General features: G+C 47.2%; 1 protein-coding gene and 1 long non-coding RNA gene across 2 annotated transcripts; both read left to right on the top strand.

The window, feature by feature from the left end:
* Positions 1–22,137: 22,137 nt before the first annotated feature.
* On the top strand, positions 22,138–23,713 carry LOC311194427. The gene is made up of 3 exons (XR_014617447.1): positions 22,138–22,284; positions 23,248–23,345; positions 23,701–23,713. It is a non-coding gene; the product is annotated as an uncharacterized lncRNA (long non-coding RNA).
* A 12,976-nt stretch (positions 23,714–36,689) lies between these two features.
* On the top strand, positions 36,690–38,573 carry SCG2 (secretogranin II; the record flags this gene model as incomplete). The annotated part of the gene is made up of 1 exon (XM_084267374.1): positions 36,690–38,573. The coding sequence occupies one exon, from the start codon at positions 36,690–36,692 to the stop codon at positions 38,571–38,573; it is 1,884 nt and encodes a 627-aa protein (XP_084123500.1).
* Between the last annotated feature and the right edge of the window lie 33,161 nt (positions 38,574–71,734).

Raw genomic sequence — 71,734 nt, 5'->3', positions numbered from 1 at the left:
CTTATTTAACCGCTCTTCTAACCAGATGTTTCAACGCAAAGAATGGTATAAAATGGTTCAAAGCTAATCTCTTGGCTGCCTAGAAAGAAGTAGCATCTTGTTTGCATTCCTCTTTCCCAGTCTGCTACACTGTTTGTCAAACTTCTGTGGAAAGGATACACCAAACCCAAACTTGTGGCTGGTTGTGAATGCCCCAATAACCTGGGGGGTAGTTAGCAGTTTAGTTTGCCTTCAGTTGTAGTTGTTCACTTTAAAGGCAGTCCAGGCATGTGAGGCAGGGAACATCTTGGTGCAACATCCACATTGGAAAATCTGGTTACTCCTGCATCAGTGGGGTGAGACTGCTGCTCTCTAATGCTGGAAGGAAACTTGGGGAGGGGGGGGGGAACGCAGAGGAGGTATCTTAAAGTTTGCTGTGCCCTTCCATCATCTCCTTCTAAAATTCCCCTTTTAGAATTCTTCTCTCACCTGGAGCTTCTTGCTCCAAACCCAGTACATATCATTACACGCCGGATGCTGCAGTGGGGAACAGAAACTTGCTGAGGTCTTCTGAATGCTGATAGTTTGCTCCTGCAAAGATGAATTCTGTGTGCCTTGTGAGAAACAATGCTGATTATAGAATCCCTAGTTGCACAGGGTAACAAATCCATTACAGCGTGCCGTGGATCTCAGCTGCTCTCTGCACCAGGATCTCACATGAATAAATTGCTGGGAGCCACGTAAGTCTCTCTGCTGTGTGGGGATCACGATTCCGGGTCCTTCTGGAGCCAAGCAGCAAGGAGTGAGCTGTGGCTGAGCGGAGCCAACACTGACAAACCACAGAGGAACTTCTTCACACAAGTTTCAGGTGAAAGACTGTGTTCATTTTCATTTCTCAAGAGGGTTTGGGATGTGGTCCTAGGTGTTATGCCAAGTCCTAGCCTTGGGATAACGGCTCTGAATGAGCAATCTGGCCATGTGGCAAGAAAGGAATATTCTGGGGGAAAAAACCCAGAGAACTGTCTGGGTTTGTAAGCTGATAGCTGCATTTGGGGTGAAGGAGGATTTTGTTCTGGTGTCTTGTCAGTGACAAGGGGCTCCTTGCTCTCAGAGGAAAGACTGGCTTGGGCAACCAGTTCTTGTTTGGCAAGGATGGATACAGTGTTATGTTGGCAATGAGGAGGATGTTCTGCTGGCAAAAAAGGTACTGCTGAGGCCAGTGAAATATTATATGTTATTTTTAAACACAATAATAAACCATCAATCGTTCTGGTTGGGTTAATATGGGGAAAACCACAACATTTCCATGACAGTTGTGTGTGAATGATGATGAAAATAAATGAGTGTGTCAGAAATGTTACCTAGTAATGTGTATTCCAAAGTTTAGAACATGGGTGTACAGATGTAGAAATAGAAAGGGGATGGGGGGGCTTCACTATTGCAACTCTGGAGTGGGGCTTTAAAAGCCAGTCAGTGAGGAATAAAGTTTGTGGAAGTTGTAGCAGGTGATGGCTGCAGGTGGGAGGTCCCTGCACACCCTTTCCAGCAGCGCAAGAGCTCACCACCCCCAGCTGAGGAGGAGGTCAAGCTGTGGAGCTGGGCATGTTTTGAAGCCAAGTAAAACAGGGAAGTGAGACATGGCAAAGGGGATGACTTCTCCCTGCGTGCTTTCCCAGCCGGGGTGCTGAGCGGGGCTGGGGCAGCGGTGATGTGCGTCAGTGGTGCTGAGGCGGGCACAGCTGGGCACAGCTGTCCCTGCGGGCAGGGGCTGGGACTCAGAGGTGCGGTTTGTTAAGGCATGGCCATGGTCCGTGTAGTACTCAGCTTTTACTCTAAATTGTCTGTGTTCTACTGCGTGTGAGGGTTGAGAGCAGACACAGACAGCTGATCTCAGAGCATGGTGGTCAGGTTAGTCCCGTTCCACGTATACACACCCCAAGTGTGCCCCAAGCCACGGCCTGGCTTGCAGAAGAAATGGGAGACCGAGTCCTTTGGGACACTGGGAGGAGTGGAGGAGCAGCCTGGGAGACACAAGGGTTGGCTGTTGGCTGACTAGTCCTGCCTCAGGCTAACAAGCAGAGCAGCCTCTGCATTTTGTGCCAAATATTATAGCCAAGTTGGAGCATCCTGTTCTCCCCTAAAGAATGGGAATAACCCAAGACCCCAAATTTCTGCAGATTAGTCAGGAAAAAGGAAAAACTAAAAGAAAAGCAGAGGGATGCTTAGAGAGGGAGGAAAGCCTTTTGTTTGTGGTTTTAAAATGAAGACTAGTCTAGAACAAGACAATCAGATTCAATAAATAGATGTCATCCTCTCTGAATTGCTGTAAATCCCAGGAAACAAGGAAAAGATGAGGATATCTTTGAATAAGGATTCGTGGGACGGTGTTTCCAGAAGACACTCTCTACCCTCAGCTTCGTGAGTGAACGCCATCACTTGGAGAAAGAAGCGTGTGTGTTTCCTAATGAAAATACAAGGACTGTGTGTGCGTAGAAGGTACTGATGACAAATACGTGGTTGTTGAGGGGTTTGGGTTTTTTTCATTCTTTTTAATGGCTTTGACAGCTGCCAAAGCTGAATACGTGAGGCCAAGCAGCAACAGTGCAGCACAAGTAAACAGGAGTGAAGGTGCTCGCTGCTGCCTTCCTGCTCCTGGTGATGGTGGAGAGGTGAGAGGGGGAGAGCTGCTCCATGGGCAGGAGAGATTTGTTGCAAGAGGGAGGAATGAGAAAGAGGTCCTGCCCGGTGCACTCTCCACACCACTCGGAGAGGAACAGCGTCAGCCTTGCCTACACCTTTCAGTTCCTGCTTTCCATTTCTGCATGGGCTTCCCCCCTCCCTGTACTCTCATTACCACTTCTTCACAACCCTTCCGTCTTTTCTGCCATCTCATTTTCTTCCCTTTCCTTTTCCTGCTGTCTGCTCCAGCATGAGCTTCCCTCCGTATCCCATCTCTTCCCACCTCTCCTCGCTTTTGACTGACTTTCCAGAGGGACAACACATGATTCTGTGTCTGAGCCGTGCCCCGCTCAGCCCCCTCCAGCATTTTCCCCTCTTCCCCTCTGTCTGTTTCTGCCAAGGAAAGTTTTGTCTGAGGGGACTGCCCGTGCTTCTGGCACCACATTCCCCACTTCTCCGGAGGCGATGGCAGCGCTCAGTCTAGCGCGGACGCGCCTGGCAGCGCGGCAAGGCTCTGTGCGGCGCGCACTGTCACCGGAGAAGATGGCGGCTGGGTGCTTCTCCAAACTGACGCCTTATTTAGGGCCTGAACTTCACGTTATGAGGCATGTGCGAAATCCCAGTCAGACAGCACTTCATTGCCAGCTGATGCTAGAAAGACACGCACCAAGCGTGCTTTCCCTCCCGTCTCAGAGCGCTCTGGTGCCTGGAGTTAACTCGGATGCCCAGAGGCTGGGTTTGCTCTGAACTTTCCATCTCCCCGCTACACATCTGGGTGAGAAAACTCATTGTGACTTGGACTGCAGATAAGCAGAGACCCCATGGAAGAGCAAGCAGTCAAACCCAGTCAAGGCTGAGAACACCAACTGACCCAAAGGGACAGAGAGTGAACCTGTCTCTGCACACTGACACGGGGAGAATGGTCATTCATTTATCCTCTTTCAATAGCAAAGCACATTGGGCAGAGGCTCGTGCTGTGCCCCCCCTCAGCCTGTGCGTAGCACTCTGTGTCCTGCACCTTCTGTGTGATTTGTGTTTGGCCAGGCATTGCAGCCACCCTTGGGCTGTGGGGGGGAGTAACGGGGGCAGGGGTGCCGGTGGGAGCACGGCTGCACTCACACAGCAGGCCCAGCCCTGGCCCCAGCCCCAGGTGCACGGACAGCCACACACGGCCATGCTGGCTTTCCAAACCTGGCTCTACCCCGAACTGAGTGAAGAGAGCGAGCTAACAGCTGTCCTTCTGCCTCCATGGAGGTGTGGAGGGTTGTGGGCCGCAAGCGATGCTGCCCTCCGGGCAGGCAGGGACAGAGCTGAGTATGTGGGTCCCTTCCAACTCAGCATATGCTGTGATTCTGTGGTGTCTGCTGTCCTCTGCCACGGCCACTGGCTGCCCCAGAGTGAGTGGCTGGTGCCTGGGACGTGCTGCTGCAGGGGCTGGGCTATCTTGGGACTGGGAATCTTGGCTGCATTCATGTTCCCATTTTTTCCTGTCTCTACATTTCAGCAAAGCCCTAGCAGGGGATGGAGGAAAGGGAGGTGGGCTTGAACTTGGCAGCGCTGGACTTGTTGGTGCTCCTCTGCAGGTGTTTGGGCACCCTTCCCAGGGTTACTGGGAAGCATTGGACTGCTTAACTCTGGGCTGTGTTAGCATCTCGTGGAGGTGCTCCCACCTCAGCCTGAAGGTGGGGAGAGCTAAGAAGCGATGCTCACCATCCTGCTGAGCTCCACTGCTGAGCGGGGAAGGGCTGCTGTGAGGTAGACAAGCAGGGCTTACCAAAAGTCCTAATGGTGAGGTTAATGAGCCAGAGGGACAGGATGCCATCCAGAGGGACCTGGACAGGCTGGAGAAGTGGGCCCAGGTGAACCTCATGAGGTTCAACAAAACCAAGTGCTGGGTCCTGCACCTGGGTTGGGACAATCCCTGTTATCCATACAGGTTAGGAGATGATGTGCTGGAAAGCAGCCCTGAGGAAAAGGACTTGGGGGTACTCATGGATGAGAAGCTGGACATGAGCCACCAATGCCCATCTGTAACGTGCCACAAAAATGACCAAAGGGCTGGAGCACCTCTCCTGTGAAGACAGGCTGAGAGAGTTGGGCTTGTTCAGCTTGGAGAAGAGAAGGCTCTGGGGGGACCCTATAGCGGCCTTCCAGTACCTGCAAGGTGCCTGTAAGAAAGCTGGAGAAGAACTGTTCACCAGGGCATGCAGTGATAGGACAAGGGGTAATGGTTTTCAACCAGAAAATGGAGATTTAGGTTGGGTATTAGGAAAATGTTCTTCAATATGAGGGTGGTGGATGACTGGGACAGGTTGCCCAGAGAGGTAGTAGAGGTCCCAATCCTGGAGATATTCAAGGTCAGGCTTGATGGGGCTCTGAGCGACCTGATCTAGTGAAGATGTCCCTGCTTACTGCAGGGGGGGTTGGACTAGGTGCCCTTTAAAGGTCCCTTCCAACCTTACACATTCTATGACTCTATGCTGGGGGCTGGGGTTGATTTTTTTGAGTCACTATCTAATAAATCAGCTTGCCTGAGGAAGTATGTTTGGTATTTTTCAGTATTCCCAGAAAAGTTTACCCTCTGAAGGAGCGTCGGCGCGTACGCACGGTGTAGCTCTGCAGGCGGCAGTGGCAGAGATGACCCCCGACCAAACCCCGTGTGTTCAGGAGGAAGTTCAGGCTGTTATGTTGATACCTTTTTTTATCTTTTTAATGAAACCTCCTTCCTGCCATTTCAGAGGAGAGGAGGGTTTGACGTCATGTGCTGATGAGTCACTGCTTTTAACAGGCCAGCAAGCAGGGATTGAGAGTGCTGTCTGGAGCAGCTGCTCTGTTAATCATTCACAAAAAGCCCAGAGAAAGCTCAAGGGGAATGCTTGTGAATAATTAAATTTCTGTTTTCATTATGAAGACTCAGTTGATGTACCTGGATCTGCTAGAATCCAGGTACTGGGAAGTGAGGGAGGAGGACAGTGATCTCACCGATTTATTGATACCACTGTAAATAGCTTTTGGATAGTCATCGGTATCAGTCAAGCACATACATCATTTAACAGTTTCATGCACAGCTTATGTAATACAGCTTGGACTGTCAGCTTCATCTCACTTGCTGCCACCACTGCAACCATACCCGTGTTTTCTGGAAGAGAGCTCAAATGCCCTTGGTAGGGCAAGGCACGTGTTTTACTGAAAGATCTGCCATAGCTCAGCCCCTGATGTCTTGTGTCCTCAAAGGACAAAGAGTTGTCCAGGTTTATTCACTGATGGCTCTCCTGCTCATAAACACCCTTCTTCTGAGACTCCATCACTTTGAGTAAATGCTGAATCAGATCTTGGCAAGGTCCTTGCTGTGATGAGCTTTAAACTTCAGCTGCCAACATGGGATGATCAAAGAGTTCATCAGATTCTGCTTTGGATGAGTAGACTCTGGTTTCAGCCAAGGTCCAAACTGGGAAACTTCCTACACGTGAATTATGCACTGCTTGACTCTTCCTCTTCTGGGTTGTTCACGTGTCTTAGACAAGAGCTGCTGCTCTTTACCCAGAGGTGGAATGAGATGGGTGGTTTTACTCCCAAAGCAAGCCCATCCCCTTTGCAGTCAGCTGAAGTTGTCTTGGAACAGAAACATGCCCCTTGGCTTTGACATCATGTTAGATTAACTTCACCTCCACAGTTGGAGTGCTGGGACAGTTTGGGGAGTGGGATTACTCAAAAATATTTTCTTTAGTCACCTGTAAAATGTGAGCAGAAAGTTGTTATTCTGACTTACAGAAAAAAACCCCAAACCCTACCTCGTGCTATGAACCCATTTGAGCCTAGCACCTTTGTGTCTTTGGGTGCTGTGTTCCTGTATTCATGACATCACAGCACATGTAGGCAGAGCCTAATTAGCTACAGCCATTGAAAGAGCCAACTTTTTAATAATTTGTTGAAAGCAGGTGAAAAAAACCCCACCCCTGTCGATAGCTGAAACTAGAGAGTGTCACTGTGGAAGAGAGAGAGTTGTCCTGGAAATGCAATACCTGATGATTTGCTGGTGCTGTAATGAGGGGATTTCCAGGTTCTGCTTCTCAGTCTGCAGATCCAGCAACCAGCCTGAACCCTTTCCCAAGTGGAAGCCTCACGCCCTGAGCAGGTACGTGACTCCTGGCAGGGAGGGGAAGAGAGCGGTTGGCTATTTAGATATTTGGGGGGGTTGTGGGGTGGGGGCGGTGAAGGACCAGCAGAGATGATACATGAAATCTTACAGTGGGGAGCTGAGGTTTTCACAGGAATGGGTTGAAATCAGGGATGCCAGCAACAGGGTGCCACTCCTGAGCTGGGAAACCGGAGCCAGAATCATAAGGAGAGTGTTGGGCTAAATAAGCAGCTGAGCTGTGGCTCTTCTGAAGAGCAGCAGGAGTAGGGATAACTGAAGGCCAGAGGAACACTGGAAAGGCTCCTCTGCAGACCTGTAGGAACTGGCATTGGTGGGGAAAGCAGGAGGTCCCTGCTGAGGAGTTCTGGGGATGGCCAGACTGGCTCTTCCCAAGAGGACCAGAGATGAGCCTGAGAAGTAGCTGGCGCTGGGACCAGGATAGCTGATGTGCCTGTCAGTGTGGTGAGTTTGGGGTGGTTCAGGTTTGTGTCCTGTCTCTACGTCGGAACAAACTGGGGCCAAAGTGGGAGAGCAGGATGGGAAGGCCAGTAGTGCTGTGCCCTTTGCACAGGTGTGATTTTGGTGACTGCCAGGGAACATGGGGAGGGAAAACTTTGGATTTGCCATGGTAGAATGGAAGCGCTGAAGGAGTTGGAAGTGAGCGGGTTGTATCCAGATTTTCAGACCACTGCTGTGCTGTCCTGGGAAGTGTGGCCCATGCAAACCATGGGAGCTGTGATCAGAAAGAAATGGGGTTCACATTGATTTTGGCAGTGGTAGAGCTCAATTTGCAGATGTTGACAGTGAGAGATTCTGTATATACCCTGTCCCAAGAGATCGGGGATGATGAACCGAGTGTCTGTCTTCCCTGTACAATCAGAGCCTGAGAAAAGGGATCCTGATTTCTAACTCCAGTCCTGGGGCACATCCTTCCTGGAGCAATTCTTGTGTGACTTCTACCTTCTGAGCCTTGGAGGTTCTCATGTATGAGTTCCTATTAATGCTGAGGACTGGAGAAACCTCAATAGTGAAAGCTGTGATCCTAATGATTTGATGGCAAGAAGACCAAGCTTTGCTAGGAACTCTGGATATTATGAGAGCTGAGTTCCTCCACATCCCGAGCCGCTGAGTCTGGGACATGGGACAGAGCACAGATTGATTATCACAGCTTAGGGTGGTTATTTATATTAGCAGCAGAAAACGTACCAGCACAGCAAATCACGTTGCTTGTGGATGGAGCACACTTTGTAAGGCATACAGGAGGTCATCTTTCAGAGCAAAGTTGCTATTGAAAAGTTGAGGAATATTGAAACCAGAGGAAATCAAACAGGAATTTATAAATACATGAGAATATAAAAATTCAAAAGGAGGAAAGCAGTTAAAATCTCAAAAGAACACTGTTTCTGAGGCCTTGTGTCGGATGTTGATTCTACAAAAGAGGCTTTTTTTTTCCCAGCTGCTCATTAAAAAGGGTCCTGCTGAAGTTGCTGTTCCCTGGGAAATCGGGTGCATTGTGTAGTCAAATATCATATTAAAAAAGAAGAGGATTTCCGGAAAGATGTGGATGCAAGGAAGCAATAAAGCCTGCAGAGGTTATTAAAAGCCACCCAGAGCAATTGGCCATGTGAGGTGTATTACAAACCAGAGAAGCAATCAGCAGCCAGAAATCTTCTGGGACATCAGAGCCTAAAACTGCACATAATCCCAGGGCCTGGGAGCCTCCCACCTCCCTCTCCTGGAGCGCTGGGTGGTGGGTGAGGTGGCTGACAGCCTTTGCTCTGGCATCTCTGCTCCTGCAGGCATTCTCTGTGGGAAGGGCTGGCAGGTTTAAACACAAGTTTGAGAATTTTCCCTATTCTCCAGCCACTTATTTTTTTCTTCTAATTGCAAAGCAAGGACAGGGGTGTTTTTAAAGAAAAAACTCACTGATTCAGCCAGCTGTTTAATCTCTTGCTGTCTGTACCCAGCCAAAAACACGTGAGTTGTCTAGAAAAATAGTAATTGGAGACAGGTTACTGCAAGGGACCAGAGCTATCTGCAGTGAAGCGATGGGCTCTGGACCTTCTCACCAGCCTAGATCAGCCGGAACCAGGAATTGTCTGGTGGGTTTTGATGTGAGCCAGTCTCAGGCTGGTGTCCTGGGACAGGGAGCAGACATGGTGGGGGTCACTCCTTCCCCCCCTCAGGACTCTTGCTGGAGCAGGAGCCTGTCTGCATGCCCACCTTGGCACCTGTTACTGATGCATGTGTTGGGGTCAAATAATGGGACTTTTTCCCTCCTCGTGCCCTCTTGTGCCTGGGAGAGCTCGTTGAGACCCCTCACACCCACCGGCTCCGGGGCTGCAGTCAGTGTCTCACCCTGTGAAGAGTTTTGGAGTTCTGGCAGAGCCACAGCCCGTTAGATTAGATGTGTCATTATTAATTACTGGCAGAGCACTCAAGCACTGGATTGTGACCCTCTGTTCCCTGTTCCTTTTATAAGAAAAGGAATAGTCTCTCAAGTTAAATTAACAAGTTTAAAACCTAAAAAGGATGCTTGTTCTCCCATGCCTGAGGGATAGGTTTGTTTTCTTCTAAAGCTGGGACTAAGTTTCTCTTCCAGCCCCTGTCCTTGGTCTGACAGTGAGTGAATTACAAAGGGCTCTGTGTCCATGTAAGCCACTGCATCAGGTGAGTCCAGCCCATCAGCAACGAGCTGTTTTCACAGGTCGGGTACCAAAGGCTGAAGAGCAGTTCTGCTGTTGGTGTGGTGATTAACAACATCCCCATTCTCAAAGGCGGCTGGCAGGCGTCCTCCCAATCCCTCAGGGCTCCAGCTGATGCCCACAAAGACGCAAATACCTGTTGCACCCCCTGCCCTGGCAGGCTGATGGAGCACCATCCGTCCCTCCGTGCACTGCGGCAGGGATGCTGAGTGTCCCTGGGAAGCTGCTCTGCATTTTGAGAGCGTGGCACTTCATCTCCTGGGAGAGACAAAGACGTGCCTTTCTTTTACATCCCAGCCTGATGGAAAACAAGGTCAGCCTGACTGTGTTGGAACAGATGGCTTCCTTCCATGTAGTGGCATTTCCCTGGCTAAATGGAGCCTGACTATACATAAATATCAAATGCAGCTATATGTGGATTTATAAGTATAGTAACAAAGCGCAGGGTTAGGAGAATTTAGAGCTGCTGAAAAAAAATGACCTTTTTCTTTTCTTTCCCCTCAAAAAAAAAAAAATCAGTCAGCATTTAAAGTTTCTAGTTTTCTTCATCTTCAATATTCATCCTGTAGACTAAGCTAAGCTGGCAGGTGACAGGTTATCCCAGTCCCTCCTGGGGAAGGCATTCAGTGGAAGATGACTGGAAGCAACTGCACAACAAGAGTTTGATGTATTCTGAGCCATGTCCCCTAGCAGAGAGAGGGTTTCTTGGGTTCTGGGGAAATGTGAGCTAAGCCAGATCTGATCTGGATGCTAAAACAAGAGATTGACTGTGAAGCACGGGTAATGAGGCTAGAAGGAGTGCAGGTGGTTTAATTGGACACTGGAAGACAAACTTACTGTAAACACATGCTGTTGTTAGGTTGGGTTTTTTCAGAATACAGGAAATTATTGTGCCCCAAATTCTTGTCTGTCTGTATTGCAACACGCTCAGCAGGGGCTGGGGGAGCGACCTAAATGCCTTACACACAGGAGCCCTCTTTGAGACCTCTGTTTGTTGGGATATCTGCATGCTTTTCTTGGCCCCGAAGAAATAACATAGCTTGTGCTGATTAGTTGTTTAAATAATACCCTGTGGGAGGAAGGAGGCTTGTATATATGACCTTCAGAGGCCCATCCCTGGCTGGTGGCACCGGCGGGGAATGTTGCTGATGCAGGCAATTTACCCCCCTGTGACAGGGCAGCCCTGGCAGTGTGCGGAGTGTCGGGGGAGGGGGCATCCAGAGCTCTCCCCTCCAGCATTATCTCATTAGCTCGTTTCAGAAAATACAGGAGAAATCTAATCCAATCACTGTGGCATTCAGCGGCCCTGGCTCAGCGTAGGACACTCCAGCTCAGTAACGGGAGATGCTGCTTCGTGACTCATTTCCTCTCCTCAGCCACTGAGTCACTGTCCGTTCTCACTGCTAAAAACTACCTGAAAAAGTCTGAATGGGTTCCTGGGTACTTGGTGTTTTATCTAACTTTAGATGGAGGAGGAGGTACTTAAAGACATAGAGGTTTGCCACCCCCTCCAAAACACCGCACGGTGCACAGTGTGTTGATGCAGAGATTTAGTGAGTGTGTTTGAAAGCCCAGCTTGGAAAGGTACAGGTTTTCTTTGGCTGGCATTGTTAGGGAAGGACTGAACTGCCAGCACAAGGACCTCAGAGGAGTTCAGATCTGCGTTAGAGCTGAAGCTCTGATTCCTAGCTTAGGCTTATTTCCAGAACAGGCCAGAACCCAGATGTGGATTTTAAATACCATCACTTTTGTAAGTTGAGCACTAAGTTCAAGTGTACAGCTGAGAAAGGAACTTGTCCTAGATACCCCGGCTGTCGTAGCCAACACACATTTGTGTTACATCTGTGCAGGAGGCGAATCCACTCAGAACATGGGTTTGGAGCCCATCAGCTTCCCTCTGCCCAGATTTCCTTCTGACTGTACTTTTGTCATCTTCTTAAGGGCTGGTTCTGCTTCCAGGAACGCTGCCTGCTCCCTGGAGGTTTGCCTCTTGCCACTGACTGCATCTCACAGGCCTCCCTGCTCCAGCTGCAAGCCCAGAGGCTGATGTTGGCCACGGGACTGGGCCTTGCTCTGCCTGTCCTGGCCCATGTAAACCCAGCCACTCCTGGCAAGAAATCCACAGCCTTTTAAAAGCAAAACAGTTTATTAAAAAATAGAGAATTTTCTGAAACCCTTCTGTTTATTTTAAGGAATTTTTTTTTATTTCACTCAAAGTTTTGGGGTTTTTTTATCTTCATCGGTATCAAGTCATCCTGTTTTAGGAAATCCCAGGGAACAAATGCCACATAAGCATTACCAGAGTGAAGGGAAGCTAGGTGCACCATGTATTTTTCAATAAATTCAGGGTAGCCAACCCCCCCAAACTCATCTGCTTTCACCCTTCTTCTTGCGATTTGGTTATCTAATGTGATCATTACATAGTGATGTGAGGTGTGATAGCATTCTTTCACTCAGATCTTGTATTTAGGTCCAGTAGTTCCAAAGGAGACTCCCAACCTGCCTTGAGCAACCTGCTGGAAGGCCAACTTGTGATGTGGAGTAGAGGTCCTTTCTGCTCCCAAGTAAAAACGATCCTAGCCATGAGAGCTGTTGACCTCTCTCTATACCTGGCAGCATTCAACTACCCAACAGTTAGTCCAGAGTCGTTTCTTTTGACTTTGATTAAGATCTAGTGAACGTTGATAGTGACCAGAAGGGACAACAACCAGGAGCTTGGGCTGAGACTGTTGCTGACCCCAGTAAGTGATACATCCCCCCCTGTAAGAAACAGGCAAACCAGAATCTACCATAAGCAAGCTCATTATGTGAGCCAGCTAAGAAATTAGTGGAAAACAAAGCAAAACCTGGCTCTGTAAAACCTGATTAGTAGTTTTTGCTAGAAAGTGCTGGCAACACAAGGGTTTTGTTTGTGGTGTTACATGGAGATTGGCTGAGACTAAGGGAGTGAAGCTGAGCAAGGATTGACGTGTATGCCTGATTTACATCTGCTCTGTCCAAAACAACCCTGGTGTTTGTGTATGAGTTTAAATGTTCCCGAAGTCTTTGCAGATGCAAGTCCCTGAAAATCAACTTTCAAAGGCTAGAGACTTATTTCCCAAGAGCTTGTGGGTTTCAAAATCCTTGTTGTTTGGCTTTGCTCACTGTAGGCTGCATCCTTCTCTCCTAAGATGCTGGTGAGATATGTATGGTCAGATAAGCAGAAATAACTGAGATTGATTTAGAAGTTACTGGACCTCGGTAACCACTGATGATTGATGTGGTTTGGGTTGTATGTCCAGGGCAGCTGCTTGGAGCTGTCTGTACCCTCCTTAGGCTATGGGAAGGAGAAGGACCATCCCTGGAGTCTGAACCTGGCTTCTCAATTTCTGCACTCCCTTCAGTTTGCTTTTATTGGTTGCATTTGAGACTCCTCATGAAGTGAGGTGCCTCAGATGACTTAGTAGTGGGGCATTGAATATCACTGAATATTGGGGCTTCTTTGTTTGTTCTTTGCTCTATAGCTGGATTTTAGTTAGTCCTCTTTTCCATTGTTTAAATTGTATTAAAATACAATGTATGTTTTGGAACAGAAAATTAAATGTTCCAAAGCAATTTGAAAAGTAATAGCTATCAGGAGCTAAATTTAAGCCTGCAAGCAGCCTGGGGGTTGCTGTTCTGGCAGACAACTTTTCAGAAAACTCTCTGGGTAAGATGCAGAAAGGTTGCATCATTGCCACGGCTCTGGCTGGCAAAACATGCCATAAGAGCAGAGTCCTGTTGCTTAGCGACTCGCGAAAGATGATTAACCCTTTCCCAATATCTGTGTGGAAGCCTTCCTGAGGCATCTTTGTGGACAATAATTGAGGATGAAGAAACTGCTCTAAGATCTCTAGCTACTAGATGCATTGATTTGTTTGTCATTAATCTCAAATGAAGGACCCTCTTAATCTTACCATTAGTCAGTGAGGGAGTTCACTTAATAGAAAGCCATTCTCCCATAGTATGACTGGCAATTATTGCAAAAGAAGGTGGTTCTCTGTAATTACTGTAGAGACAGAAATGATTGCAAATAATCTGGGGGTGAGGGTGGGTTAGCACCACTGCTGATATTTGTTCGTAGGAACTCAGGTATTCCTAAAACTTCTGCTAGATTTAAAGATTGAGTCCCTATATTGCCATAGCTTTTGCTTAAAGCAGAGTTTGGTAACGAGAGTAGGTAGGGAAGTTCCTCACTTCTCATCTCCCCCCACTCAGTGCAACAGGGAAATTATAAAGGCCATTTCAGGCTGAAAACACTCCTTTTAATTGAAAATTGAATTAATCTCTGAGATTGACGGGCTGCAGAATTTCAATTTTCTTCTTTGAAAGGTGCCTGAAAGTCAGTGAGAGTCAATAAGCTGTGTGTGTGTGTGTGTGTGTGTGTGTGTGTGTGTGAGACGGGTACATCTGCTTTTACCTGGTGTCACCCTTTGCAGATACTACGGCACAGAAATTTTCCACACGCTGTTACTAAGGCATTCCAGCACGTAGACCGATACATTTTTCAAATGGTATTGCTTTGGATGGTGTTCTCCTCCAGCTGGAGCTGTCACAGAATCGGGTGTGGAGTCAGCCTGACCCCCTGTCAGAGCAAGAGGTGCAGTTCCGATGGGTTGCTCATCACATCTCTTTTAAACGTACCCCTGGGCAGCCCGAATGGCCCTGGTTCCTAGAACAGAATCACAGAATCACCAAGGCTAGGAAGGACCTTCAAGATCATCAAGTCCAACCATCAGCCCTACACCACCAAACCACTAGACCACCTCCCAGAGTGAGTTGTCTACCCATTTTTTAACCACCCCCAGGGACAGCAACCTCACCACTTCCCTGGGCAGCCTGTTCCAGTGCTTCTCCACTCTTTCAGTGAAGAAATTCTTTCTAATATCCACTCTGACCCTCCCCTGGCACAGCTGGAGATCATTTCCTCTTGTCCTAGATGGTTCCCCATGAAAGCTTCCTGGAAAGACCATTTTACTCCAGCCTGTGGCAGGTGTTGGGAGGGATGAGCCCAGCCTAATGCATAGAGGGGTGCCTGGTGCTGTGTTGCTTCCACACAGATGGCTTTCCAGCGCTCCCTGTGCTGCTCAGCAACAGTGTTGGAACCACCCTGTTTTCAGCTGCAGCAGTGGGAAAAGACTCACATGGGATCAGAGGTTGAGGCATAGATAGAGGATTTTCAATCACTGTGACCTCTCTTTGTGAAATCAGCTGGTACTAAAGGCAGGAATTCCCCTGGAGCAAGAAATACTGGGGTCTCTCCAGCAGCAGTTGGTTTCTGTAGCTGCTGGCCCAGGATTCTGGTAGCGTGAGGGTGGGCTGGGGCTGTTGATGGGGAGAGCAGCCGCTGCATACACAGGAGCCTGTGTGCAAGCATCCTCCCAAGCACCTTTGTGTCTCTGCTTGTCATCAACAGGGAAAACTCTCTGAGATAGAAACACTTTGTGCTTGGCAGTGCTGGGATTGCGCTCTCCTCTTGCCTCCAGGTGGGTTAACTCTGTGATCTGAGCAGAGGTGTTAGAATGAAGTCCAGTGACAACTTGCCATAAATACAACCTTTCCTGTGACACACTGGAGCATAGTCCCCATGGTTTTTAATCTACCCTTATTCAGTAGCACTCTGCTTGCTCCTCTCAGGCAAATACAGAAACTGATCTTGCTTCCCAAGTGTCTTCTCCTGCTGCATGTGAGAGTTGGCTCCAGAGAGCAGCCCGTGTGCGTGCCACACGCTGCTTTGCACGGCTGCTTTTCGCGCGAGTCTGCGTGCTGCCGAGGCATCCCGGGGGAGGTAGTGCTGCCACGGAGGCACAGGCCAATGCAGATAGATACTTCCCAATTGTTAGGCAGATTATTTACTGCTATTCTGAAAACGCTTTCTCGACTCACCCACAGCGAAAATACTGAGCTGTTCTCTTTTGCTGCTCTTAGTCAGGAGACAGAGCTCACAGACTGGGGGTGTGAGCATTTCACTGCAATGGATGGACTCAACTTGTCTGAAGGTGATTTCTGCTGGTGCCTGTCAGAGGAAATACCCATTTATCTTCCCTTGCACTAGCCAGCATGTGGGGACAGCAGGTGTCATTAGTCCAGCTCTGCTCCTGGCACGTGTTAGTCATGCGAGACGCAGTGGTTTGGTTATAAGAAGTAGCCCTGTTTGTTTCTGGGCAGAGACCAGCCCAGGAAACTAACACAAGTGCCCATCTACAAGAGAGTCCAGCAGTCCTTGGTGTGCTTCAGAGGAGATGCCAGCCATATGGTGCTGCTCCTGGGCTGCAAAGGGACAGGGCTGGAGCTGTGCAGAGCCATGGTGAGAGGGCAGTGTCTGCCTCTCCACTCCTTCCCCTTGAAAGGAACTCACTGAGTTGGTGACCAGACCCCCAGCACAGCTCAGTTCTGACAGGTGTACCAGGACACAGCAAGCGTTCACACTGTCTGCCTTTCCTTGGCCAGAGTCTGAAGTTCTGTGTTCCCTCATCCATGCTTCCAGGGAGTTTTCGCAGAGCTGAGATGCTGGAAAGTTGAAGTGCAACAAACTGAAGCTGGGTCTGTAGGCAGCAGGCCATAGTGCAGTAATACCCCTGGAAGCCTGGGGAAACACTTGGCATTTTTGTATCTTTCTGATTCATCTGTCTTGTGCAGCCAAAGGCCTTGAGGCTCCGAGGGGCTGTGTGGTTTTGTTTCAGCAGGAGAGTCTGTGCTTCAGAAATGTGGCTGCTCCCTCGACACTGAAACACAGCAGCAGCTGGTACGTCTTGGGGCTGTGTGGGCTTCAGGGTGGCTGGGGTCCTCCGTGAGCTCGGACAGACAGTGATCAGTGCCAGGTACCCTGCAACCATCCTACGTGAGCACATTAGGTAACTGGGGCTTCAGCTTTGCGAAGCCATGGCTACGTGAAAACTAATGTCTTCTCCTTTCCTGCACTGGGGAAGAGGCACTGCAGAGGAGGGAAAGCTCAGGTACCTGGAGATGAGCAGGGGGAATATTGTCAGGGGATGCTGGGACCTGCCCCATTCCTGTCTCTGTGTGCTGCAGGTCAGGTGGACCTGAGTCAGCTCTGATCTGGCATCCACAGAGCTGTGTTGGCGCTGTGCTGGATCCGCTGGTCGGCAAACGCACCTGTACCTGGTCTCAGGGATCAAATGCTCAAATTCCTGTGAATTCTTTGATTTATAGGAAAAAATATCTGGGTACACAAGTATTCCTTAGGTCCAGAAGTGCTTCAGCCATGGCAATAAAAAACGGCACGTGAAATTCTAGTCACTAGAATGGGGAAATAAAAGGCAACTTACCTAGAAATCGATTTCTCTTCTTTTTTACTTTCTCTTGGATAATATTTAGCCATCCCTAGCTTTGCTTGAACACAGTTGCAAATGCAAAATGTGGGGCTGGCAATAAGGAGCAGCTGATCTCATTTCAACACCCTTTAATTAGTGCAGAAAGTAGCCTGTCAACCCCATCTGACGTGGCAGGGCTGCACAGCAGAGCGTGCACTGGGATGACTTAGTATGTGATTCCAGGTGAGGCTGTTTCTCTCACTGCTGTCAACAGCCAGCCCTGGGGAGTTTGTTCCTTCAAACCAGATGACAGCTTGTGACACATCTCTTAATATTCCTTGCAGTGGGGATGCCTGGAACTGTATGGTGCATCAGGGGGAAAAAGGATTCGCTGCTCTGAACAGCTGAACCTGGCTCACCATTTAATGGTAGAGCTCTGAATGTAGAGCCTGGGATAGGAGGTTATCAGAAGTTGTTTTAGCTAGCCTGTAAGCTGCTGTATTTTAAATTGCTTTAGATCCATCGTGCTCCAGAGCTAGAGTGAGTGAACCTTAATGCCATGATGCTCCAGAACACTGACATTTTTGTGGGTAACTTCTGTACAGAATGATAGCAAACTGTTTTCAGGCACAGTACCAGGGGCTACGTGGTCACCTTTATCTTTTTTTGTGATTTATTTTGAGCAGTTTTTCTGTCCTGTTTGTTATTTCTCCTCCTACCCCCTCAAAACCCAATGAAAATGTTGTGACACTTTTTTTTTGTACGAAAGGGGCCTCTCAGTCTTGACTGCTCAGCACCGTGATGGGCAGGGAAGCTTATCTGGCCTGCAGGGAAAGACACCGGAAAGATGTGCTGAAGTCCCTGAAGGAATTGCTATTGAGAAGATCAGAAGAAAGCACAAGGAATATACTCTTGAAAGTGTATTTCATCGTAGGCAAAGATGGTCAAACAAAACCATAAGTCTCCCAGTTACAGGCACTCGCTGTGCTCTGTGTGATCTGGATCTCCTGACTTAGCCTGACAAGCATTACCTTTAGTTTGGGAGTGCTTTTTCCCCCTCTGTCCCATTTGATTTTCCTGGCCCATCTGCAGCAGCAGCACAAAATGGCAAAGTGTGTATCCTACCACGCAGTGCAGGGTGTAATGTGCTGGGATCCTGGCTGTAGGTCACAGCTTGGAGCACGGACAGTGTCCAGTAATGAGGCAGTGCCATGTCAGATACAACGGGATGAATTATTTGTAGCAAACAGCTGATTTCATTTCTTTTCCCCTGGTCCCTGAGTGATCTATGGTGAGGTTTCGGCTGCCGGAGATCTGCGTGTATGAAATGACAATGACTGTTTTATGCAAATGGGTTTCATGCTCTGGGTCGCCTATCAGCTATTCAGAGGAATTATTCCTCATTATTTGCTATTCCGGCTGGGTAACAGGCTTTGCGAGGCACAGGGCGCCGGGTCTGAGCCCTGAATGAAGAGCTTCCGCGCTCACACGGGGCTTTCAGACAGGGCCATGTGCACGCTCCCAGCACAAACCCTCACAAAGCCACATTTCCCATGCCTTCCTCTTCCAGACCGTGTTCCTGTCAATGTCTGTTTGTTGTCACTGAACGTGAGTGTTGCCCAGTCCGCAGGGCAATGTGCCGCTTGCCTCCGGACACAGCTCTGGGAGTACCTGTTCCTCACTCTGGACCCGCTCGTAGGGGACTCGCTGGTGCAGGAAGACAGGGTGCAGCGTGCAGGCAGCGTGGTGGTGGTGAATGGATGGCTCACTATGGGTTTGCTGGCACAGTGGCAGGTGGATTGAGCTGACCAGTGCTTGGGCACTGTCCCTGCTCCTGCGAGCAGCCACTGGCATGGCCAGGCTGCAATGCTCCTACAGCCCAGGCTTCGGCTCTGCCCGGGAAGCAGTCACCGTTTGCTGCGTTCCTTATGCAGCTTTTCAGGGAGGGGTTGTGCATGAGAGCACTACATCCTTTGTGACAGTCGTACCTCTAAATAGGAAATGATTAATATTTCATGATTATTTTTCTGTAAGGCATGATTCTTGGGAGAACACATCAGCCTGGCTTGCTGGGGAGAGTCAGCCTGCCTTGCTTCACTTCAAATCAAAATGAAGTCAGGCGCTGCATGCTAATACACCTATATTAGATGAAAACTCTCTGGCTGGCTGACTAATGCTCTGCTGCCAATACGTCAGTACCAAAGCAAACACCTAAGTTTTAGAAACTTGTTTCGCTCGTCAGTCTTGCAAGTTAGCTGTCTTCCTGCCTTCATCTTGGGCACCTTTAATCTAGGTTTTAAAATGGTACAAGAGGTGGTGAACATCAGCCGACTGCAGCAGCTGCAAAGTCTTCCATTCTTTCCTCTTTCCTTATTTATTTATTTTCCCCTTTCTTAAGTTGTAAGCAAAGCCTCCTTAACATATTGCAGGGTTGCACTAGAGAATAGCAAACAGTTGCACAAGGAGGTGCTCTTCTATCTATCTGTAACGTGGCTTTTCTGTGAATGTAGCTATTCAGAATGCCCCAAGGTAAAACATACTGGCAAATATCTCACAGAACTTTTATGCTTACAATATTAATAGGACAGCCCCAGAGGTACCTCACCCTGTTAACTGGCAGCTAGGCCACCAAGACTTGGACTTACGCCCTGGGCTGCTCACAAGGAAGTCTACAGGAAGGTCATGGAAAGGTTGGTAAGAAAAGTTGCGATGGAAGCCACTGTTCTCCTTTCTTCTCTGCAAGTCCTTCTGTAGGAACACTTACACCATGCAGGATGCTTTCAAGTGCTGCAGATCAGAATGAAAGACACAGTGGGACAGCCGTGCAGGTGCTGTTCTTTGTTCTGACATAGGTCAGACTGGGAGAAAATGAGAGTAAAAGGTGATGTATGTTCCTACAGACCAGTATAATGGCTGAACCCTTGTGCAGGCAGCAGTACTGGCACGTAAACAATTCGCAGCAGGTTCTGCTGGTCCCAAACAGGGTTTCATTCTGTTAGATGCAGCAGAGAGTACTACAAAAGCATAATGGAGAGTCAAGATAGCTGAGAAAGCAGATGTTAGGAAGTCTCAGCATTAAGGTGGTCTGTGAAATGTTAATGTATTAATTTAACACCCCCTACCCTTGACAAGGGGTGCACTTGTTCTTAACTAGTCATGTCTACCCAGTCTGTCTATACAAGAATGGATATACTGACTACACCCAAGCAAAATGAGGACTTGGTTCTCGCTAGGGTGCTATTTTAGAGCTAGATTTGGTTTTCTATCACAGCTGTTCCAGATTTTTTTAAGGAGTGTTAGTGACCTCTAAATAAAGCTGAAAGGAACGTGTAGGAATAGCAACTACTTTTCAAGACAGCTCTACATTCACAAGACACTAGAAAATCAAGTTTTGGAGGGGAATGATTTACAACCCCAGCAGTACTTTGAGACCTCCTTGAGCAACAGGGTCATCTCAGAACTTTTGTCTGCAGTGTCCAAGGACTCAAGGATTCAGAAAATTACATAGCTGACTTGCTTCTCTTTTCCATATAAACCCCCCTGATAAAACAATGCCTATGGAGCGTATATCATTTTCTGCACGTGTGGGTATACATGATGGTATTTGATGATCCACCTTTTTTAACCTAATGCAGTTGATATGTCAGGCAAGACTGGCTCAGCAGTATTAAAAATCATGTTGCTTTATGATTTTAGGACTTACACAAGGTGAAGTACGAATACAGCAGCTACTTCATGGGTCAGACTTCAGATAACAGGCCATGGGAAGATACCTCCTTTATCAGTGATGTTGCTTTCGACCATCTAAGTAGCAATCAAATTTGCAGGCTTGCTGTACGATCTGCTCCCCTGAAATTCATTCATTATTTTTCTGTTTGTTTGTTGGGATATCTTCTCTTAAAGTGTCATTCTGTAAAAAGGAGGGGTTGGATGTGGTTACAGCGTGATTATAGGAAGGAGGCTTGGGTTTGTCTCCTCTGATGCCACTGGCACATAAAAGCCTCTGCAGGTCTTTCTGGTTTCCACATTAACACGATCTCAGAGCTGCTGACTGTTGATAGATGATCTCTGGGCCCTGGCTGTCCAAGCAGCTGTGAGAAGTAACAACACAAACATAGAAATAACAATTGTCAGTAGTAATTAAAAATCATGCATAAGGGCTCTCATTCAGCAGACACTGACTGCTGCTTAAAGCCCTTCAGCATGGTTTTAATTTTTGCGTGTATTCCAAATATTTGGGTTTATTCCAGCTGAAACATGCACTTTTCCTTCTGTTGTTTTACTGCTTTTTTTTTTTTTTTTAAAGCAAGTAAGTGGCTGCAATTCATATAGGCACTTGGTGGGTAAAAATCAGGGAGCGTTAATGGCAGCTGTGTGTATGGATTTACTTTTGGGAGCAGGTTCTGTATTTCTGCTTCCCGGCAGGTTAATTGTGCTGGGATTTGCTCTGTTGTGCTTCTCACTTCTTACGCTTCCTAAGGTTTCCATTGGAAGCCTCATTTCATACATTTTGTATCACTGTCCGTCAGCCTAATTGCCCTTCGGCCCCACCTCTTTGGCACAGACCCCCTGACAGCCAGACTCAGTACTCCTGCCTCAGCTCCCCCACCATCTGGTCCTTCCCGTTCAGAGCCCCTGGCCATGGTCTCCAGAGGAACCTACATCATCTCGGCTGCACTGGCTCACGGGCTGCAGCTGCACTGCCGACAACTGAACTGCTTCTCTCTCCCCAGTTCCTGCTTTGTCTCCTCCCGTGTCACAGTCCTACCTGCAGAGAACAGCTCCATCCCACGTGAACATGGTAATTCAGGAGCCAGTATCTTTCACATCGCCTGGGAATGAGACGGGGAAACCCTCCCTCAGGGGATTGGGGTGCATGGCGTCTACACAGGACCAGGTCTGTGCCCACCAGACACTGCCGGGTCCTTGCAGAAGAGAGGGTGAGGAATGGGAAAAGGACCTTTGAGTGCCAGGTGAAAACCAGCCAGCAGAGGCATGTGCAAACAGCCACCGAGCCAGGATGGTTTCTGCAGACACAGTCTGGGAGAAGCCAGGCAGTGGCACGGCGCTGTGGGGAGCACAGTGCACATCCACCACAACAGGCAGCAGCACATCAGGAGAAGGTCAAAGGAGACCACTCCAACAAGTGTACATGGTCATGGCTCCCTGATGAAAAGCAAGAGCATCAACGCAGAAGGGTTGTGTTTGGGGTTGTTTGGTTGGTGGGGGGGTTTTGCCCCGTATAGTAACACCATTAAACAATTACATGAAGTTGAGAACCTCATTGGTATTACAACTGCAACAGATAATGAAAGCCTCCCTGCATGGACAAGTAACACATTGAGCGTTTCAGATGAGATCTCCAACACCAGATGCAGGATCTGTCTGCTTTGATTCAGCATTGAGACACACTAGTGGAAAACCACAGCCAGGCAGCCAGCTCACCACCGACCCCATGGCTATGCAGAAGCATACACAAGCCATGCGCTAGGTAAGGCTGGCAGAAACTCAGTGTGGTGCTCTGCAACCTGGCTTCAGATAGCTGCAGTGAATTGCTCTTGCCCAGAGTTCCCAAAGTATTTATTTTGGGTGAACCAAAACACTTCTGTAGGATCCAGCATCCTGCTGAATGCAGTAGATGACAGGACACGTGTCCCTTTTTGGAAGATGGACACTGAGTCCTCGGGGGATGCAGCTTGTGTTTGTGAGCCGCTGCTGGGCTCTGTGTGACCTGCTGCTGGTGGGATGGGCCTGGGGTGCTGGGTTGCAGTCCAGGGGCAGTGCAGCAGCAGGACTGCTTCAACATCAAGAGCTACAAGCCTGGTGGGAAATACATCATGTGACCTCTTCCCACCACATCGTCTTGTACAAGGGAGATCATCACTGGAAGTTGGGTTGGTTTTAGGGACAAGCAAATCAGGCAGTTTCTTAAGGGGGTGAAGGAGAAGAGGTGGAAAAATGGCAGCACTAATGGGCAGACCTGAGTCTCCTGAGCAACCCTGACTCAGGCTCTATGTGATGTCCCTGTGCCTGAGGAGCCTGCTCAGCCCTGAAAAGCTGTGGAACAAGCTGAGCACGGGGGAGGCTACTCCCAACACCATATAAATGCATGTTGCTGCCATCAGGCATAGACAAAGTAACCCCACCTAAGCTGTCATGACGCTCACATGGTGTGTGGTGGCAGCAGCAGTCGGTCTTCCCCACGCAGCGGCAGAGCCCCGTGTGAAAAGCAAAAGGCTTTTTCAGCGTCGGAAGCAACAGTTCCATCCCATCCTGCCACAGACACGCACTTCCCGCTGCCACAGCCCTCCTGCAGACGCTGGCTGGCAAGTCAGGAGCGAGCAGTGTCCATAGAGTTCACACTTGGGTTTTAAATGTATCCGGGAGAACATTTCCAGAGTAAGGATGCTGCGGATTTGTGGTGAGATACAATAATGTGTCTGTTTCCTTTCAGATTTGAATCCTATTGAATCTGAATTATTAGCCCAGCTCTCAAGCAGCTATTTTCATGACAAGCCTTCTGTCGCCCGCAGGGATTCCTGGATACAAATGGTTTGTTTTGAGTACATTTCATTTGATTGGAAAAATAGCTTATGTTTAATATTTCATAAAAGAGGCCGTGTATTTTATCTTTGCTGGTACAGAATCTATGCTCTCCATCTACCCTTCAACATGTATCCAATTTTTTCCTCAATTCTTTCATCCTGAGGCAGAAAAAAAGATCTTACATCACACAGCCCCATCTTCTGCTTAAGCTAGGAGTGCTCAGCAGGATGCCTGTAGCCATAAATTGTTTGGGCTGATACTCAGTCAAGATAGTTAATAGAATATTTTCTCACTGGGTGTTGGTCCCTTCTCCAACTTACTTGCTATGGTACCATTTTCCTGCCTGAATTATACCATACAGCTTTCCCGGCCACGGAGGGGATGTCCCGACACAGGCAGGAGGAGAGACTGGGAGTGAGAGACCTGGACACTGGTACTGGAAGACCACAAAGCCATCTCCTCCCCTTTGGCTTTCCTTCTGTTTGGAAAATCAGGTCAGTGGATTGGCACCTCTGCCTCTACCCAGGAGTGGTGTCTCACCCTGGAGCAGGTTTCCATACCTGTCTCACCCTGGAGTGGGTTTCCATATGTCTCTCACCCTGGAGCAGGTTTCCATTCAACCCAACTGGTGGGTGGCTGGGTGGAGTGGAAGAAGACAGAAACGGGAGCCCTGGGGCTGGGAAGGGCACTCAGCCCATCCCAGGCACTTACCAGCAAGGTGAATCAGACAGAAAGTATTTGCCTTAGGGGAAAATCACCGCATTTTCTCCTTTTACTTGCCAGTCAAGGCTCTGATAGCTGAGAGATGCAAGACTGCTATCTGAAACAGTCTGGAGGTCAAAGCAAATGTTCTTGCAGGCTTGCAGAGGTGTTACTAGTTGTCATGTAGATTGCAGCCTGTTGGGGAAATGTGTCAGGGCTTACAGTTTGACTTTCGCTAGAGAAAGGAGCAGCCTTCCTAGAACTTCTTGCCTAGCCCTAGAGGGGTTTTCAGGACTGAGTGCTGAGAAAAAAAACAAACTACAGATGTTAGCAGAGCTCTCAGGCTTTTCAGTGGATGGACACGTTGTGCATGTCCCCAGCCACACGCACCCAGTGACTCCCACCCCATTCCAGCTGGATGGAGCACAGTGGCTTGGTCCATGTGCACCTATGCAGGACAACAGCTTGCTGCTTGATTCCTCAGTCCCTTGTTCAGAATACACCTCCTGCACATCTGGGTGATGGCATTTAAGTCCTTGACGCCTGGGGAGTTTCTTTGCTTGCTGCTAACACAAGTTCTGCTGGGTGGTGGGAGCAGTGAGGCTGGCTACACCATAGCCCCATTGCCTGAAGCATTGAGGCTGCTCAGGCAGGAGGCTGGTGCAAGGCTGGTGGGTAAATTGTTAACCCTGTGTCTCCCCTGCTTTACACACCTCCTAAACAGGGGATGCAGGGGGAATCAGCCAGCCCCTTTTCAGTGGTCTGTGGGGATAGGACAAGGGGCAATGGCTGCAAGTTGGAGCACAGGAAGTTCCACACCAACATGTGGAAGAACTTTTTCCCAGTGAGGGTGAGGGAGCCCTGGGACAGGCTGCCCAGGGAGGTGGTGGAGTCTCCTTCACTGGGGATATTCAAGAGCCTCCTGGACGCCTATCTGAGTGATATGTCCTAGGGAGCGGCTTTGGCAGGGGGGTTGGACCCGATGATCTCTTGAGGTCCCTTCCAACCCCTACAATTCTATGATTCTATGATTTCTGGGCCTGCCTTGCTCCTGTGATCTCTATACTAGCACAGCTGCTGCTGAAGCCAGCCATCTTGCTCTGGCTGTGCATCCTGAAATCCAAAGCCAGTGCAGTCGAACCCTAAAAACACAGGCTCTCAGCTATAATGCGAATGCAGCAAACACATAGCTGTAGCCACCTGGGGGGGATATGAATTTGTGCTCTTATTTTGATTCAATCACAGTCAGGTTGAATTAACCTGCTAATGGAGTATGCAATTTTTTAAAAAGGGCACGGCATGAAGTGGTGCTGCCTTGTCCACACAAGTTACCAAACCAAACTGTTTGCTCTCTTCTAGGTAGGAGTTGTCTCCAGGAAGAAACTCCACCACCTTGGCTCCGTGCTGGGCGTTGCACTGAGTCTCTTTTTTTCTATTTTTATCACATTCATGGCAAAATGCTAAATTTGGGGTTGACCCAGATCTATATAAATTACTGTAGCAATAGGGTTGGAATCTATGTTGGCACGTACGTACTGAGCAAGGAAGGACAAACCTGTGGCCATGAAAAATGCTGTGGTGGCACTGGTGAAACTGATGACACCAGCAAAGACAAAGTGAGAGGAAATCGTGAGGCTGTTTTATGAGAAGGAAGCAGAGTGTTGCTTCTCACCCTCCTGGATTTAGCAGGCAGCTTCTCACACACTGTGTTGCTGAACTACCCGTTGCCCGAATGGCTTGGGGATGGAAGGACATTTGCCCACATGAAGTAGCACAAGTGTGCTGGTTTGTGCTTTGAGAATGGCTGGGTTCTCAAAGGCATTAATAACAGGGGTGGTAACTTTGGAGTGGTGATTTTGCCACTCTGAGTCCTATCCTATGTTGTCAGACCAGGCAGCAGAAAACAAGGAAGAGGTTTTCTGCCAGAGACAGGGAGATTCAAAATCACTGAGCTCTCCCATGTTTGTGAGTGATTAATGTGAAAATTAATGAGGCTTTAATGTAAGTAAGGGATAGAAATGGTTTAGCCCCAAGATCATGAAGTTTCTGAGTACCAGGGTTGCTCAGATGATTTAGCAGAGTGCTGAATAATGTGACTAACCTTATGCACGGCTGGGAAACCACTTCTGTTTATTTACAATGAAAAATCACATAAACCTGTGTACCTATCTTTTCTGTGCCAACATTTTCCTCTCACATGTAAAACCTTTGTGTTAGCTCCTGAAAACATCATTGAAGGTCAATTTTGGCAGACCTGTACTGTAGAAACATCACTTTCCCATCACAAACGCACCTCACCATGAGCTGAAGCTGGTTTGTCCCCTGGCAGCTACGCATGGTGCTGGGACCTGCTCTGCTCTCCAGGCTGCCAGCTCAGGCAATCACCTGCCATGGCCATGAACCCCATCAGCCTTTCTTTCCATCCCCCACCCTAAATGTACTGGCCCCTACCTACTTTTTACACCCATTCCCTCTTTCCAGGCTGGCTTTGCCTAAGAGGGCTGTGCCCCATCTAGAAAAAGAAGAATTAAACCCACAAGTTAAGTGCCATTTAAGACATCTGAGCAGCCTCTCCTTTGCTCACTGAATACAGCAAATAGCTGTTGATCAGCTGAATTAAAATCCAAAACCAACCCCAGGAGAGGCTGCTGGACTCCTGCTCCTGGCTGAACTCTTGCAGCGGGGAGCTGGTTATGTGGGCGACTTTTGGGGTGTTTAACTCTTCAAGTGGGGTACCTAGGTTGGATGCCTAAAAGCTTGGCTGCCCTATGCCATCAGTGGAGAATAGAAACGTTTTGAGAGTAACATACAGGCAGATTCCCCCGCCAAGTTATAGCATTAGGGGTCTGATGATGGTGGTGACGACTCCTGTTTGCCCTCAGCGAGCTGAGACTCTGGAATTAGCTGCAGCCAGCATCTCAGCACGCTCAGCCAGGGTTCCTGGGGAGCCCCTGGGCAGGATCTGCTCAGCAAGACTTGCAGCAGGACCAGCTGCTGGCAGCCACACACAACTTTTTAGGAGTCCCGCTGCAGTTTTGGAGAGACCAAGTGGTGTGAGCCCCATGGCAGCTGTGGGTGCTGGTGCCCGGACATGGGGGGCGTGCCCCATGTCTGACCCTCACTTCAACCCAGGAGCTTGACCTGGTCAGTCTTAATACAAGCAGCAAACTGCTGTTGCCATAGCTGTTCTGAAGGACTCAGAGGTGTTGGTTAAGTAATCTCCAATGATTTGAGGTGGACCTGTGCAGTCAAGCCAAGGTTGCTTCTCCTCCCTCCCCATGAGGCAGCAGAGGGAGCGGTGCAGCTCCTCAGAAAGATGAGGCCTGGCCTGGTTAGAAGAGATCATCGTTTTGTTGGTTTGTGATTGTTTTCCTGACTCAGTTTTGGCAAAGGCAAGCTGGCTGGGGCTGGCGTCCGCGCTGCGTTCTCTGTATCCGAATGACGCTAAAAGCTGCCGGGTCGTGCAAAGTCTCGTGGGTGACGCATCGTTAAGTCAGCTTGTGAGGAGCAAAATTTCCCTGAGCTCAGCGAGCCCCACTGCTGTGCTCCTCCAGGTGCCAAGGAAAGGGGAGCCTGCCCCGTGCCAATTAAAACTCTTTTCTCAACTTCTCCTTGGCAAGGTGCAAAGAAATCTGCTTTTCATGCTCAAGGACTAAAAATAAATGCTATTTTGGGTTTCAGAAGCAGCTGCATGACTAAAATGAGCCGTTCGATTTCATTCATGTTTGCTGTCTATTAATCTGTTCTCCTCACCCTCAGCAGGGTATGACTCAGGGCTTCGCATTGTCTTCCTCCCTAAACTATCTGTGTTTTGACTTTAAATTCTGCCGTCTGACGCAAAGCAGCGCTGAAATCATGACAGTTTGATCCAGCCAGTTCCCAGGAGGCTCTTGATCTTTACTGGCTGGTAAATGTAGCGCTCAGAACAGCTATGCAGAGCAGATATTGATATTTTTACACCAAATGTTGGTAAGCAGATGTCACACGCTTGTGAAGAGCCTTGAAACTCCACAGGAGAAAAAAAAATGTGAGTATGTATGTGGGGGAGGCCTGGAGATAAAAATAATTCGGTGGTTATATGAGAAGCCATATATTCCGTAATGTGTTGGTGTCTTGCTATTCCTGTTGATGGTACTCAAACTGGGGGCTGCACTGGGACGGGTAAACCGGGAAGCGCTTTCCCTGCGGATGCCTTTCCATGCCCCTTCCAGCCCAGGCTTCTCCCCTCACCCAGCCCTGCCTGAGCAGGATAGTCCTGTCCACCTGCCACGAGCAGAGGGTCTGTACTGTGGGGTGGGCCCCAATTGTCACAAGCTTGAGGCACCCTGTAGGAAGTGTAGGGCACTGGGCAGGGAGGAGCGGCGAGGCAGTGGGTACGTGCTCCTCCAGCATACCAGAGGGACTAAGCCCTGGGGTAGGACCCACACACCTTCAGTCACCCCAGCTGGTCACTGGCTGGTGGGCGTGCAGAGGGGCAGAGCCTGCCTGGGCCCTCAGTGAGGCTGATGCAGTCAGCCACCTCCTTGGGCCAGCTGCCTACAGAGGGGCCCTCGCTCCCCCGGCACCAAGGCCTTGGCATGTGTGGGGAGTGCCGGCTCTGTGGTGGAGGGTGGGTGGGTAGGGGAACCTGTGTGACACAGCGGCTCAGCTGAACCAGCAACACTTCACAGGTTGCTGGTGGGTCCGTGTTGCAAAGGTGGATGCTCATGTCTGGGAGGTAGCGGTGAAACCTTGCACTAAGACCCTTCTTTCTAGTTAATTGTTTATTGACTGCAGGCAGCACGAAATCCCAAAGGTGGAAATGTTGGGTGAACATCGGGATTGGTTTTTTTCAGTGTTTTGTGGGTTGTTTTTTTTTTTTTCCTTAGCAAAATCTGTGTCTGCAATGGCCCTGCAGAGCAAGCAGCAGACCTGGAGGGAGGCCCGTGGGCCAGGCTGGCCTAGAACCTCCATAGCCTTGTGGCAGCGTGGAATAAAGCCCAGAGATCCTTGGCCACTCAACGTGCACTAGACACCCATTGTTTTAAAGACTGTGGTTACAGAATCACAGAATCACAAGGTTGGAAGAGACCTTTGAAGATCATCATGTCCAACCATGCCCATCCTGTGCTAAACCATATCCCTAAGTACCTCATCTACCCTTTTTCTGAACACATCCAGGAAAGGTGACTCAACCCCACCTCCCCAGACCTACTGGCCACACTGTTTTTCATACAAGCCAAGATGCCATTGGCCTTCTTGGCTGCCAGGGCACACTGCTGGCTCATATTCAGCCTGCAGTCCCCCAACACCCCCAGGTCCTTCTCTTCCTGACAGCTCTCCAGCCAGTCTCCCCCAGCCTGTAGCGCTGCAGGGGGTTGTTATGTCCCATGTGCAGCACTCTGCACTTGGCCATGTTAAACTTCATCCCATTGGTCTCAGCCCATCAGTGCAGTCTGTTTAGATCCCTCTGAAGAGCCTCCCTACCCTCAGACAGATCAACACTTACAAATTGCAAACCCCTTACTTTTCCTTACAATGTTCTATTTTTCTCTCCCCTTACAGCTCTGGTAATGAAATTTGGGCCATTTATTACGTACTAAATTTAGGGAGGACAAAAACATTTGCATGCAAATATGTTTGATCTTCCAAGCATGCAAAATGAGCACAAAATAACAAGTCTGATGTTGGACACAAGCAGAGTTCAAGTATTTTAAAATGTAAAAAAAAAAAAAACAACACAAAAACTCTAACTGTGATGCCAGATGAATCTTTTGTGAGGAAAGAAAACCTCCCCCTTCTGATTAGGTACGGAATAAATGCAGATATTCAAGTCAGATATGGACTGAGTTTTACATGCGACAATAGCCCTTATTCTGCAAGAAATGCCATGGCTGTAATGAATTGTAAATTATTTTTAGTTGCTACTGGAAACACTGGAAGGGGGGGGGGGGAACTAATCAATATTGACACAACCTGCTTTATTTCTAAGCAGTGCTGATCTCTGGTGACACTGATTAGAGGAGGAGGAGGAGGAGGGAGCCAGAGCTGAAGCGAACTGCATGAACTGCAAGCTCCTGTGGTGTTTAGAGAAGAGCCACCACAGCCAGGCCAAAGCGCTGTCCGCTGCTCCTCACTGCTGCTGGGATGGTCGTGTCAGAGGGTTCATTGCCTCATCCTCTCATGGAAGCAGGGCACGCCGGGTGGGAGGTAGGTCTCGCCGGGTTACCGCAGCCCATGAATGCGCCTGTGGGTCTTGCCACCATCCCCCTGCCAGTGCTTGTGCTGTCCTGGGGACTGGGCACAAGGGCAGTGGCACCAAGCCCCATGTCAGACCTTGCTACCTCCTGAAGTCAGGTTGTCTGGCTTTTCTTTCTCCATTAACTTTCAGGACTATGATCTTCTGGCTGGCTGTGATACCACACAGTGCGCTGGAGTCCTCCTGCCTGTTTGCTACAGTGAAGTCCCCCCCACACACCCACTCCGCCCCTTGCCCTCTTTCTTACACGAAATGAAATAAAATCGCTTTGAAGCTGTTCTTAGTCTTAAGTCAGCATGCAAGATGCGGGGTTGATTATTAACTTTTAGCTTCTGATGGTGCATAACTATGTAAGGCAGGGCCTGTTTCAGGGAGAGCGGTGCGCTTAGTGCTGGCTTGTGCCCAGGCTCCACAAAAGGATGCAGCATGGTCCAAGCGTGCTCAGAAAAACAAGATTACCAAGCTCCTCTGGTTAAACAGTTGATATTGAGCTAGTTCTAATGCAATTTCCTTAAATTCAGAGATGCTGTGATGCGATCTTACTCTTGTATAAAATGCCATGGAACTTCTAATGACAGAACAGATCAAATTTTCTGTTGCATGACTCATTCTGAGGAAAAGAATGCCATCCACACAATATGACACCAAAAAAAAAAGCACATTCACTAAGGCACTCCTTACAGGACTGTACGGTGCAATCAATCATAAGCACAAAGTCTGGGCAGTACTTTTTGATGTGGACTAAAATTGACAGCTGGATCGTGGATACCCTTTGGTAAATTTTATCCACTGAACCCAAAATAGCCACAGCAGAGACCTAAGCCAAGTGTCTGCCTGACTTCACACACTGTAAATCTCAAGTGAGTGGTTAAGGAGCAGAGGAAGGAATCGTGCTGATGTGCCAATTAATCTGGGCTGTCTGAAATAGGCACCAATGCTGAAGATCGGGGATAGATGGATAGGGGAAGCAGAATGGGAAGAATTTTCTAGATAAATGTTAGGTGTTTGGAGGCAGAAGGCACAAAACACTAGTCCTTTGGAAATACTTGCAGAGACACAAGAAAATTCCTGAAAATCTGAATTGAGCATTTTTCTCCTTTTGTTTTGATCACAGCCTCTGTTTTCTGCGTGGACCAAGGTGTATTACTGATAACAATGTCAGCAGCTGTATGCTTGATGGGCATTCAGAGTGCTGCTGAAGGGGGCTGTGGGGTTCAGCAATACGGTTCCTTGGACTTTGCTCACTGCAGTAGATGCCTTTCTTATCCTTTCTTCGGGGATGCTGTCATGAGTCACTTCTGTCTCTTTTCTTCCTGGGCCCAGTGATGAAAGTGAGCGTTTTGGGATGGTATCTGTGCCCTGAATAAAGCTGCTGCTGAAGAGTTTCAGGACTGATCCTGTATTTTACTAACAACTTTACGTGAGGTGAAACTGGAGGCTTCCAGTTTCGACTGCAGCGACTGCAGCAAGGATAGTCCTTTTGTCTGTGCTCATGGCTGCAATTATTTCTACCTTGCTGTTCTTATGACAATTTAATTTTGTAACATTTATTGGTTTGGAAGGTACATTCATCCTAGGGTTTTTTTGCATTTTCTGCTGTAAAAGGTCAAAATTGTCAGGAAAGATTTATTTTGGGGGAAAAGGAGTCCTCATTTAAAAGCCAAAGTGAAACAGCCTTTCTGGAATAGAAAGGAAGCAGAAGGCACGAGCTACAACCCAGAGCAGCAGCTGAAGCAACATGTTACGTTTCATGCTGTCTGATTTACGGGGCGGTGGTATTTACTCACCCTGGTGATCCAGGCGAGCGAGCGCTGCCCCTTTCACACACAGGCTGCTGCGAATGGACTTGAAACTGCAAGGACATCACCTGCAGTGCCTGGCAGGGGGGCTGTGGGTGGGTTTTCCCTCTCTGGATGCATCAGTGACTGGGTGAGTGGGGTCATAGCTGGGAACGCGGCAGCCACTGGGTGAGGCAGAGCCCTAAAGGAGTGGGGTGCTTCTCCCGCCTTGCGCAGCTGCCCATGGGCCCAGGCAGGGAGCTGCCACGGGGGATCCTTCTGCTGTCTCTTTCCCCAACGTGCTTCAGTTTTCCCCTCTGGATCTCCGACATGCAATGGAGGGGTGTTGTTCCCCTCCTGGGAGCGCTCGGCCCTCAGCAGGATGCTCTAGTTGGTCTGGAGCTCCTGGGCCTCCTCCCATGCCTGGTGATGATGCTGTGAATTGTCCTTGTCACAGAGCCAGAATGGTGTTTCAGTGGCTCATTCAACTTATTCCTATAACAAATACTAACATTAAAAAGCCTGCACAGGCGGGAGCTGCTGGAAGGCCAGCTCCAGCAGAAGGCACGGCCAGGGTTGGGTGGGCACACGTGCTCACACACCGCCCTTCGCGCTGTGCCGCCTCGGCACACTGCCTTCCTCGCCGCTTGGCTCGCGCTGACGCCCAGACCCGCACGCCCACAGCACACAGACACGGGTCTCTGTCCCCACTGCTGGCCTGGCCATCTCCTGCCAACCTGAGAGCCCGGCCAGCTTAGCAGCACTTGCCCTGCTCTGGGGTTCAGCACCCTGCTCCGTGGGAGCTGAGACTATGCCCTCTCGGCTTTTAACCATTCTTTTCCCTTTTCCCTCTCTCCCCCTTTACCTGCCTTTTCCTCTTTTTCTTTTCTTTCGCCTTTTTTGTATTTTTTCCCTCTTCTCCCTCCCCCTTTTATCGCCTACCTTCCTCACCCCCACCCCCACCCCCCATGCACCCGTTTTTATTTGCCCTTTTGAACGCCCACCCCTTTGCGGGGAAAACGGGTGCGTGTGCGTGGGGGGTGAGGGATGTTCCTCAGCCTGCGCCCGGGGAGGGTCCCGCTGGCCACGACCCGCTTTCCGCCGGCCCGGCCCGCCGCAGGCTCCGCCGCCCGGGCGGGGCGTGTGAGCGCGGCTGACGTCAGGCGCGGCGAGGGCGGTATAAGCGGGCGCTGTCCGGGTGCTGAAGGCGGCGGGAGCGGCGGGAGCGGCGCTTCCAGGTAGGGGCTGCGCCGGGGCTCGCAGCGCGGCCGGGCCCGCCGAGGGTCGGCCGGGGGCGGGGTGGGGAGGGTGGAGGGTGGCTGGGGAAGCCCGGGGCCCTCGGCTGCCGGCCGGGGGGGGATCTGCGGCAGCCGCCGGGGCTGAGCCCCGCGGCGAGTTGGGGCGGAAAGTTGAAGGGCTCGTACCTAGAGCCTTCCGGCCCCGGTAATCAGCCCCGCCGGTGCAGGGGTGGTGTTTGTCATACCCCCCAGCTGCCGCCGCGGCTCCGGCCGGGGAGCGCAGCGGCAGCCGCTCTGCCTTGCGGCTGCTCTTCAGCCGCGTCAAAATGCGGGCTGAGAGGTTACCCTGGGTGCGGGCGCAGCCTGGCCAGCTCTCCAGATGTATCCCCGTACAGCCCTGCGGCCAGAGCTGCCTCAGGTCTGGGCTCTCCTCCTCACCCCACTGTGATTCCGTTCATGTTTTTAGCCACTTGTACGGGATAAAGGGTTGGATGTGCTTAAAAAAGGCAAATTTGCTGCAGTCCTGTCCTTTGTTGTGAAAGTAAGCGGCAGGAAGAGTGCGTGATGTGTTCCTTTCTTTTCCTGATGGAAAAAACCCGCTGCTGGATTCTCCCTCAGGCTCTCAGGGCAGGGACTCGTCTGTGGGAAAGCTGATGAGTTTTCATCGCAGATTTTCACTGGAAACATCACACACACACACACACACACACCCCAGAGATGCTGCTGAGAGAGATCGAGAGAGAGAATTACTGCTGCCATGGAAACATCCCAGAAAGGAGATTTATTGTTTTGTCTGTTTTCTGGGAACTTGGGTCAGCCTGCATTGCCTTTGTGCATGGAGCTTTGCGAGCTCCACTGCCTCGTTTTGTAAGTAGGAACTTCGACATCAGTGGGGAAAGAGGTGATTTTCCTGTTTCTTAGGTGCTAACAGAGGAGATAAACATGCTCCTCATCCAGGACAGCTTCTCAGTTATCCGTCTGTAGGCAAAACAGCCATTTTAGCATATCGTCCTCTCAGAGGCACAGAAGATCCTAAAGACAGTCTAAAATGTTCTCAGTTTTCTAAAAAAACGTGGAATTAAAGTTTGAAAGAGCAGGTAGGAGTCCTTTCAGCCTAGATGGTGCAGTATATTTAACGACAAGAATTTATGTCCTGAATTCAAAGCTTTTCAAATAATTCATCCCCAAATCCATTTGATGAGGCTTTCAAGTATCATGTACCAATAAATTAGAAGTGAAAATTGATTTGGTGACAAATACACCCCAAATATCTAGAGAGCAGCCAGTGAGCTGTTATTCCTGCAAAGGAAATACTCAGCTGAGCATCGTCCTTGTGGAACGCTAAATTAAACTTTGCCTGGCCACGCATATTTTGGGTTTAATGGGATGATGAGGGCTCCTACAACGACTGTAACAACACATAATTATGCACGGCGAAGGAGGTTGAGTCTCTGGTCTCTGAGTGGGAGGCGCCTGGCAGATAATTATGGAACAGCCCTCCCTTCCCCCACCCCTTGCAAAGGACAGAGTTTCTTGTGCGTTGATCAAACTAACTCTGTTCATCACCAGTCTCTCTGCTGGAAAATAAAGCCTTAATGTCATTTATTTGTTACAATAAGTGCTGTATTTTCATACATATCTGTATAGGACTAGTGTCTCTCCTGTGACAGAGAATGGAGCGATGTCTTGGCTTTGTGTCAGGGCAAACTCAGATCTGGAGGGTGGGACCTTCTAATCAGCCATTCTGAACTAATCCTTTGTGAAATCAGATGTATCCAGGCTTGAACAGTCAGAATTATTTGGGGAAATTGTTTGCTATTTTGGCTGCTAGCTTTCCATGCCGAGGCGTACTGGAGACAAAAGCAGCGCTCTGAAACAATACTGCTTTAATTATTTAAAGTCGCATTACGTTAGGAACAGAAACTGAGGGTCAAAATCTACAAGTGAGCTGAAATGAGCACATTGGTGCTCAGCCCTCTGCAGCAGGTAAATAGTGGTGTACACAGCCCTTCCAGTCCGTCATGAGCCATTAACAGCTCAACAGGATGCTTTTACCAAGACAAAAACTAAAGCAACCAAAATAGGTCAGTTAATCAAAGTGGTTTCTATCTTTGTCATTTCTTTGTTATTATGGTACTTTATTTGTTAATGTAACTGGATCAGGAGAGTCTAATCTGTCTCACAGACCTGAGCATCACCTAGGACATAATTGATGGCAGTTTTTCCCTTCTCTGGGTGGAGGGTGCTGGGCTCCCCGCAGGACTGGGCTCGTGCAGCTGCACCTCACAAGCAGCAGTAATCCTCTTCATTCAGTTGGAGGAGGCATCTTTTGCCTGTTTCTCTTCCAGTCTTCCTTGCTGGCTGCTGTATGCTGGGCAGACGGAGCAGACACAGGCTTCTACTGGTCTATGCTAACTGGATTTAGCTCTCTTCGACAATGGTCATATTTCTGCCCATCGTGGGACCTGATTCAATTTCTGCTGAAGCAAATGAATGAACGAGCGAGTGACTGAGTGAAGTCACCACTCAGAACCTGCCCACTCGAGCTCATTTCTGAGATGGGTTTTGAAGGATTCAGTACAATTCTATTGTGCCTTTGGGATAAATCATAGTTTGGCCCTCAAATGAGGGGGGGGGGGGAATCGTTACCCCTAGGAAAATGGTTCACTCATCCAGCCTCTTACATACAATTCACCTGTAATACAAATAATATCTATTTTTAAATTAAATAATAGCAAAAAGGGAAGTAAAACACTAACAATGATGAGAGAAATAAACTTGCAAGTCATTTTATAGGCTGTGTTCTCCAGTTCATTACACTAATTTTATTGCAGTCTGGCACTATTCAGTGATATTACCCTGAGATGGAACCAGAGGCCCTGTGGAGCAATCTCATACAATAATTCCGTATGCAGGTTTTCTACTAATATTTTGAGCAGTGTCTAAATATATGGATATACTGATTTTACCAATTGAAGCCTTCGTTTGCATAACCAAAATGACATCTAGATTCCTCTGTGGGCATTTTGTGAGCTGTATAGGATTTGTATTTTACATGTTGGTGTTTCCATTGGAAAACTTGTGTGCATAAAGTACATTGAACACAGAGAGAAGAAAATTCTAGCGTAGGAAATCAGTAGTTTCCAGTAAACGGAGGAATCATTGGAAATATCCAGAAAAATCCCAGATTTCCACCTAAATGTACGGTTTCCATCTACAAGTTATATTAGGTTTCCATGATTAATAAAAATATTTGTTGTGCTGGTGTTATTCTTCATAAATTCCAGTTTAAAATAACAATCTCTGTCCTGCTTCTCAGTTCTCTAAGTCTGTCTCCATATGTTAACTGCCTCTTTTTTATTCTTCTTCTTTATTTCAAGGAAAGATTTTAAATATGGCAGCAACTAAACCCTTCCAGCTTGAAGCAGCCTGCGCTCTCACCTTTTTCTTTGTCGCAATCTGTTGGGTTGATGCAGCTTCCTTCCAGCAGCATCAGCTGCTTCAGAAAGATCCAGACTATGTCATGAAAAACTTACAGAGGTTCCCAAATCCCGATATGATCAAAGCTTTGGAATACATAGAAGATCTTCGCAAGCAAACTAACAAGGGAGAAAGCAGCCCTGATTACAGCTCTTATCAAAGTGTGCCCTACCTCCTGCCACAGAAGGAAAGCAAAAATCCTGTTCACCTACCAGATAATGTAAGGGATTCTTTGACTGAAGATGAGTCCCAGTGGGTTAAAGTGATGCTGGAAGCCTTGCGGCAAGCTGAGAAAGAGTCGAAAGTCGGCCCAAAGGAGAATAAACCTTATGGTCTGAGTTCAGATAACAACTTTCCAGCTGGAGTAACTGATGATTATGAGGCTTACAAGTGGCCTGAGAGGTGGCAAAAGTATCTCAAAATGCCACTTGGGCACTACGAAGACGGTTCAAGAGACAGTCCCTTCAAGCGTACCAATGAAATTGTGGAAGAGCAATACACACCCCAGAGCCTCGCTACCTTGGAGTCTGTGTTTCAGGAGCTGGGGAAGATGGCAGGACCAAGCAACCACAAGAAAGAAAGGCTGGATGAGGACCAGAAATTGTATGCAGATGATGAAGACGATGTATATAAAGTGAATAACATTGCCTATGAAGATGTGGTCGGAGGAGAAGATTGGAATCCCATAGAGGAGAAAGTGGAAAGTCAGACCCAGGAAGAGATAAAAGACAGCAAAGAGGAAATTGATAAACATGAGGAGGAGATTGATGACGAAATGAAAAGATCAGGGAAACTCAGCTTCCTCGAGGATGAAATAAGAAGAGACAATAAAGATCAAATGTCGGAGGGAGTTTCAAGGCTAATGAATTATTACCTGAAGAGGCTGATGGGCGGTGCTGCAAATAGGAAATTAAGGACTGGAGGAGAACTTGAGGAAAAAAGAGCATCCACATTTTTGGATAAGCAACTCGATCCTCAGTCTATAGCCCAGCTGATAGAAATCTCAAGGAATTTACAAATTCCTCCTGAGGATTTAATAGACATGTTGAAAGCTGGAGAAAAAAAGCAGCTCCAGAGCGAAAGGTTGGAAGCTGAACAGGAAGCAGAATTCCCAGAAGACCTTGACGACATTGCTGAAACAAATCTAGGACAGAGTGATATATTCAAAAATAATGTAAACTCTAAAAACGGGTACATGAAGCAGCCTTTCAATGTTATTCCAGAAAATCTACCTGAAGACCTCAATATTGAAGATATCGTCAGTCTGCTGGGAACTGACACTTTAGCTAATCAGAATCCCTCCTACTTACTAAATCGTCTTAATCAAGAAAATGACTTGCCAAGACTGTCTTTCCTTCCCAGAAGATTGAAAGGACACCCGTTTCCCAAAGCCGCCTGGATGAACGATTTGGAAAGGCAGCAGATGGAGTATGAGAAACTTAATGAGAACGACGAAGAGCTGGCTGATTACTTGGCAAAGGTGTTGGCAAAATATCCTGAAGTTATCAATACGAACCAGATGAAACGGGTCCCGGTGCCACCTTCTGAAAGTGACTTGCAGGAAGACGACCGGCTGGAGCAGGCTGTCAGGGAGCACCTAAGCCAGCTGGGACCGCAGGAGGCCGCGAAGTTGGCTTCGCTCAGCAAAAGGCTTTCCATGGCTGGGGAAACCGATGACACACAGAACAGGCAGTACCTGGATGAGGATATGCTAGCAAAGGTGCTAGAGTATCTAAAACAGGAGAAATCAGAGCTGGAAAGAGATCACATTACTAAACGGGCAATGGAAAACATGTAATTGTTCCTCAAAACGTTACTTCTCTTCAATGTGTTGACTTCTATCCCAATTCAGTTGTGATTTCTTCCCGCTCTCCCACTAAACAGCCTATGGTAGACTACTTACCATTGAACAGTCTGCATATCTTTCTCAGAGCTGTTATATTGTTTATTGATATACTTATATATGTTATAAATTATGGGGCAAACAACAAATTGCTTCGAGTGTTTTAAGAAACAATGAGATCAAGTAAAACTATAATATGTAAACAAATGACCTTTGCATTGTTAATAAAACATGATAAATGAAGAGTGACAATTATAATTTGAAATTTTTAAGATTAATTGGATTATTTTGTTACTGTCTGTAGTGTTTTTTGTGGAGTATCGAATAAAAAAATAAAGCATTATATATATATAGTTTTATTTACAAGGCTTTTTCTATTCAGTGTTTTATTGTTGATGAATAAATTATTTCTGGACAAGAGTCTGTGTTTCTTTGTGGCAGTTGATAAAGTCATAGTAATTTGAAATGGAAACGTATGTTTTACTTCCACAGACAATTGTTCTTGTCTATTATTTTACTGTAGAATAAGTTGGCAGCTTATACTGCTATTTTTTCTGGCTGCAAAACACCAACTGGCATTATGTTTAAGGGTCAGTCGTACCTGAGGAGCTTGCTGACATCAGCTAGGGCAGGAACTGGCAATTTTCCCCCTCCCCAACCCCCCAAATTAATGATTATGTATCTCTTGGCAGTAGGAGGAAGGCAAATGATCTGTCTAGCCAAGTCAGACTCTTTGATGAAGCACTAAAAAAAAAAAATGCAAAATTGAACCTTTGTACGTGAGTAGCATCAGCCCAGGGAAGCTCCAATGAAGTAGATGAGAGGCAGATGGGTTTGTTGTCATCTCTCAGGATGGCTACCATGGAGAAAGGGACAGGCTCCAAGGCAAGGTGAGCAGAGAACTCACCCTGTAGGTAACATCACTTTTTGGCCTAATAAACCATTATTTCCCATTTCACAAAATGGCAGTTACATCCATATGTAAGTATATCCCAAGCCTTTGCTATTCACTGCATTGCCTGGACGCTTGACCTGCCTCTTGAGCTCCTGTTAAGACCTGCTGTGGGTGTTCTGGAAAAGTGATGGCTCTTTTACAGCACAGAACATGCTTGTGTAACGCTGTGAGTCAGACACAGCTGTCTCCAGGCCAGCTCAGGCACACGCATTTCCAGGAGCACGGCTTAAAAGTGGTTCTCCCTGTGGTATTCTTCAGCAGCTCGTCTCTGCTAAGTGGGGTGGGGATGATTGTTGGCGAGGCAATGTCTAACGAGGCGCAGTACAAAGGCTGCAGAAAGAAGCCTTCATCTTCAGTGCCACCCTTAGCCAGAGTAAGACAGGGGGTCAGTCTGAGCCCTTGCTCTGAGCCACAGCAGAATCCTTCAGTTTCCCATTACTTGGATGAGTTGAAATACTGAGCACAGCATTGAAAAAAATACCCGAATTAAATTCCTTTTTGTAAAGAGGGACAAACCTGCTGCCATTTAATATGTGCTTGCTTGTGACACCAGTAACTTGGAAACACTATTTTGTTCAAAACAAAGTTGTGTCTTAATAAATAAAAATTTTTATCACCTTGATTCCTAATACTGTTATTCTCCTCAGTCCTAATATGGCTCTCACAGTCCAGAAGATTTTCTTTTGGTCACATCAATAACATTTAATACTTAAATATATAATATGTAAAGCTGAGGCACAGTCATAAAAACATCAAGTCACAGAATATCTTGAGTTGGAAAGGACCCAGAAGGATCATCGAGTCCAACTCCCTGCTCTGCACAGGACTGCCTAAAACCAAGCCACATGACTGAGGGCATCATCCAGACAGGAGCGCTGAGAATTAGATGAGTGTTTGCTGGTTTCAGTGAGCAAGCTTAACAGTTGTGCCTTCCCAGGCTCTGTTTTAACAGGAGGCTGTTCGCTGCCTTTGCACGCTCTCTCTCTCTCTCTCTCACACACACGCTCATACACTCTAAGCTGAACTTGCCAGACACTGGTTTTCCCCAGGGCTGCAGTTAAGTGGCTTTTCTTGTGCTGCCGCAGCCCCAGGCGTGGGGATCTCACCTCCTGGACATGGCCACAGCCAGTGGGCTGTCACTGCAGAGCAGCTGGAGCTCGTGCAAGGCCCTGGGCTCTTGTGGCTTCGATGGAGGCATGAGGCAGTGGCAAACATGCTGTTCAACACACTTAGAGAACAGCACCGTGATACCAGGGTAAATAATTAGAAATGCCTTTGGCAGGGCTGGGGCAAAGCTCACTGAAGCCTGCAATCTCCCTGACTCTTGCTCAGAGCCCAAACCAGCACATTTCCCCTGCCTCAGGTCTCAAAGCATGAGCAGGATAGTAAGGTGGCTCTGAACATGTTTTCTTTATAGAATCATAGACTGGTTTGGGTTGGAAGGGACCTCAGAGATCATCTAGTGCCAAGCCCCTACCATGGGCAAGGACACCTTCTGCACAGAATCATACATAGCACTATCCTTAAAGCACGTGTGTACGTGTGTCCTCTGCCCCCATAATACAGTCACACATCAGAGCTAACACCTAGCACCACGTGTGCTACCACGCAGCCAGGGTACAGTGCATGCTGCTGGTTTTGTCCTCATGGCTAATACAGGCATGTGCTTATTTTTTTCACAATGAAAATTAAAACTACATCTTCTTTCCCCTTTTCCCATCCTTCTTTCTTTCAATGGTGAGAAACAACGGTGCTTTAAAAAGGAGCTTTTCCATTTCCCCCCCAGCAGCCGCCAAGCCAGACTCTGAGGAGCATCACCCTTGTCCCTGGGATGCAGGACTGAGCGACACGTTGCTATGGCAGCCGGGAGGCAGCCGTACCGCCTCCCAGCAGTGCATCCCAGCACTGAGGAAACACAGATGAGAATGCCTTGAAGTGCCAACCTTTGCTTCTGCTTTGACTTAAAATTGTGCTCAGATAGCCTCAGCCACAACCCACCCCACCCTGCTGCAGGGCTGTGCACTGCACAGTGATGCTCCACTTTCCCTTGAGCCCCTACTTGTGCAGGTCCCTTAATGCCACTGAAGGTCCCCAGACCTGAGGGCCTTCCCAAGGGACTTGGCTCTGAGTGGATTCGATATTCTCTTCAAGTGGAAAACAAATCCATCAGGCAGCAGGCTTTATGGTTTAAGGGGTTTTGGGCTCTTTAAGGTCAATGTAAAAGGTTGTCTGCATCAAAACAATGATGTTGTAGAGCAGGTATGTTAAAGTAGCAGCTATTATTATCTCTGTCGCTTTGGCTATCTTATTCTTTTCAAAAGAACGATTTCAGAGAAGGGACAGAGGTTCACAGGTGCCTTTGTTCCTTGCACATATTCCAGGCAGTAATATATCTCATTCACAAGGTGTGCTAAGGACCTAGAAGAGATGCTGAACAAAAGAAACATGTCTGAGCATAGCTGGTGGTAGTTTTAGGTTCCTTAGTTTTATTGCCCTCCTACCACAGCCCCGAGCATTCCCTTCCCCTGAGCTACCCAGGCTCCTGAGCTCACCAAAGCCCTGGGGAGCTGTTTGGCACAAATGCTGCCTCCAGGCTCTGATTCAAGGAGAGCTCAGTAAAAATTTTGGATACCAGAATGATTTTGAATCTAAGGAACCGGAGGTACAAACCTGTGTGTAAGAGGACATGTTCTTTTTGTGACTGTGTAGAAGAAGAAACAAGCTTTGGAAAATCCAAGCTTTGGCATGAGTAACTACATCCCTTTTTAGAAGCCCATCTCACTTAGAGGGTGTGCAAGCCCCTGGGGACTTTGATGTTTGTGGTTCGTCTTCATAAACAAGAGGAGGGATGTTGAGCTTGAAATAACAGAATTGCACATCGTATAGCAGGATTAGGTGGAGGTTTCAAGCTGGCTTCAAGCTAAAACTGACATCTATCCTCTTCTAGCCACAGAAAGTAATTATTCCTGTGAAGTACTTAGTTTCTAACAAACAAATCCCCAGCTCTATTTTGAAATTAAATGAGCAAATATTAAATAGGCATCACCCTTTTGGAACCTATAGCTGCCTCTTGCGATACAACCAAAGCTCCGGCAGAAGAGCAGATAATTATACCTGAATATGCAAGACAGCATTATCAAAATGTACATCATAACATGAGATCTGCTCCATTAAACCACTCCAGAGTGGCCCCCTGCAGAGAGGCTGTGTAGTGCCTAATTGTTCTTAATAGCCACAGCCGCCTCTGCTTTCATTTGTCTGCGCTTTATGTTTTCCTTATGAGTGCAGTGGGACAAACAGTTATGTTGTTAATAATGCACACAGAATACATAATCCATAACAGACACGCTATCAAGCTTATTATTATAATTATATACAAAACAAAGTGACCACCCTGCAATTCTTACTCAGGCAAAGGAAGGAGCAGATTTTTAATTCCTCTATTGTGCTGCGATTTGACAGCATCCCAGCTGCAGCTGGTTTGTACTCTCTGCTTATTGGTGGCTTTTGTACAGTAAAGAAAAATGTTTCTGTTCACATCTCCCTCTGAAAACCTGCAGCAGGCTTCATCGTGTCTTCATACGTAAGGTCCTCCCCAAGAAGCAGATGGAGCAGATATTCTGCGTTGGTCTGACCAGAGCAAGCTGCTGAACACCTTCCACGAGACCCGAGGGACTTCTTCCTTGTACACACACCAGAATTCATTGTGCTGGTATCCATGAGAGTTAATACCTTTCTCAGATTTTCTTTAATTCACATGCTACTGCAAGTGTTTTGTTTACATTTGCATCCTGATGGCTCTGCTATTTTGTCAGCTGGGGCTCTTAAACGAGAACAGTTGTCGATTCAGAAATGAATGTAATCACATTACCTCATCTGAAGAAATGAGATTTTTCCTGGTTTGGGATGTTTTTTTTTTCCCTAAAAGGGTATTTCTACCTTGCAGTGGAAGGTGTCTGAGTCACATACGATATGACTGTTGTTAGTACTTCTCAAAGCACCCCTTATTCTGCAGGCAAGGTGACAGAAGCCATCTGTGATTCTCCGAACGCGGTGAAGGGCAAGGCAAGGCTGGAACCTGCACGCCCCGAGCTGTGCCTTGCTTTACAGCTTGATTCTGCTGTCTGTGCTGCTGCTAGCTAATGAAAGGACTCGTGACTCGAGCCCACTTCTCCAGGAAAACCTTACCCAGACCAATCTTCCATTCCTTGAGGTCAAATGTAGCATCACAACAGTGGAGGACATCTGTGGACAGTGCTCATGTGCAGCAATGACTGTCACATGGGAACCACGTTCCCTGGAGCATCCCGTACCTCCCCCCAAGACACACAGCGCAGATCAGTGGCTGTTTACTGTGTGATGCATAAATCTGTACAGACACAGCTGTATGCCAGCTGTACTTTGCATTTGTTCAGCTACCAAGGCGCCTCCAGAGAGGTTTATCTGAGCTGCAAGGAGCTCGGGTTAGCAGCAGCGGGCAGGTGCAGAGCCTCTGGTGCATAAAGTGGAAAGGAGAAGCCCTGACTCAGAGCTGATTATCTGAAGAGCCATGTTATTCCTGACTTTTGGATCATTTGAAAACATTTGAGATTGTTAATAATTCACTTGCAGATGTTGCAGAGCTCTAAATGTGGCTGATTAAATGCATTTGACGTTTCTCTTGAGAGAGGCTGTTATTCCAGGAAACCACTCAATAGCTGCAAATGTCTTGGAATTGGTGCACTCGAAATTATGGGTTCACTTACAATGTTTTCCCCTTGTAAAGAAAGAAAAGCGACCTCTGATTCCAAAGGTAACGTAGCAGTGAGGAGCACGAGTATCTTAAATTCCCTGCAGCCCTTCAGCAGGCCTGCTATACAATGGCAAAGGGTCCAACGCAGCGCTCTGCCTTCCTCTACTGAGGCAAAATCCTGCAGACACTGAGGTCCTTCACATTTGTGGAAGGAGGGCTAGAAAATGGGTGTTTGGCAACTGCCCAGCTCTGACAACTGCTGCTCTATGACATGTTTCCCAAAAACTTTCCTGGCACCTGTCTGAAAACAGAGCCCCAGCTTTATTGGGGCAGGGAAGCCAGCCTCTCCTGTGGAGACTCGGTGGGAGTGTCACCAACAGCCAAACCCTCTGGGCTGTACAAGCCGTGGCCAGGGCAGGCTTGGAAAGAAACAGTGAGCTTTATACCCCCTTTGCAGCGCCCGGACTGTGTCAGCAAACCCAAGCCCATGGGGTTCATGCTTACGTTAGAGTAAGCCTCTCCTGGTGTAGCTGTGAGGAGAGCTTCATACCTCTCTAAATAAGAACTAAGCCTTCATGCAAACTTGAGCATGCATTTTCCAGCTGTGTGCCCCACACCAGCTTTACTGCAGGCACCACATCTGGGGCATCTCTGCTGCTGCTGATGGAGAGATCCACCGCTGCCAGAACTTTCCTCAGGGTCACCTTGGTAAACCCTTTCTGGGGTGTTTTCCTCTTGGCCTAAGCTCATGCCAACACAAAGCAGAGGAGGTGCACTGCACCTGTCTGTTGAGATCTCCAGGTCATACTTTGTCTATTAAAACTCTTTCCAAAGCCAGACTTCCTTTATGCAGATCTTTTTTTTTTTCAGCTTAAATGTCACATTCCATTTAGATTCATGGTAAATCTGTTGCCCCTAAGTGCCAAAAGAGACCTCCCATTCCTTCTTTTCTCTCTCCTCTTTGACTTCAGAGAAGGTGTCAGACTCTTTGGATGAGATACAACATGTAATTTCTGCAAGGAAGATATTTTCTATAGCAGCTATGTGTTTTGCCACCTGCTAATAAATGTCACAGCAGAACAACAAACCACTTAGGCACTACCAGTGCTTGTACTCCCGTATTAAGTATGTAAGAGCCAGGCCAGGGACGCTATGTACAGACACAGAAAAGAGAAAAATAAAGATCAATATTCAAGGGGATAAACCCAATATACCTTGCTTGTCTTTCATGCAGCCAAACAAGGGGAGAAGTGTTAAATCCCTGCAAGTAAGTTTTGGGATGCAAATGTAATCTGACAGGAAAAGTGTTTTCTGCAAGGTTACATTCACTCAGCTCCAACATACAATCAATTGATCTTCTTCTTACAAACACGAGTGCAAGAAGGTAGAAACTTTGTGCTAGTGACCAGCACACTGAAGGAGACAAAGAAAAAATAATAAATCTGAGAATCTTCTTCTGTGTGCTAGTCTGCTGCTCCCATCGTGTTCCACCAGTTAATTTAGACAGCAGAAATGTCGTTACTTTACAAACCCACATGTCCTTCATTCTCACCCAAGGGCCTAGATGTTGCTTTCCTAGAAGCAACAGCCAGGCTGAACTTTATTTGCATGCATTTTTAGCTGTCTAATATCTAATTAAAACCCATCAGTGCTCCAGCCCTTGTCTCACCAGAGTGCCCAGCCTGAAGCTGGAGCCACTCCAGTCACACAAATTTTCAGGGATGGCTGGGGCACAGCAGCCGCTTTCATGGCACAAGGTTCTGCCCCCTGAACTCCTGAGACCCCCCCTCACAACAAAGGAGGTGTTTTATCTGGAGCATCTTTAGCTCCTCGGAAGAGCTTGTGGATATTTTTATTCTAGAAAAAAATTCCTGTTGAAAATGCCACAAGCATGAACAATTAAAAAATAAACCAAAAGGAAATTTATCAGATCCTCAAGCTTTCTAAGGCCTTCCTTCCATGCTACAAAAATGTTTGGTTTGGTTTAGTTTTAGGCTGTTTCTCCTCTGCTCCTTTTAGAAGCAGCGCATTGCGCTTCGTTGGACCTACGCAAGAGTGAAAGGCCACTGGCCGCTGCCCAACTTGGCAACACCTTTTACATCACTCTTGTTTATATCTGACACAAGGCAGGTGAATCTAACGGCTTCACAGAACTCACCGCGCACCGCGCTGCTCCTGTGCCAGCCAAGGCTGAGACACCCCGCACACGGAGGCTGTATGGGAGCTGAAGCTTGCCCCAGCCCCGAGAACATGCAGGGCAGGAAACCCAGCCCCCATCACGGATAGACCGACATCCAACGCTGCCTTTGCAGCCCCGGCTCCCCCTCTCTATTGGGAGACACCAGCAACGAACACATAGCTAAAACATAGGGTCTGGCACGTAGCTAGAAACCCAGTTGGCACAGGGAGCCACAGAGCAAGCCTGATTTTCTTCAGCACCGCTGCTTTGGCCATGAAGCTCCTTTCAGGCTAGCACAGGATGCCCTCTGTGGAGCTGATGGCTGCTTCATGCATAGATGGCCACATCAGACTCCAGCTCTCCTGGCTCCAAACTAAGATGCTATTTATAGATCCCCCCAGCCCTCCCCGCCTGCCTTCCAAACAGGCTGAAGTATCAACAAATGCAAAGCTCTGTTCAAGCACGGAGATGAGAATGGAGGGGATGCTGAGTAGCTTGGGCATTAAACATATGCTTAGATAAATTGTGGCAGGGCAATCAAGTCCCTGAGGAACAATAATTTGACAACAACATTCCAAGAAAATTCTGAAGTGCAATCAATGTAATCAATACTGTGCTCAAACACCTTATCCCCTCCATCCAATCTACAAGCAGACTGCCAGAAAATCGGATTAGCTTTATTTCACTGACCCTGCTAAAGGCAACTTTTACATTTTTAACTCAATACTGGGCGCTGAGTGAAGTGCTCTCCAAAGCCATGTGATGAATGAGGTTGGGAGGCCTCCCATCCTGATCTTCTGGCTACCACCATGTGCCCCAGAGAAGACAGAAGGTTATGGGCAGCCTGATGGTGCTGCAGGCTGATGGAGCTGTCTGAGGGAGGAACCGGGCTGGTGGCAAGTCAGCAGGAGATCTGAGGAGCCCGGTTCCCCTGGGCAGCCCTAAGCTTTGGAGAGCCTTCTGTCTTTGAGCTGACACCTCTGTGGTTACTTTCTGGGCTAACTCTTTTGTTAATCGGGTTGTGTAATTTCCTTTTCTTGCCTTTACCATCCTCCAGGCTCAGCACAGTGCATGACTCAGTAATCCTGACTTAATCATCTTCATTATAAATTCTGAGTCTATTTCATTGCTGATAAAGTTCTTGCTGACCAGCTCCTGCAACTAGAATATCCAGAATGGAAGAAAAAAAAGAGACCTCACCTTTGCTTTGGGGGTATTTTTTTAAATAGGCTCCTGTGCTACAGCACCTTTCCAAAGCAGCAGCAGCTGTTTTATAAATATACAAAGAATGTGAGCTTTTAAAGAAATATGTATTTTACATAAAAAATGACAGAGATAGAGTAGACTTTAGTTATCCTACAGTAAGAGTGTTGGGACATTTGCCTTTTTCCTAAGGAAATTACTTTGCCTTGTAGCTCGCCTTTTATAGCACACACTTTTCTGCATGTGTAATTCATTACCTCTCCAGTACTTGATCTCCCTGGTAGTCCAATGCTGATGTCCTTTGGAAATGAATTTTTTAATAGTCTTCTTGATCAACACGTGTTTTGTGGCACCTGAAAACAGATGCACTGTACTCCTAGGCTTTACCTATAGAACCCCAGGTTTCAGTAGCTGTGGCTTCCTATGTGTTGTGATGGAAAAAGAATTTAAACACTCATTTGCCTGACAAGATATGATCATTTGTCCTCCTACGTATCCTATGAGCACAATGTTGGATTTATAGCTTGCTCTTTCACAAGCCAAGGAATGGGAAGGGCATTGCTTTATCAATTCTTGGTGGTTGATCACAGGAATTGTAGAGGGTATATACACCCCACCCCCACCCCTTATAAAAAAGCCTGTTGGAATATATGGAATAGCAGGTGCTTTAGTTAAGTTGTTTCTACAGACAGGAGAATAAAAAAAAAAAAAAAGGTGGAAAGTGAGGGGAGCAAGCTCCTACTTGTCATTCATAGGTTAGGAATGAGGTGGGGGGACCTGTTCTACCTCCAGCTCTGACCTGGGAGCAGGAGATGGGCCTTCAGCTTCCCTTTCTCACGAGGCACAAGCTCAGGCTAATCAGTGCTTCTGCTACTTCTGCAGGGTTCTGGTAAAAGAAACTACAGCCAGGGATGCCATTCCCCTAGAAATATCACGGCCTTTGGAAGAGCAAAATAATCTGGCTGCTAAAAGTGCGCATCTGCATTGCAACAGCTCAGCTGGGGGACTTGCTGCACCTCCCTGAAACCACTAACACACTGCACCTAGGGTTACTCACCTTGTGTAAGCAGGTAGGACCCTGCTCTGCCAGCCCCACCAAAGCCTGTGGGAGCTGCCTCAAGCCAAACCCAGGACCTTGGTTTGGGAAGTTCACCCTTGGATGCAGAGCAGGCAGGGAGTGTTCCCAAGGGACAAGAGTTACTCCCAGCTGTGGTGGGGGAAACTCCCTCACCCTTCCCCAACACAGATCCCTGCCCGAGCTGGCTCTGAAAGGTTGCTTTCTCCATCAGCCTCAGTGGCCTTGTGACTACCCAAGCCTGGGGCAGACAGAAGGTGGTGGCAGGGGCCACTCAGGGCAGACTTGTGTACAGCCCATCCAGGTGACATTTTCTCCAAGGCTTGTATGAATCAAAACATAAACAAAGTCTCTCCAATTGAAAAAACCCAAGCCCTTCATTTCACACAACACAAATTTTTATATAGACCTTGAAGCTATTTTTAAAGTTTTTCTATAAAAATGAAGTACAAGCTGAAGAGAAGAACAATCTCAAGATGAAATGAACTATATTTTCTCCTCAAAATTCCTTTTCTGTTTAACATTGGAGGGTTGTTTTTTCCTTTTCAGGAATCTGCAAACTGCTTTACTCGAAGGGGACTTCAATTTTTCAGGAAAAACAGTATCTTGTTTCAAGAATAAGAAAAGATCATCCACCCCTCAACCTCGGAAGCAGAAAAGATGGTCTTCTTTACAAGTGTTTTTGTGGCCAACAGCATCTGTAACAGGCTCTCTGTGATCCTTCTCCCAAGAGAATTATTGAAGAATTAAATGCTGAGCATGGAGATAGCACTACAGCCCAATGCAAAATATTCTACTTAAAAAATAAAGTATCCTCACCTCTAGGAAAGTGTCACAATTCCAGAAAAGCCTAATAGGGATCATATAGCAGCCCTGGGTCTGTTCCCCAGAACAAGCCAGTTTGCTTTCTGCACCTTGCACTTTGGAATTTGAAATAATTTCCAATTTTGCAGTGCTGGGAGAGCAGTTCAGCTGACACTTATAGTTAATTTCGAGAATACAGTTCAATTTAGCAAGTAATTTGCAGGGACCGTCCCCTGATTGCAGAGTGTTTTTCTGCCCGTTTCAGGAAGCACAAAGGGAAGAGGACAGCAGCCAGCGGCATTAGCCCCACGTAATCGCTCAGACACAAAATGTGACTCTAAGTGGATATATTAGAGCCTTGAGATGCCAGTTAGCTGCTTTAATGCAAATTACTCTTTTATTTATAGGATGGTTCTTCCTTAGACCTGAAATGGCTGTAGCTCTGATGCCAGCACCGAGTCATGAGATAAATGAATCACAGAGCCAGATCGCTGCTCCTGCAGAGAGTATTGTGTTAAAGTCTCACCCGATGCTACCGCACTGGCAGGAGACCCACACGTGTGAACATGGATCTAACCAGATGAAGCAAGTCCCAAGGGACTTCTTGGCGTTGCACCTCCTGTGATTAAGGGGCTGGAGCATCTCCCCTATGAGGAAAGGCTGAGTGAGCTGGGACTGTTCAGCCTGGAGAAGAGAAGGCTAAGGGGGACCTAATTAAAGTTTATAATTATCTGAAGCAGGGGATGCAGGGGGAATCAGCCAGCCCCTTTTCAGTGGTCTGTGGGGACAGGACAAGGGGCAATGGCTGCAAGTTGGAGCACAGGAAGTTCTGCACCAACATGGGGAAGAACTTTTACACAGTGAGGGTGAGGGAGCCCTGGGACAGGCTGCCCAGGGAGGTGGTGGAGTCTCCTTCTCTGGGGATATTCAAGACCTGTCTGGACGCCTATCTGAGTGATCTGTCCCAGGGAGCTGCTTTGGCAGGGGGGGTTGGACCCGATGATCTCTTGAGGTCCCTTCCAACCCCTACAATTCTGTGATTCTATGATTCTCAGGTCCGCAGGGCAGGACAGGAGGCACAGTCCCTGCTCACAGAGCGCCTACAGCTTTGGGTCCACATCCCTGCCCATCCCCACCCATCCTGGCAAGTGCTGGAGGATCTTTTTGGTGTATTCACCCTTTCCCAGGCACCTCAGCAGCTCCTCCAAGTCCCAAAGTGGATCCCATCTTACTTGGGTGGGAAACACAGCAGTTTGGTGGGACAAGTGCCAAATGTGCCAACCTGGGGTACAGGTATCAGGGTCCCTGGTACAGGAAGTTTACCCACCTGCTCCTGCTCTATCCAGTCCCAAGCCCCTACGCTTCTTGCCCACCTTTAGAAAGCCAAGTCTGTAATTTAGCAAACATGAGTTGGTGAAGAAGACATAGGCTGCACTGTCTTTAGAGAGAGGGCTGGAGGCTTTTGAAGCACCTTGAGGTTTTTGCTCTGTTTTCTTTGTGATGACCACAGGGTCAGCTTCCTACACCACCACATGAACTTTCCTGGCCGTGTTCCTGTGTCCCCACGGAAACAAGAAGCTCTTCTCACCCTTGACTCAGCGTCCCAAAGCACTGCTCCCCCCTTTCTGCCTGGACTTCCCATGCACCCCACTTGCTGTAGCCATCCCATCCCCCATCTGGCCCCACTGGTGATTAGAAAAAGGCACCTGGGAGCCTGTGGGCTACTGCAGAGGATGCACAGCAGTCCAGGAGGGAAGCAGGGCTCTTGCTGGGCAGCTTGAACAGACAACACTGCAGTCCATGCTGACTTCAGACCACAGACTGAGCAAGAGATGATGCAATGCAATGTACATGCAGGCAGATGGGCTCTTGGCTGAGGTGATAGAACACAATAAATACAAAACTGGGATTGTAACCGCATCAAAACTGGCTTTTTCATTATCTAGGAGTGGAAATAGTAAATGCACCAACAAGTACTCTGGACAGCTAGTTACTAAATGTGTCTGCAGTATCTAAAGCAACTTCACAAGTCTGTAAGACAGCTCACGAGTCCTTTTCTAAATGTGGTCCAGAGCATTTGCTGTTGTCAGGAAAATATTTTTATTTTATTATGTTCTGATTTGACCCTTTGCAGAGTTGTTGTACAGTCACTCATTTATCTGTGCTCTGCTGATAAATACCTACAGAACAATCTATGGTGGAAATCTGATTGCACTGAGCTCAGTGGGAGTCCACCATGACCATCAGTATCTCCCAGACTTCTTTAGAGACCGTGTCTGTGAAACAGGCACTGGCCCTAAGGCAAAGCTCTAAAGCTCCCTCCTCTTTTTAATCCTGCTTCTAAGCTTTTAAATCTTGTATTAAAATCTGCCTTAACTGGGCATTAAGTTCTAAACGCTTTCCACAGATCTAGAAAAGATTTCATTATGTTCCTACATTCAAAATAGAAAAAGATTTTGGTGAAATCAACATAGTTGCAACAGGGATGCTTATAGCTACCAAGTAGGAATTTATCTGACAACACCAAGCCCCAGCACTGGCTCCTGAGCAGCCTCCACACCTAGGTAGGGAGGTTGGGCTGAGGGAGGATCATTAGAAAGCAACAGCACCCAAAGCACCCCACACATGTGGTCACCTCCAGAGGCTCCAGCAGCCATTTCCATCCCATGCATGTGGAAAGCATCTATTGTACCAGTCCTGATGAGCTACTGGCTCCCATTGGAGCAGCAGCTGCCTCTGCACCGTTAGTTACCCACACAGGCACACACAAGAACAACTCAGGGAATTTAGGAGAGACTTCAGCTTCCAATTTTGTTACCATTGTTTATCTGGTTTGCTTGCTTGCCTCACATCTCCCAGGCCTGATCTCCAGCGAGATTTTCCAGGGGGATAATTCCTTTCTGCAGGACTGTCTGCCTTTCTCAGGCTGACTGTGCAAGTGGAAGTGAAATGAAAGCATGAAACAGACTCATTAAAAGAAAATTAACAAGATTAGTTGAACTGCAACTGGTTTACACCTTCCTTGTTGAATGCGAAGGATTGTGCTACAAATGAGAGTGCCAAGGGCTGGCCCTTCACTGGAAGCACACAGCATTGCTCCATCTATGCTGGCTCTAGCTGCAGCTCTCTGCTGTAAATGGATGTCAGCTTCTGCAAGTTTTGGTTGCTATACATTCACATAGGGAAAAATAGAAATTTTTGGCAAGCAAGTGGTTCCAAACATGCTCAGGGCAGCACTGTGTTGCTTCAGGAAGGTGGGCTCAGGGTGATGGCTCTTGCAGTACAGCACACCAGGCAAAGGGGGGCTTCATCTGTAATGCACTGGAGCCTTGCAATCCTCAGCAACTGTTCCATGGCCTCAACAGAAAGACAAAGGGACTGCCAGCATCCCTGCAAACTTTCAAAGCTGGTCTCCAGCAGTACTGGAAGGAGCCCTAAACCTCTTAGCTGTTCACAGCCACTCTCTGAATTGCTCAGGCAATGGCTTTCCCACCCCTGGGCTCTCCCAGAGCTTTCAGGGCTGCCTGTGGCACTGGACCATGCACCACTGCTGTGGCCTGTGTCTTCTCTGCACAAACTCATTAGCAGGAGTACTGAGTGCCCTAACAGGAGCCAAGCATTATCCCAACACCAGAGCTGGAGGAGCATCAGCATGGGCTGGGATTGGGTGTAGGAAGAGTGATGTCTAGCAGTGCTTTGAAACAGGGGCAGGAAAAGAGACTTATCCCACCTGTGCTGGCCCACACATCCCTGCCTCCCCAGTACATCTCATGGGCTGCCCCTGCCACTGTGCTTTCTGCTCCCTTCTCATCCTTGCAGGAGGAAGAACTGCAGCAGATGCCCATGATGGGAGGAGGGGACAGAGGGTGTTTTGGTGTTTGAGCACTGAAAGAGGCCAGACCTAACCAGGAGCTGTGAGTCTCACAGGAAAAAAACCCCTCCCAGGTGCACTCATAACTGCTACTGCATGGCTGAAGCTAGACAGGGTTTAGATCATTTTAGAAACAGCTGCCATCTTCCCCCCTTGCATTTTCTGATGCCTGCTTTCGTTTCTAGCTGGGGGGTGGGGAAGAGACAAACAAAACAGCCCCAAAGAAAGAACAAAACAAAGCACAGCAGGTCAGGAAGAGTGGAGTAGGCAGCTCCTGTCCTTCCCTTATCAGAGCACAGAGCAATCAATGACATTAAAAACGGTGACCATGGAGCTGCTGTAAGGAAGCCCTGTTTGAAGGAACATGCAATTAGACCAAGGAATGCAGTGCTGTGGATGGACATCCAGAGGAAGGGCACAGAGCAATCTGAACAATTATCTGTAGAACAAGAATAACACAACGATCTGGTGTGCATAGAAACGATGCAGCTCAGCATGTTCCCTACCTTAAGACAGTCAGGATTAAGAGAAACCTTCTTAGAAATGCCAACTAGTAGTAACAGCCAAGAGCAAGGCGCTCAGGGCTCCTTTTTGCTGCAGACCCATCTGACCAGGCGTACCATGGGCCCTGCTTTGCTGCAGTGACATGCTGTCCTTCTCCCCACCAAGTTCCCGTTACACCATCAGTGCACCAAGGCAAGCACGACAGCAGCCACCAACCCATCCCGCTCCACAGCTCACCTATTTCTACTGGGAAACAGACTTCATTACAGTATATGCAAACTTCATTTGCAGCTTGAGCACACAAGACTATTTATGAGAGGGATTTGCTGCCGGAGATAATGAGCCAGTTTCCAACAAAGTGTAAATCTGCCGGCTGCTTGTGGAGGCTCTCAGACTGTCAGAGCACAGATCATCGCTACTGAGTGCTCCACTGACAGTGTAAACAGCAAGGGCATTTAGAGTATTGTTTAACTGGGGAGGAGATTTAAGTTGCTTCCACAGTAATATCTAAAGGGGAGTAAACCTCTGCACATCGTACATCACAACTCTGGCAGCAGTCTGTAATGTCTTCAAGCTACACCTTTAAATTATGAATAACGTCTATTAAAAAATCATAACTCCTAGTTGTGGTAAGCATCTCTGGGTAAGAGGCTGTCAGAACAATTAGAGCCCAGATCATCATGAATACCGTATGTCCTCATCCCCTGGAACAGTTTGTAGGATCCACACACCCATTATAATAGTTTATTGCACCTCTTAAAACCAACCTGCTGCAAAGTGCTTCCCACCAACAATCTTTCCACTGAGGAAGTTAAGCTCTGTCTAAGTCTACAGCTGAGCATCTGGGAGCATGAGAAATGAGATGCTCATTTTAAGAACCTGCTTATTAACTTTGAGAAAATTACTTCCTCTAGGCAAAGATTTACTTAGCTTGCAGCAAGGTAACTTACTTCCAGACGATGTGACATGAGCATGACATCTCTTTTCTGTCCCCACAGCCAAGAAGCAGCCCTCACCCCATGTCCCTGAAACCCTGCTCACATCTGTGTGCTTATTTCTGCAAGAGGTGGGTGAAAGACCGACCCTGGGAGAGGGTATGTGAAAGTTTGCCAAGAGTCAGATATATTAGCTTAAAATTAAAGTTAATTTAGCTTTCTAATTAAAGTGCAAACAACTCTCACATTGACCCCCAGTCCCTGCAAACAGTGCAGAAGAGAGCGAGCTGAAGTCCAGCTGTGCCTGAAGAGGCCTCTCTGGCAAAGCAGCGTTACTGAAGAGCATCCAAGGGCTGAGCTGGGTCCACAATGTGGTCGTGAGACCGCTGGTGTGAGACTCTGGATGGATTCAGGCCTCTGAAGCCAAACAGGCAACCTGGCAGGGCAGGGCCACCAGCATGGTGGGCAGGGCCAAGGGCTGGGCTGCAGGGACACTTCTCATGTAGTCTGAGGGACTTGCAGACTGTGGTGGCAGGGAGGAAAGCATGGGGACTCTGCTTGCCCCTGACTCCCTCCATCCTCTGGCTGGGGCAGGCACAGCCACAGGGCCAGTATTTCTCTCCTCACTCAGACTGAAAATAGCAGCCAGCCTTAATGCAGGCTTTGTCTCAAACCACTTTTCTAATCAGCTGCATAAAGGCCAACAACCACTCGTGCACCTAGGGGCGCGATAGAAAAGCCCAGCAGAACCACCAGGCCACTTGTTTGACCTTAAGGGTTTCATCTTCTGACTGGGCCAGCCTCTGGCCAGGTTAATGCTGTAAGTGAATTAGCAGCACCATCCATAGGCTTGAGGGAGGAAAGAAGATCACTGGAGCAGCACCGCATGAGCGGAGGGATGCCTGGCAGCTCAGCTCCAGCTTTCTCAAAGAGCAGGCAGGCTGCAGGCAAGCTGAGCAGGCACAGAAAGCAGCAAGTACCATTTTCTCATGCATTTTTACCCCCTGGCAAATGTAAAACTTGTTAAAGGTGGGAGGCCAGCAGCACTGAGAAATAAAGGAAGAAGGGAAACAGTAGGGTGAGATTTCACATACGCTCTGTAGAGCTCTCTCTGATCACAGAGGCATCACTCCAGGGAGCAGCTGTGAGAGACCGCCCCATTTACACAGGGTAAGCTCCTGCTGCCAGGGCTGCCTGGCTGTGTGAGAGCCCATTCATAAAGCTGTACACCCAGACCTGCCCATTCTCCATCCATCTGACTCATAGACATCCTGCTGAACCTCAATCCAGCATGCTGGCACTGGTTGGGTACACCATGTGTGCTGGGGCCTGAGGTCTTGTGCAGCATTGGCCACCAAGCCTGGTTCCTTTATGTCCCAGGCAGCCACTTTGTATAAGCCCATTCACTAAATCAACCATCAGGTTCTTGCAGCAAATTGCAAATGCAGTAGACAGGTCCATCCTCAGATGGACCACAACACTTCTCCAAACTGGGACCAAAGCCCATGCCCACCATCCAAAGCACCAAACATCCCTCCATTCTGTTACTTTTCCCCAGGGACCCACCACTGCTGGCAGCACATGGCCCTGTGTGGAGGAGCTCTGTGCCTCCCAGAGTACCTGACCTGGAACAGGATGAAATGCCTCTTGAGAAGAGGGGCTTGGCATCCAACCCTGCACAGGTGCGGGAGTCGGTCTCCGACAGAGTGCTCCAAACATTAGGCTGGCATGCCCAAATGCAGCACTGCTGGCACCACTGGTATCTTGGAGCTCTGGGGATGAGACATCAGTGCCTCCGGGTTTCTGCAGCACACACAGAAAATAGACCACACCACTGTGGGGCCACTGCTGCCGAAGAAGGTGCCCCATAGGACTTAGGCAGTGGTAATCCTCTGGGATTCCAGGATTTCTGGATGTCTTGTGTGTGCAGAGTCCCAGTTTGACCAGTGTAATTCTGCTCAAGGCAGTCAAGTCACATCTGCCTCCCCACTCCGCTCCAGCTGATGGGGAGATGCCTACAAGACAGCTAGTTTATGGTGAGTGGCTGAGCCCCTACCTATGTGACTGGAGTCATCACCCTACAAGAGCACACCTGCAATGAGAATATCTCTCAACCAACATTTAATTTAATAGGTTGCATTTACCACAAACTACCAATACTACAATGACACAAACCAGCAAACATGCCAGCTGCACCTCCCACTCTGCACAGCATCCAAGAGAGCCAGTCTTCCTCTCCAGCAGCTTATTTCCCCTGAAGAAGCCAGCTGCCAACAATGTTAAGCTCATCTGTTTTGAGCATCAACTCTAATTGTCACTTTCTTGGTGGGCCTTTGCCATAGAAACCTTCCTTAGCAACGGGGAGGCAGAGCAGCAGTGAATCCAGCCAGAGGCATTAAGGAGACAGCCTGGTCCCTTGGCATGGCATGTCCCCTCGTGCCTGGCCTCTCCAGCCTACCCTGTGCAGAAGGGCATAGCTCATAGGTGAGCATTTCCAGCAGAATCAGGGTGTGGGGCAGGAGGGGAACACTTGCATTGGAAAACTGTTTGGGACCACTTCGAAATCGCCCTTTAATTAAGTGCTAGTGGCCAAGCATCCCAGGAAGAAGCCTCCCCACTGCATCGCCTCTGAAGAGCCAGCATAAGGACATACACATATGGGCAGCAGGCACCCCTGCCAGCTTGAGGAACCCCTAACTTTATCTTTCCCCTCTCTGACTCATCCTGTCACAAACATGAGCACCGTGCTGCTTCCAGCATTACGCCATGACTCACCAGTAAACCTGCACTGCTCTGGCTGCCAATCCTCCCTGCCAGGTTTTTCATTATCTGCTCTGCTTCCTGTGGGAAGGAGGACAAGTCCTGGTGGTCTGCAGCTCCAAACACCTCTCCTCTGCTTACCTGTCAGCACCAGGACGCAATTAACTGCCTGCACCTGACCCGAATTCACAAATCTGGCTTGTAGGAAGTAGAGAATGACCAACTTTCCCAGCTTATCCTGTTCAGTGGGAGCAAATACATTTTATCATTATGGGGCACAGAATCCACAGACTTTTTTGTTCCATATAAAATCACAATTAAGCAGGAAAACACTTTTCTGATTGTTAAAATGTGAAAACAAACTAGCAAACAATAATGTTTTCTAACTTCTATCCAGTGACAAAGGATTCTCCTGTAAGAGCAGAACACATTTGTTTATGCCTCTGACCAAAACTCTGGCCCTGAGAGGACTTCAAGCACCTTCAGTCAACACCCAACTGAGGATCGACAGGCTGGACTAAATTATCTATTGGGTGTGTTTGATCTCAAAGGCATTTGAAAACTTGATTATATCAAAGACTGCAATTTATGAAGTCCATTTTCTCCTAATGTAAAGATGTGAATCTAAGTTTTTAGATAAATGCTTACTAAATTAAAGGGATTTATTTAATGGCTTTTATTATACACACAAGTGTTCTCACATGGAGCTTTGAGTAATTACACATAAAATGTTCATGGAAAAATCAAACATGCTAAAGGTTAACTGCAACATGTCTTTCACCATGAGAGAGAAGAAGTTTCAAGACTTAAAATATTCTTGACAAAGTCAGAAGTGAATATTTGTTCCTAAGAAACTGTCTGCCACCCAAGTGATAAGGGTAGGATGCATGAGACTGGGTAGTGCCCAGTTCCTGGGAATCTCTTCCTGGCACGTGCTCACCTTGCTCAATTCAAGCTCAAGTAATCAAGAAAATGGAACCACCTCCAAATCTGGTTTACTCCTGGGTCCCACGTGCACAGCAGGTAACCTTAGCAGACCTTTGCTCCTGCAGAGCCACGTGTGTGCCAGCCAGTGTGGCAGGGACAGCTGAGAGCTTCGTTTTCTGCAGGCAGGCAAACGCCAAAGACCTGTTTAACGTACAGAACGAAAGAAGCCTGACAATATGATCCAACACAATGCCTGTCCTCAATGCTTTATTCTGATCACAGCCTCCTGAAGGTGTTTTGGTTTCTTTCTTTCCCCAAGAAATGTTAAAATAAAAATAAAAGTGTGTTGATCTCCATGGCTGTATATAGAAATAACTTATACCATTTTAATTCTGACACAGGAAAACCACATTCATATGTGATTACTTATATCTTCGGTTCAAGAAAGGAATAATTCCTAGTTTGCACATAAATTGACAGGACAAAATCATCTCCCCCTTTATGAGTTCTAGCTTTTCTTTTTACCTTCTTATTGTTTTCCTTCCCCATCACTATTAATTTCCCTGAGTTTATAGGCACCTAGGGTATCAGCAATGGCATTTTCTCAGTATGCCAGCTGGATTGCGCTGTATCTTCACAGGGGAATGGGAACAAGGTGCATTTTCCTTCATTCCCATTAATCTTGCTAGGCGTCCTTTTGGAGCTCTGCAGAGGACAAGCTCTCACAAGCAGATGGCTGAAAGCTCCACGCAAGACAGGAGAGATCTCCCACTGCCTTTTCAGATCTCACACTCTTCTCATTGACAAAGTAAGATGACCTTGGCTCACTTAACACAGTATTTTCTGCCACCAAAATTAGGTTTCAAAACTGGGTTCAAGCACTGATTGCCAGTAGGACAGCTGGAAAAATTCATGGCAAGCTACAGCTTCCATGCACATGGCTCATGCCTTCCCCATGTGCTGAGCTCCAAATAAACAATTTAAATAGGAGGCTAGAGGAAACATGAGTAGCAGAAAGGGAGCAGAAAGAAAATGGGGTTCATGAATGCGACTGCTAATCCCTATTTATCTCTATTCTGACCCTTTGGAAAGAAGAGGTTGAAACCACAGCTCAATTTGTGGCAGCACTGATGGGGCTACACGACAACTGGAGCACACATCACGCTGGATGGTGCTTACAGTGTCCCTTGGATGCATTAAACCTTGTTTAAACGGGAAATCTCATTCCTTGGGGAGTTTGATAACCACACTACGTATTCACAGATACTAAACAAAGAAAATTGACATGGATGTCTGCCTGGCTTCTTACTGTCCTCTGCACATCCATCCGTCACTCACTCTTGGGTACCACTTCATTCAGTGTGCTACAGTGGCACTGGCATGAGGCGGAATGGCAAAGCAGCCAGGGCCCGTGTGCCATGGTGATGGCATCAGTGAAGGGCCAGAGAAGCAATCTGTCCCTGCAGCAGCAATTACTGGCTCTGTAGCCGTTCACATCAGTCTGTTACTATTCAGCACAGAAGTCCATCAGCTTCTGCAACATCCTGAAAGGACACAGATTTGCAGGGAGAGAGATGGTAGACCTAGCCACGAGCCTCTGTATTGTAACCAGCAATTAATCTGGCAGTTGAACTGAGCAGTTTGCTTTGGAAACTTCAAACAAAAACCACAACTCCCTTAAAATGATCTTGATCTATTAAGGGTATTGGGGAGAATCAGTTTTGGTTTTGTTTTTTTTTTTTTTAGAGGCTTTTTAGTATTAAAGACAGGTTGCACTTCAACCATCACTGTTCTGGAGCTTCTGTAAACAGCTGAGATTCCACCACAGATCTTCCGTAGTCATCCTGGAGCACTAAGGAAGAGAGGATCCCCACGCCAGGCTACACACAGCTCTGAGAGAGAAAAATTTTCCTTGCTAGCCAGGAGGCTTGCTGGAAGGTAAAGGTAAAACCTGAAGAACACTTCAAAGTTGAGCATGACTTCAAAGAGCTCTTCTGGAGGATTTGCACCTGCAGCTTTTCATGGGTTTGTGCTGTTTATCATTAAAACATTCATTCAGCCAGCTCTGCACAGTAAGCCCTTTAATGGATCTTAGGCTGAAGGGAGTAAAAATATACTCTACCTTTCTTAAAGAAAGCTTTGATATACCTTCAAGTACCTTATTTTCACAGGTAGCTACATATTCAACCTTTCTTCCTTCCTGTGGGCTTTTCAAGACATCATAGATCTTTGAGCTTCTGTTGACCAAGCAGAGCAGGTACATAGATGGGACCATCTTGCTGGAGTCTGGGATGAGAAAACTGGTTCTGAAAGACTACTGCTGGGGAACAGGGCACATGGGAAAGTCGTCTTCTCACATCTCTGTAAGTCTAGGAAGCTCTAATCGTTGAAACTTCTGCAAAATTTTCAGCCAGCCTGATTCTGAATGAATCAGTGAAACTCCTGATTTATACCATCCAGGACTTGGCTCAATCTCATTAGATTCCTAAAACTAAATTGAAATATGTAAAAAGCTTTCTTGGCTATCTGCCTATCCTTGTTATATAGCCTCAATTACCATAGTATGGGAGTGTTTTATGATTCTTAACATATTTATGTGCACAGTGCCTCACTAGGATGGAGGCACGCAGGTTTCTTCCTTTTATAGGCTGGAAAATGAGGCACAGAGAAATTAAAGAACCTGTCCCATCAAAGAGTACAGGAAACTTAAGGACTGGGTTCCAAACACAACACCCACCCTTAGATGTTCCTGAAAACCCACCAAGTCCTTACCCAAAAGTTTGTCTCAAATACTTGGTGTCATCATCATACCTTCTGTATACCACAGTGCTGGAAAAATCACCCATCAGCTGATCAGTTCTCAGGACAGAAAATAAATAAGATGCTCTGAAATTAATTATGAAAGCAAGTCACAGAATCCCATTAAGTGTAATGGGGGACTTACACATTATTTACCCTAAAAAATAGACCTCTCTGGTCCACGCAGAAATCAACCTTCCTCCCTCAGCATCACCAGCGTGAGTCTAGTGGAATATTTTAAACTTGCTTTACCTTCTCAGACACTCAGTGGGCAAAAGCAACTGAAAGTTATAGATGAAAGGGATATTTTGTGGTTGTGTGACTGTCACATAATGGAACACTCTCTCCGAGTAATTGCATAAAGAGCAGATCTGTGGGTTTTATTGAATAACTCAATATAATGTAAACCTCCATAAAAGGATGGTGAAAATAAAAAATAACTCTTTTACAGGAAGATGTGTCTTCACATGAAGACTGCTAGAAGCACCACGTCAATGAACGTGTATCAATTTTAACTTTTTCAGAAAACACTGCAACGTTGTAAAAGGAATAACTTTTCTTCAGGGAGCAGCACACACGTTTTCAGTGTTGTGCATATATATGTGTCATGGTTTTACCCCAGCTGAGAGCTGGGATCCACCCTGCAGCCCATGGAGGGGCTCCACGCTGGATGGAGCAGGTGGAGACATAGAGGAGATGCTGTGACCCTACGTTGGAACAAACCCCTGCCAGCACTTGCAGCCATGAGGAGAATCAGAGAACCAGAGATGAGTGAGAGAGAGATTTGCACTGGAACAGGTTTGCTGGGGGAGGCTGGTGACCCCACAGAGGACTGGGACTGAGAGACACTGTGATTTATGACTGCGCCCATAGCAGTGACCCACACCAGGGCAGCTGGTGAACAGATAAAGCCCTGGGGAAAGGATTCAAGTTGGAGAAGTTCTTGGAGGACTATCTCCTGTGGGTGAGACTCCACGGTGCAGCAGGGGGAGGGCGTGGAATGAATGCCCCCCCATCCCCCAGCCAAGAGGGAAAACAACTTGCAAGGGACTGACCGAAGCCCCCATCTCCCAGTCCCTGCCCCCCTGTACTGTGAGCAGGGGGGAAGAAGGGAGTGAGATCATGACTAAAGTGAAGTCTGCTAAGAATGGAGCGGGGAGGGAGGTTAGAGGTGTTTTAAGATCTGGAAAAGGAAAACAGCTCATGAAGAAGTAACTGAGAACCCCAATTTTCTCCTAGCCCCTGCCCCCTGTACTGCAAGCAGGGGGAAGAAGGGAGCAAAATCCTGACTAAAGTCTGCTGAGAAGGGAGTGGTGGGGGGAAAGTGTTTTAGGATCTGGTCACGCTCCCAAGTCCGGTTTTTCTTCACTGTTCTTTGTAGTTGTAGTGTAATAAAGTAGTTTCTCTCTTCTTCACTTTGTGTTGAGTCTGTTTTGCCCACGTTGTTGATGACAGAATGATCTCTCCCTGTCCTTAATTTGACTCCTGAGCCTCTTTATATATATATTTTCTCTCCTGTCCAACTCAGGGGAGTAATAGACTGATTTTGGTGGACGCCTGGCCTCCAGCCAGGGCAAAACCACGACAATATGATATGTAACCACAAACATATACACATATACACATTGGTGCATTCATCTATACATAACTAAATGGAAAGGAAAAGCCCTGTTCCAAAAATATTCCAAGCCACATAAAAGAAGGGGATAGGAAAAACTTTGTGCATCAAGTCTGCTCCTTTCAATTATACCTACACCACTACAACTCCTCCCATGCACTTACCAGTTTAAAAATCAGTTCAATTTTTGTCCCAGATACTCCTGATATCAGGGCTGTTGCAGAGGCCCTGTTGATACCATCTGTAAAGCCAAAACATAGAACTTCCATAGCTACTGTTTTTTTCCTTGGAAGGGGAATAATAGCATCAAAGCTTCAGCCTCTTAGCCTGTCTACACAGAACGTCTGTGGCAGAACTGGAGAGTTGATCTTGAGTTGATCTTGGATCTCTTGCCTCCCAGCCCTCTGCTTAGTCAAGTAATAACTTCAGTTATTAAACATGCCACTGAAGATAAAAGTGCTGAAAACACACCCTGAGACACAGTGGCAAATTTCAGGGGCTGTTTAGTTCTCTGATTTATTTTAGCTCCTTCAAGCTTTCCCTTTTAAAGGAGCCATCAGCATCACATCTTTCTCAAGGTGAGGGTTTTGTGAACAGCGCTATCATTAACCGTCCTAGGGAAAAAAACCCCAGGCAAACAAGCAGCAGCATAATTCAGTTGAGTTCTCACAAACACCATATACCGTGGCAGGGAGCCAGCTTCTGATCTCATTTACACCGGGGCACAGCCATAGCAACGCGCTGCTGAAGTGCGAGCGCTGCGCCTGCCGCACAGGAGCTGGGCAGCTGGCAGAGCCTCCCCGGGCAGCGGTTTGCAGCAGAGAGCCTCTCTCAGCAAATGGGAAAGGTCTAGATTGCTGCTTGGAACGAGCAGCGAGGTGTTTATGCATCACAAAAAGATTTTCCTGTCTCATTTAGGCATTTTGCTGTTAAGCTTTTCAAGCAAATTCTAGAAAAGCCAGGTAATGGTGTGAGTTAGGCTTTGATTCTGTATTAGGAGGTTTGAGAAATATGCTTGCACTCTTTCCTAGGAAAGCAGACCATGAGGCACAAGGATACTTACACCTTTGCTTCAGCCAGGTGTCAGCAAGGCTTTGCCAGGTGCTAAGGTACAGAAGGATGTCAGGGTCAGGCTCCCAGTCCCTGCACTCCCCAGCACAGCTACTTGGCTCAAGTTGCCATACTGAACCACCAGTGTCCTCCAGAACCAAGGTGTTTTGTCTTGGGTAGTGACTGGCAGCCAGCTGGGAGATGTTCTGGGGAGTGCGGCAGCGCTCAGTGCTGAATCAGACCAAAGGGGTATGACTCACCCAAAAACGTCATTGGCAGATGATATTTCTTCTCTCCACGCTGCCCTTGTGCCCGCTTTTCATTCTTAAGAGCAGGGTTCCTTTACCCCCTTCCAGACAGCAGCTGAACAGTTTTTAATAGCAAAGTTACAAACCCCTGTTCTTTCTCCGTGCTTCTCTTGTAGCAGATGCTTTGTTCTGTGCCGATGACACCAGATGAGGTGTGCCATTGGAGAAGCCGGAAGTGCAGCAGGAACCACAAAGGCAGCTAGATGTAAAACAGCTCCAGATTTGGGAGGGTGGGCTGGTTGCCTGACAGCCTGACTCCCACTTGTGCACAGCAGAAGTCCCCCTTCATGCCTCTCCAAACCACTCCATGACTTGCTGGTTGCTCCTGGCCATCACTGGGAAGAGAAGGCAGGTTATTAAGTATGTGCAGCCACTACACAAACATGTCTTAACACAACAAGTCATTCCTTTCTTGCTTCATGCTTTCAAGAAATCAAGCTTCTATACCATTGCCACAGAAGAAAGCCCCAACACCCTCAAGAGACACAGATTAACCCGATGTTTCCGGTCCCTCCACTAAGCCCTGTAGCTGTTCAGCAGCCACTACGTGATGGGCTTACCTTTCAGGCCCCTTGCTCCTGAGACCTTGCACATTCTCCCCTGGTTTTAAGAGATGGAGCTCACATTCATTGTCCATCCTTTCAATTGAAATCCTCTTCCAGGCTTGCAAAAGTGATAACTTCTTTCTGAATAGCCTCCTTACATTGGTACGTCACCTTTGTTCATGCGTATTTCCACCTAAACAGATAAGGGATACCATCTGCAAACACAGTAAGAACAGGAGAGCTACTTGAGAAACAGAAAAACACAACAAATTTGACTAATCCAGAATCTAATGTTTAGGTTTGAGACACAAAATGTCCTGGCTAATTTGATAGAATCCTAAGAACTGGAAGTACACTGTACCTTTCTGATGATACCAGGGTGTTATTTTGCACCAGTTTGAGAGGTGACACAAGAAACATGAAACGTGCTTGCATCATTTCATCCAGGACAGAGGAAAGAACAAATATTGAGGATCTCTCCATTCAAGTTGTGGCCCTAGCACATACTCATCCTCTATAGCACAATAAGAGACCTCTAATCTTTCCATCACAGCAAACAACTGAGATACAGGGAATGTCCTCTTTGTCCCTGTGCTGACACCGAGAGCCTACTCAAGCCTGGCCAGCCAGAGGAGGGAGGAGAGAGGGTGCCATGCTTCATACATCCTCTTTTCTTTAGTCTGCCCTCTTAATTTTGATAGACTTGCAAGCATATGCTCACTGTGGGTCATACCTACCCACCAACGCATCTTTGGGATCCAGAGAGGTATTAGTGAGTTTGTGTGGATTACAGCATTTTTCTTAGAGAATAATATGCCAATAGTTGACATTTTAATGGTATTAATTAGCACCCATAAAACCCCTTCATTCTAAGAATAGTCACAAGAAACAGAAATCTGGAGTGGGAGCTTATAAAATTTTGTCAGTTTTGTCATGTCTTCAGAGGACAACCTGCCAACTGGCCTCAATTTGTCATTCAAGGTTGCTGGAAAGTAGATTTTTAGAACCAGCTTCCCTAGAAATCTAAACAAGTTTCTGTTGCTCTCTATTTGAACAGCAAAACTGAAGTGTATCACCAGAGGTAAATTCCCCAGTTAATTAATGAATTAGTTAGTTGCACTTGGCTGCCATATCTCACCACTTAGGTGCAAAGCAGCAGCATTTGGTTATAAATAGAGCAAACCAGGGTATGGCACGTGTACATTTGCATAAAGGACCTAAGAAGCTGATGAGCAGTAACTGGCACTGGAATTTGCACAGGTTCATTAAAAGCAAAAATATTCTGCAGGTATGGAGCAGAATTTTGGGGAAAGACAAACATTGTATTAATCTGAGGGTCTCAGACATAAACAGCACATTTGTCAACCTAGAGTCAAAAGTTAAATCCAAATTTACTTCACTCTAAAGCAGTGTTCTGCTGCTGCAGCTGCTTGGCTGCACCCCGTGGGGCTGCCCTCCATCCTCAGGCAGACTGATTATTGCCCAGACTGGGAAGGGCAGCTTGCCAGCCAGCCCTGCCATGCAAGCCCTTCATCCAGCACCAGAGGCAAGGCTCTAGAGAGAGTTACCTGCACAGCATCCCAGTATCAATGGCTACCTGTATGTGGTCCTTTGCTTCATCCACACATCACACAGAGCCTCCTTAGGTCAGTCAAGCCTGCCAGTTTTTGTTGGTAGCCTAAAGCTTAGGTACTCCATGTTCAGCATCGCAAGGTACATGTTCCCTTAGGTCCGTAATCTTAATCACCCTTCTAAAATTGTGCTGTTGATCTGGGATTTAGGTTTATCACTTTTGTTCTTACCTCTGCTGTTTGGAGTGGGTAAATGCTTTTGGATTGATCCAAGTCATTGTTCTTGTTCTTCACAACCTAACACCCATCTTTATTCTAAGAGAGGGTTAGATGGTAGATCTGCTTGACTTGTGCACAACAGTTTGGTAAACACAGAGAAGATAAAAGATCTATTCAGCTGAAATGGCTGACTTCTCCCTACTTTTCACCACAACATGCATTTTCCTCAAGACACCATGTTTCTAACCTAGGGGTCAGCCCATGGGCCAGGTCTATGCTGAAAATAAGGTATGTCATAAGTGAGCATGAGTTTCCTGAGACCTACACATCTGCTCATTCTGCTGCAAAGGGATACATCCATCTAACAAGCAAAGCATAGGCCCACACTGCTTGCCATTTACATCTGTAAGGTAAGCAGCACAGATCATCTTGGGGGAAAAAAAGGTCAAAGAAAACGTTAATAAATCAGTTTCATTATGGTGGCATTGAATTCACACCAAGGGAAGGAAGGCTTTGGGAAACAATTTATTTTCATAGTTAGGAATAGCCTTTGATGCCACCAGGAAGCCTAAAAGATCAGCTGCGAATTGCAGTTTAAGATGTTGCAATGAAGATGTGCTAATATACAGCAAGGTGTGAGAATGTGATGGTAGAGCAGTAGACTGCATTTTTAACAGCATGAAAAGGATGTTTGTGGGAAGGTTTTATGCAGAGAAATTCAGAAGATTAGAGCATGCAATTCAAGGCACTGGGAAAAAAGCAATAAAGAAACAACAGTAGTTATTTTTAACTCTTAACTGTGTTTATGATCTTTTAAGTGCTTCATAGACACTACTTTAAAAAAGTAGAAAGCTGCTTTGATTGCTGGAGTGGAAAAGATCACCTTAATAATTAACTCCTCTCCAACTAAGGCTTAGACACTGTTTTGGAGAAAAGGAAGTGCTCAACCTATTCTGTAGTACCAAAGATCTCACCAAATAACCCAGAGCAGGATCATTTCAACATATCATAAATTCTTGCAAAGATTTCCCCAGATGAGGAACTTGCCACCAGGGATTTTCCTTCCTCTGGGACACAGGGCAGTCCTGCAAAAGGCTTTGACAGTGTTCCCTAGGATAGGGCTCTTGGAAACTACATTGAGTATTGAACACAGCCCCTTGATGGAGAGCTGATGACACACTGGATGCTTATCACAATATCCTATGTCAGATAGCAAAATCACAGTCCTACACTGGAACAAACCCAGACAGGAAATTAAGAATTTCATTGCTACTGGAAGATGTATATTATTATTAACCTTACTCTGAAAACACCTGATCATCTATCATTACCTTAAGTTTGAAAGAAGTCCAAGCATAGTTGAGGCAGTTAATTATCCACACAAAAAGGAGGAGCACAGAGTTCCTATGTAGTTTCCTGTAGTAGTGAGGTGCTCAATAACAAGAAGGAACAGGAACTCATTGGCTTTCTAAAAAAATATCCCGTATCTTCAACCAATAGTCAAGAGTCTGAGCAGGAAAAAGGAAACACTAAGGGGGGAAAAGAAAATATAAGGGTATTCTACTGGAATTCAAATACCTCACATGGTTTTTGACTCTACTTGAAGACCATCACATTTAAGTGCACAGCTCATCAAGCACAATTGTTTCATTCTGTTTGGAGCACTGTGTTTTCCTTCTTGTGTCAAGTGTGGTTCTTCCACTGCAGATCCCTGTATTGCAAGATGAAGCTTTGTTCCCTTGTTTCATCTTGAGAAGTAAAACAAAAACTCTCTTGTTTCCTTTAGGGAAGCTATTTTGTCACAAAGATTTTGAGGCAAACCAAAAAGTGCAGGCTTGCTCTAATTTAATTTAGAAAACTAGAGATAACCGTTCCTGCAAATATGTAGGGGAGAAATAGACTGCAAATTTTTTATTGCATGGCAATTTAAGGAAAAGTGGGCTCAAACTAGGATATCCATGGCCAGCTCCAGTTGTGATAGGTCCAGAGTTCAAACAGTTTTGTAAGTAGGATTCTTGGCGAAGGTCACTAGAATCACAAGGACAAGGCATGAAGGTCCAGTGGAGAGGAAAACTTTTAAAACTTCTCTAGGCAGGAAAGACTTAAAAGTTAAGAACTTCTTATTAATCAGGGCAAAGACTTCATCCAACCAATAGGGACTTTATTTGACACACTCCCATTTTATCTACCACAGACATGTTCTCTGTATCTCCCTAAGTAACTGAGAAATCCAACTAGCGGATAACTTCCCCTCTGGCGTGCCAAGTCCCTATCACTGTGAGTGCACTGAATTCCACACCACCACAGCTTCAGTCAACAGAATTGGAGCTTTTAATAAAAGGAAACAGAACATAAATTGTAGCTGGCTTTTAGGCTTTCCACAGATCCAAAAGCTGGATTTTCTTGCAATAGGAATGGTACGACTTTTTCAGAAAGATGAGCTTTTTTTTTCAGTTGCTACATAACAACACTGATATTTGCCCAGGTCTGAAGCTTCAAGGCAAGTTATCTTCAGAGATATAAGCTATTAGTCCAGGAAAGAGAGTGATTTAGAATTTAAATAACTTTTTTTTTTCTCTTTATCATTCCCTTTGTGTCCAATATGGTATTTGTGCACAAAAGTGCACTTCCCAGAGGGTCAGCTCAGTCTTAGGCCAGCACCTTAACTGACCAACATCAGTTACTTTAAATGCATGCATATAACTCCAGACCAGCTGGGAAGCCAGTCCAATAATATGCCTATATCCAACTTTGACTGATTAAAGCACAGTATGACCTTAAAGATATATATTCCTTCCTATTACTAGAAATCTTGTGGCTCCGTAGGAAAGAGAGTAAACATCGCAGGGTTATTAAATTTCTACCTCAAGGTACAACTGTGAAGAACGGGTACTTAGCAACCAGAAACAGAGGAGCACAAGATGTTCCATCCTAATGGCACATTTTGCAAAGAAATACAAAAGCTCACGTCAACCTGTAACACCTGGGCCAACGCAACTCATCTCTACAAACAGCTCCAAACTTGTAATCAATAGGAAATGACCAGATTTAAAAGTCTAACGAGTCTGACAAATATAACTCAGCCCCCCCAAAATTCCTTGACATTTGTCTCCTTACCATCACCATCTTTTCCAATTGGATTTAAATGAGTAATCTCAGTTTCAAAAGGTTGGTTCGATATTTATGTTGGTTATTAAGGTCGAGGAGTCAAGAGATGAGAACGCTAATTTCTGCAAGCAGATTGCCTGACATTTGAACAAGATTGAAAATTCCATCAATATGGCACATTTTTCTTTGCAAAAAGTTCATGTATTTTCTCAGGCATTAATCACAAGTCAATCCTGAATGACAAAGAAATGACAGCCACCTGGATCCTCCACACCATGCTATCCTGAATCACTGGAGTGGTCATGCAGATGGGAATTACAGGGTATATGGGAGAAGACAAATCCAGCACGTGACCCTGTACAGAGTGCACATCTGACTGAGGAAATGTATGGGAATCTGCTTAATGGAAAGGATGAATTCAGTGCTGCAGCCAAATGACCAGCCACAAGTAGCCACCACAGAGATACAGGAGAAGGAGCAGATGGGTTGGGGACCAGGGAAATCTGCTGCAACAGTGCTTTCACTAAGGCAGCATGAGGTATGGGAAACAAAGGACTATTCTGGTCCCTAAACACCACACATCTAGCAAGTGCATGTCAGAGGCAGTGTGCCTTAAGACCAAACCAGGCTGGGTTTCTGCCTATTGCCAGAACAGGGCACACAGTGTGGTCTGGGCATCAGGATGTGTGAAGACTTGCTGAAGTCCAGTGCTCCTTAGTTGCAGCTTTTGCAAGCTCTGCTCAGCCCTCAGGATGCCCCCACTCTCTTCCCTGACTGCCAGTGAGTGTGAACCCTGCCTTTTTTGTTTCCTGTTCCTGAACCTTCAGCCACATCAAACTAAACCACACTGACAATCTTTTGGGCTGGGCAGGAGATGGGGAAATACACTCCTAAGGGTGTATCATTCAAATAGTTACTTAATGAGGCTACTGACTTGTGTGGAGGCTGCAACCAGAGGAAAGGCAGAAGCCAAAGTAAAGGGCATCCTTCTGACTTCAATAGACAGACACACTGCACCGAGATGGTTCCTTCTTTAGAAAAGGACATTTGAGTAACATCATCATGCTGGGAATCACAGGTGAGGCAGGCAGCTCTTCAGCTGCACTGCAACAAGGAAGGAATACCAGGGAGGGACACAGATCAGACATGTGGATAAGAATAATCCTCATTGTGAAGCCGATTAGGCCTTTTAGAGACTTAAGCCTTGCAAAGAAAGCCTTTGACATCTCTCCAATTTCGTGGATGCATAAAATGATGAGGACTATTGCACTCTTTGGTTCAACATTTTTCCTTTCCAAGATGCCCCAAGAAACGCATATGGTGTTGGAAAAACACTCAGTTAACCTGCACCACCAGCACATAAAAAAAGAGGAAAGAAAAAACTCCCCACAAAACCAACCCCAACCACCCCCTCCTCATTTTAAACTACTGATTGATTACCAGTATTGTTCCCACCAGTGTACCAGTGGCACAGTCTCTCTGCTATCCAGAAAGTTTTGTGACTCTCTTGAGTTTTTTCCCATTTCTTAAGGTGTGATTAAATTTTTGGCTACAGAATGTATGTTAGCCTAGAGGTCTGCACTGCTGCTTCTGATGTCACACAGCCCCGAGGACAATCTCTCATCTCCTCTTGGGCAGCTCAGACAGACCTGAAAGCTGGGGAAGAAAATCTGTCAGTTATCCAGCAGTTAGTGGCTGGGTGTGTTTGGTAAGCCCTTCTACTCCTGTGTTCTCCAGAGAGCTGTTCTGCACTGTGGTACTACAGGCAAGTAAGGATCAGGGTCCCTTGGCAGTTCGCCCTTCCTCCAGAGTGCTGTATGACTTTAAAAGGGGTGGCAAAGTAGCATTGCACACACACCACTCCACCCCACCCCCCAATATCTATATCTAGTCAAATTGTAGGGAAAGGACAGTTATGCAGTCAATGCTCAATTATTCTTCAGATTTGAGGTT

Source organism: Gallinula chloropus (genome assembly GCF_964237585.1).
Source record: "Gallinula chloropus genome assembly, chromosome: 8".
Classification (NCBI taxonomy): Eukaryota; Metazoa; Chordata; class Aves; order Gruiformes; family Rallidae; genus Gallinula; species Gallinula chloropus.
Note: the sequence above shows the minus strand (reverse complement) of the source record. Positions and strands in the feature narration are given on the sequence as shown.